The sequence below is a fragment of the Elephantulus edwardii genome, unplaced genomic scaffold (genome assembly GCF_000299155.1).
Source record: "Elephantulus edwardii isolate Elephantulus edwardi_28Jun2011 unplaced genomic scaffold, EleEdw1.0 scaffold00002, whole genome shotgun sequence".
NCBI classification, from domain to species: domain Eukaryota; kingdom Metazoa; phylum Chordata; class Mammalia; order Macroscelidea; family Macroscelididae; genus Elephantulus; species Elephantulus edwardii.
This window is the reverse complement of record NW_006399752.1, coordinates 40132352-40204440: the sequence shown is the minus strand read 5'-3', so window position 1 is coordinate 40204440 and position 72089 is coordinate 40132352. Positions and strand designations below refer to the sequence as shown.

Here is a 72089-nt window from a genome sequence, read left to right as displayed (position 1 = left end):
CCAATCTCACTGTCTCTGACACATCTACCCACTTTACCCCAGTCACTGAATCAGCCCATCTCATTGAGGGTCTTCTTCTCCTGTGCTGTCCCTCCACCCTCCCAAGCATGACATCCCTCTCCAAGGACTGATCCCGCCTTGCAACATACTCAAAGTATACCAGACGAAGCTTCAGAATCATTGCCTCCAAGGAGCAGCCTGGCTTCACCCTCTCTAGAATGAACCTGTTTTCCTAGCAGTCCATGGAGTTCGATACTCTTCTCCAGCACCACAGCTCAAAGGCATCAATTCTCCCCTATTATCCCTAGTCCTTGTGCAGCTTTCTGATGCAGAGCAAGTGATTGCAAGGACTGTGGCCTGAATCATGGCTCACCTTAGCACCCCATAAACAAGCTCTGTGAACACTATCATCTATACCAGCATCAAAATCTCTGATACACTTAAGCCAATTGCTGCAGTCACTGTGTTAATCCGCTTGGTTGAGGGTCTTCCTCTCTTTCACCGACCCTCTAACTTTGTAAGCATGATGTCCCTCTCCAGGGAATACCCTCTCCTAGCAACATGCTCAAACTGTATGAGATGAAACGTCATCATCTTTGCCTCCAACGAGCACATTGGCTATAGCTTCTCCAAAATGTATCTGTTTGTTATTTTGACAGTCCATGAAATCTTCAATATTCTCTTCCAACACCATAGTTCAAAGGCATCAATTCACCTTCTGTCATCCTTAGTCATTTTCCAGCTCTCAGATACATAACAAGTGCCTGAAAATCCTATGGCCTGAATGAAGTGCACCTTTGTCCTCACACTGACATCATTGCCCCTCAGTAACTTGGAGAGGTACCTCACTCGAGACTTCCCCAATGTAATATGTCTCCTGATCTCCTGACTGCTACTACTATGTGTATCGATTGTATATTCAAGTAAAATGAAGTTGTTGATAATCTCAATTCTTTCTCCATTCATCAGGATGTTGCCTATCCTTTTATTAGCCCATTTTAGTCTTAACTTTAAAAAAATTATTTATATGTTGATGCATCTTTTGTTTTTCCTGTCTTTTAGTTTTTCATGCTGCCTTTTCCCTTACCCAATTTATATGTTGATGACTTTTTCCCTCCTGTCCTCTCCTTTTTCATCCCTGTTAACCTTTCTAAGTTGAATCGGTGTGTAAAACTCTCTTAGTTTTTTACAATTAAATGATCTTATACTATAAGGGGTTTTTATGACAGATACGTGTTAGGATAACTTGTTCTAGTTTAATCCATGTTGCTCATTATTTTGCAAACTCTTGATCGCTTTTAGTGGTGAGTAATGCTCCACTGTGTGAATGCGCCAGAGTTTCTTTCATCATCGGTCTGCTGATGAACGGGTGGGTTGTTTGCCACTCTGCGATTGTAAGTAACCCTGGATTGTGGGTGTAAATATTTCTGTTTGTGTTGTAGTTCTTGTTTCTTTGGGATATATAACTAGCAATGGGATTGCTGTATCAAACAGTATTTCTAATCCATTTCTTGTGTTGTTGCTGGATCAAATGGTATTTCTATTCTCACCTTTTAAAAAAAGTTTTATTTTATATTGCTTTATTTACTAAGTTCATATACATTGTGTTTCACACTATCCTTCATTCTCATTGTGTTTCATACAACCATTCCCATTCATTATGTTTTATAAAATTATTCACCATTGAACTGTACCCACCGTGTCTTTCCAGATCCTCACAGGATCTTTTTAATTTCCTTTACCCCTGTTCCTCCCTCCACCAACCAAACTGTGTGACTCTCTGATTTTCTTCCTTCTCATTCTCACCCCTCTGCTCTGACTCCTCCTACTGTGGAGCCTTATACACCTTGTATCAGTTATCTTTCTATTTCTTCAACAACCGTATACTCAAGTTTTGAAGGAAATGTCAAACTGCTTTCCTAAGCTGTCACACACTCTTGCCAGGAATAACTGCTTGGATTTCTCATAGTTATTTTGACTTGCATTTAAATTTTTAAAAATAAGTAGTGGTCTTGATAAATTCTTCATGTGCTTTTGGCCCTCTGAATATCTTCTTTGGTGAAGTGTCTATTCATGGTCTCTGCTCGTTTGGTAATGGTGTCATTTGTTTTTGTCTTTTTCTTGTTGAGCTGTTGGCATTTTCTAGAAATTTTATCAACGAGTCCCTTGTCAGATATGTCACTGGAAAATATTATTCTCAGTCTACAGGCTTCTCATTTGGAGAAGTCACCAGCCATACATAACCAAGCTCCCAGTGAGCACTACTTCAGGCACCTTCCTCTCAGGCTCATCTCCTGTCATTCACTCCTGGTCTCAATCTGCTCCAGTTTGTTTCTGGAACTTCTCATACCTGCGAGTTTTCATTGTTCAGTCTCTCACTTTGAATCAATTTTCCTTTACTTCTATCAGAAATCTCAAATTTCTCCAAAAAGACTGTGCCTGAATCACCTCAAATAAACAAGTACCTGTTATCCTACATCTCCTAGTACTGTGGTTGTTGTTATTATTAAGTGCTACCAAGTCACCTGTGATTCACAGTGACCTTATGCACGGAACCCTATTCATAACTTCAATCTCTTCTCCATATATCATGGCATTTCTAAGTGGTCCATTGGTGAGAATCTTTGTTTTCTTAATCCTGAGCCAATGTCAGTCCATCTCATCCAGGGTCTTCCTCCCCTGCATTGCTCCTATATCCTTGTATCTGTCATGTCCTTCTCCAATGACTGGTCCCTCCCGGCAACATGCAAAGTATGTGAGATGGAGCGTCCAAAGAACAACTTGTTTCACAGTCTCCAGGACAGACCTGTTTGTTCTTTTGGCAGCCCATAATATAGTCAATACTCTTTTCCTGAACCACAACTCAAAGGCATCAATTCTTCTGTCAAGGTTATTCATTGTCCAACTTTCTGATGCATAGTGAATAATCACAAAGACCATGGCCTGGATAGGCACACCTTAGTCTCTAGACTAACGTCTTTGCACTTTGGCACTCTGGAGAGGTCTTTGACAGCAGACTTTCCTAATCCAGTTCTTCTTTTGATTTTTTGGCTACTGGTTCCAAGAGTGTTAATTTTGGACCCAAGCAAGCCGAAATTGCTCACAATTTCAATCTCTTCTCCATATGTCATGGTGCTGCTAATTGACCCAGTGGTGAGAATCTTAGTTTTCCTAATGTTGAACTTCACTCCATATAGATGACTGCAGTCCTTGACTTTCTGCAGCAGATGCTATTATGACCCCCTTACGTGCCCTTGTGCTGCATAGATACTGGGAACCTCTTAAGATTCCTTGCTGATACTCTGGGTGGAAGCATCTTATCTGCTGTATCTTCATGCACCTGGCTTGGCCCCAGGCTTGATGCTAAATGCTCACAGCAGACACTTGCTGAATTGGTGCTTGGGTGGACAGTGACCCCTGCTCTCAATCCCCTCATTCTAACCCAGCCTCCTACTCGGAGCTCCGCTGGCAAGTGTCCAGGGGTTTCTTCTAGTCCAGAATGTTGTCTTTGTGGACTGTGTTATAGCAGTTTAACCCGAGACTGTGCTCTTAAGTGTCTAAGACCACTGGCTCATCCCCTCAAGGTCTTTTTAATAGCAAGGACAGTTTCATAACTTTCCTCCTTATATAGTCTAATATATTCCTAGATGTTGCCTATCAGACCATTGGTGAGAATTTTTGCTCTCTTGACATGAATATGCAATTCATATTAAAGGCTGTAGTCTTTGATCTCCAACATCAAGCACTTCAAGTCCTCCTTGCTTTCAGCAATGAAGGTTGTATCAACTGCATAATGCAGGTAGTATATGAGTCTTCTTCCAATACTGGTACCAAGGTTGTTTTATTTTTAAATTATTTTATACTAATTTGCTTACAAGATTTGTATACATTGTGTTTTATACTATTCTTCTTTCACAATGTGTTTCATACAATATTCCCAAGCATTACATTTTATAAAATTAATCACCACTGGAAAATGCCCATCATTACCCTCTCTTTAAAAGTCTCTGCCAGATCTTTCCCATTCTCTTTATCCCCTCCCTCCACCGACCAAATTGTGCAAACATGTGGGTTTGTGCCAACCCATCCTCAACCCTCTGCTCTCACCCCTATCCGCCTTGGTCCCCATACATGTTTTACTAGTTATCCTTCTATTTTTACGACAATGGTCTTATGCAGTGTTTGTCCTTATGAAACCGAAGTAGTTCACTCAGCATAGTGGCATCCACTTCCTAAACAACTTGCCTCCAGAAACTCTATGAACTTTGATAAATGTCGATAGTTGTAGAGGGGCTTCAGGCCTATTGTCTATAGGGTCACAATGAGTAGTGCTCGACTTGAAGGCAATCAATAACAACAACCATGTTATACAGTGTTTTTCTAAAATCATTGCTCTTGGCTACTGCGTAGTATTCCACTGTGTGAATTTACCACAATTTCTCAATCCATTCAATTGTGGTTGGAAATCTGGGCTGTTTCTGTGTTCTTGCAATTGTGAATAACATTGTTATGAATATTGATGTACAAATCTCCATTTGTGTTTCCGTTCTAATTTCCTTAGCGTATATTCTTAGTAATGGAATGGCTGGGTCATATGGATTGCCTGTCTTCAACTTCCCCCACTTCCCCTCTCTTTTTAATAAAGTTTTCTGACAGTTTGCTTACAAAGTTTATATATATATATATAGTTTCACACTATTCTTCATTCATATTATGTTTCATACAATCATTCCCATGCATTGTTTGTTGTTGTTGTTGTTATGTGCCGTCAAGTCGTTTGTGATTCATGGCGACCCTATACAACAGCCCTAAACCCTGCTCTGTCCTGTGCCAATCTCATTGCCTCTGACACACCCATCCCGATTACCCCAGTCACTGAATCAATCAATCCACCTCATAGAGGGTCTTCCCGTCTTGCGCCGTCCCTCCACCCTCCCAAGCATGATGTCCCTCTCCAAGGACCTGTCCCTCCTTGCAACATGCCCAAAGTATGTCAGACGAAGCCCCAGAATCCTTGCCTCCAAGGAGTAGCTTGGTTTAACCCTCTCCAGGATGAATCTGTTTGTTTTCTTGGCAGTCCACGTCTCCAGCACCACAGCTCAAAGGCATCAATTCTCCTTCTATCCTCCCTAGTTATTGTTCAACTCTCTGATGCATAGCAAGTGATTGCAAAGACCATGGCCTGTATCAGGCGCACCTTAGTCTCCAGAGAGACACCTTTGCTCTTGAGTACCTTAGTGAGGTCCCTAACAGCAGACTTTCCCATCGCAATATATTTTTTATTTCCTGGCTGCTGGTGCCAAGAGTGTTGACCGTGGAGCCGAGCAAACTGAAGCTGTGAACAATCTCAATTACTTCACCATCCATCCTGATGCTACCAATTGGTCCAGTGGTGAGAATCTTTGTCTTCTTGACATTGAGCCTTAGTCCATACTGAAGGCTGCAGTTATATTTTATAAAATTAATCAGCATAGGTCCTTGCCTACCATTACATTACACCTTATTTTCACCCAGGTCCTTTCCTTTACCTTCACCTGTTCCCTGTACTCACCAAATTGTGCAACCCTGTGTGGTTTGACATTTTTTAAGAAATACCAAATTGTCTTCCAGAGTGGTTGCACCATTTAAAAAAATCCCAAAATGAGCAACAATGAATGAACGGAAATCCAAGTTCTTTATAAAGGTTCATTAAAATAAAAAAAATTTAAAAAAGAGTAGAGTCAGAAAAATAAAAATCCCACAAACAGTTTATGAGAGTTCCCACCTCTCCACATCCTATCCAACATTTATTGCTTGCTGTCCTGCTAAACTTTGCTAATGCCACTGGGGTGAGATGGTATCTCATTGTGGTTTTGACTTACATCTCTCTTATTGGAAGGGATTTTGAGCATTTCTTTACATGTTTGTTGGTCATTCAAATGACTTCCTCTGTGAAAAGTCTTTCCAAGTCTTTTTCCCATTCTGTAACTCGGTTATCAGTCTTTTTCTTCTTGATGCCCAGGCGTATTTTGTAATCTTTTGTTATAAGACCCTTGTCTGAAATGGTATTGTCAATTTTTCCCCCAGTTGGTAGGTTTTCTTTTCACTCTGTTGAAAAAACTTTTGATGATGGTGCCACTTTCTTCTACATAGAATCCAGCTTCTCAGATTATTTGTTCAGTATACACATTGAATAGGTATGAAGAGAGTACAATACTGAGCACAACTTTATTTTGAACCATGTAGTGTGTAGTCTTAAATATGGATTGAAGTTGAACATCAAGAAGCTATAGATTCTCACCACTGGGCCAGTTGACAGCACCATGATAGATGGTGAAGAGATTGAGGTTGTTAACAATTACAGCTTGCTCAACTCTGCAATCAACGCTCTTAACACTAGCAGTCAGAAAAGACGAATTGCATTGGGAAAATCTGCTGTCAGGGACCATTCCAGAATGCTGAAAAGCAGCGATGTCAGTCTAAAGACTAAGGTGCACCTAGTCCAGGCCATGGTCTATGCAATTACTTGCTATGCATCAGAGAGCTGGACAGTGACTAAGGATGACAGAAGAAAAACCAATGCCTTCAAGTTGTGGTGCTGGAGAAGAGTCTTGAACATACCATGGACTGCCAAAAAAACATACAGGTCTGTCTTGGAGAGGGTGAAACCAAGTGTCTCCTTGGAGGCTAAGATTTTGAAGCTCCATCTCACATACTTTGGGTACATGGCCAGGAGAGATCAGTCCTTAGAGAAGGGCATCATGCTTGGAAGGGTGGAGGGACAAAGTAGGAGTGGAAGACCCTGCATGAGATGGATTGACACAGTGACTGGGGCAATAGTGGTTGGTGTGTCGGAATTAGTTAGACTGGCTTAGGACAGGGCGAGGTTCAGAACTGCTGCACATAGTGTCAGTATGGGTCACAGGCGACTCAAATGCACATAACATAGCAAGTTTTCCCCTACTCTTTCACACAGAAGTCTCTTGGTCTAGGTATAAGTTTCACATGAGCACAATTAAATGTTCTGGGATTCTAATTCTTCTCAATGTTATCTGTAATTTCTTATTAACCACATAGTCAGATGCACATAGTCAATAGTCAATTAAGCACAAATAAACATTCTTATGATATCCTTTACTTTCAACCAGGATACACCTGACATCAGCAATATTCTTAGTGCCATGGCCTCTTTTAAACCTAGAACTGCTGACAGTCCTCTAGGCATTGTTCTAGCCATTCCCGAAATATTTCAGTGTTGGCCAAACATCCTCACTGGACTGATAGGCAACATTATGATAAATGGAGAAAAGATGGAAATAGTCAATGGCTTATTCTTACTTGAGTCCATAATAAACACCCTTCATACTAACAGTCAGGAAGGAGAGTAGGATAAGTATTGCATTGGGAAAGTCTGTAATCAGGGACCTGTCCAAATTACTGAGGAACAATGATATACTCGCTACGCATCTGAGAGCTGAGTTATGAGTAATGATAACAGAATAAAAATTGATGGCTTTGAACTGTTGTATTGGAGAAGAGTATTGCGTATCCCATGGCTGGTCAAAAGAATAAGCTGATGTGTCTTAGAGAAAGTGCTTCCAGAGTGCTCTTTGGAAGCAAAGATGACAAAGAGTCATCTCGCATACTTTAGGCATGTTGCTAGAAGAGGCTTTTCCATGGAAAAGGACAACATCCTTAGAAAGATGGCGGGATGGTGAAAGAAAGAGAGACTTTTTTAAAAAAAATTAATTTTAATGGAAGTTTACAGAGACTTAGGGTTTCCGGTCATTCATTGTTGCACGTTTCTCCCTCCTCCCCCTGCCCCCACAATTCACTCTTCTAAGAAAGGGAGACTCTTAACTACATGGATTGGCACAATAACTGCAGCAGTGGGTTCAAGTGTGTCAAAGGAGGTGAGGATGGCACAAGACAGAACAGAGTTCAGATCTGTTATTCATAGGGTCACTGTGACTTCACTCAACTTGACAATCCTTAACAGCAACAACATATTCTTGGATGCATTTAATTATATGTATATAATTTATATGCATTTATATATATATAATTGTTGTTGTTATGTGCTGTTGAGTTGCTTGCGACTCATAGTGACCCTGTGTACAACAGCCCTAAACTGTGCTCTGTCTTGTGCCAATCTCACTGTCTCCGATATACCCATCCCAATTAACCCAGTCACTGAATCAATCCACCTCATAGAGGGCCTTCCCCTCCTGCGCTGTCCCTTCACCCTCATATTCTCATTCAAGACTACAGTCTTTACAGGATCACCACAGATCTCTCTCCTGTGGCACCACTGATGGGTTCAATTGGCAGTAGAACACTCTTACCCACTGCACTCCCAGGGCTCCCCATGAGAGACATACACTCTTTTTTTTGTAATAAAATTTTTATTTTGTACTGGTTTTCTTTAAAATTTCTTATATATTGTTTTCACACAAGATCTTTCCCATTTCCTTACCCGCTCCTCCCTCCACCCGTCAAATTGTATGACCCTATGATTAACTTCCCCCCACCTCCCGCTGTTATCAGCACTTTGCTCCCATCCTTCTTCCTTTGGAACCTCATACACATTCTAAAATAATGGTATTATGTCCTTATGGGAAGCAAATAGTTAAATGCTTGATTTTAACCAAAAGGATGACTATTGGAATCTACTCGAAGGTTCCTAAGAAAAAATTTTTGTTGATCTTCTTCAAAAGAGTCACAGCCATTAAAATTCCTGTGGAACTAACATCTGCTCTGACATAAAGTGTTAGCATGAGTTGCACAAGACTGAAAAGGAACTGGTTTTGGTTGGTGTTTTTTAATGGAAAGGACAGAGAAGATGTGCTATCTGTCCAGCCCCATAGAGACTTGCAGGGAGAAGTCTCAGATATATACAGGCCCATTTATTTATGGCTCAGGCAACAGAGTGGGATGAGATTGGAGACACCTTATTCCTACCCTTGCTGAAGGAGCAGCAATAGAAGACCTTCTTGTGAACCACCAGCTCTGGGCAAACATCAGGAGGTGGGCACCACCAGCCTTAGCCAGGCTGAGGTCTCAGGTGATGCAGCAGTGAGTGCTAGGAGAGCAATGGACAGGAGAACATAGTAGACACTTGTTAGGAACTGGGGACAGTGTGAGTCTAAGACTGTGCGTGCAGTAGTAGCTCTGAGGATTCTCAACATAACCGGAGAGCCAGAATTATCCGCATCAGCATACTGAGACTAGAGCCTAGACAGTGTGGTTATCAGGCAGTATTTTATATTTTAATTCCTTCTGACTTGTACAATGCCTAGAGCACAGTAAGTGCCTAATAAGTATTAATTAAATGTAACCTGGGTGATAGTTTGTGTATGTTGTTAGGAGGGGTCAGTTCTTGGGGAAGAACATCGTTCTTAGAAAGGTGAAGGGCCAGAAAAAGAGAGGAAAACCTTCAAGGACATGGATTGGCACAGGGACAGTAACAATAGGTTTAGGTACATCAGAGATTGTGAGGATAGAACAGGGTTCAGATCCATTGTTCATAGGATTGCTATGAGTCATAGTCGTGTCAAGGGCACCTACCAAAAACAATAACTGAGTCCTGGAAACTTTTCCAGCCTACCTTCAGAGTGTAAAGGGACTCTCAGACAATGAGGTGAGAAGACTGGCAAGTCCACAATCAAGGTTGGCCAGGTTAGCACAGGCTTTATTCTCGACCAGGGAGGAGACTTGATCTGGAAGTGAAACCTGAACCTGAGAGGCAGTTACATTTGTAAGGGGTTCACCACTCTTCCCACAAAAAGGGGGTTGTCTGTGTTCCCATCGTAGAGGAGGAAAAGGAAAGGTTGCTTGAATTCAACCAAGGGTGGTAAAGAAATAGGCATTATCCCTATATAAGTGGCTCCAGCAGCTTCCGTCCCTTGTTCGTCAATGGTCAGCATAGCCTTATGCATCACCTGGAGGGGAGGAAACAGAGGCCAGTTCCGAGTAGGGAGGTAGAGTGGGCTGTCACACCCCTACTAAGTCAGCAATGGAAGGACCACTCCTTGCACAGGGGCACAATCTGGCCATGGCAACCTTCCAGGAGCACGGTCTTGCTAACGTGTCCCAAACCACAACCCACAGTGATAACAGAAGATGCACAGCACGCAGGCTGTGTGTCTGGCACGTGAGCATTTCCAGCAAAGATCTAACTATATAAATATGCACAACTGGATTATATGGTGTGATGTGAAAACTGTAACCTTCCTTTACGTGGATCTGAGATCAAATCCCACTTTCCATCTGGTGGTATCCCTGTGGGGAGGTTACTTAGTTTCTTGAAGCCTGTGTGCTCAAGAGGAAAACCACGGCCCCTCCACGTGGTCACTTGACCTCCTTCTGGTGGAGTGAACCTAATTGAATTTCTCAGAGCATCTTGTCTGAGCTCCCCCCGTCTGAGCTGAGGCCCCGTACACATTTTAGCCAATAGACAAAGGACGCTGTGAACTCTCTGTGTGATCTCACCTTGGATACCTTCACGGAGGCCCCCTCGGTGAGCCTTGAGAAGTCAGCCGCATCGCTGAAGGCCTTGGTTATGCCCAGGTTTCCCAGGAGCTCCTTCAGATCGTAGGTTCCGGAAATGGACAGTTTGGGGAAATGCACTCGGGCCAACCTGCCATGAAGAGAAAGGTAATGCACAGTGGATGGAGCTCCTAGCAGATCCAAGGTCTGAGCTCAACACAGGCCCACCCAGGTCAGAGAAGGTCTGCCCGTTTCCTTGCTTAACACCTTGTCCTTCTGTCCACTCATGAAAGGTGGAAGAAGCCCTTTGTTGTTCTAGTTTTTAGCGTCCTCTGCTCAGGAGTTTTGAGAACGCCCGGCAATCAAATGGCCGTAATGTCCTGAAAATTCTCCCTCCAACGGCACCTCCTCTAAGAAACTCTTCCAGGATAAACCAGTGCGTCCTTTCTAAGATGTCTTATTCTGAGTCACACTTCTAACTGGGACCTTGCTGGGAGCCTGAGACCCTGCATGTTGCTTGGGACATGCAGTGGCATTTGATCTTTGAATGAGAAACGACTAATTTGTAGGAGATTGATTTGTTCAACTGCTAGATACTCTTTTCCATGAGAAAAGATCAAGGCTGGCTTGAGAAGGGACCTAATACAAGCAACTGGATTGTCCCTCAGTATCTTTAACCCATTCTCATGGAGTTTGGGGACAAATGAGAGAGTTCTGTTTATCAGCACACTTAAAGACATTATTATTATTTCAATTAAAACATTCCTACATGCTTTAACCTAATGTTGCATTTGTTTCACAATGTATATAATAAAATATATTGATGGAATATGAGGCTACTTATACATAAGTTAAAGAGACACTAATTTGGGTGCACACTCAAGCATGTTGTTACCATGGTACCTATCAAACCACTTTGATCTAGTGACCAAGAGGCACACGGAATTCCACAAAATCAACCTCCTGATATCCGAGCCTTTCCTTTTGCTATGTTTTTTTCTAGGCAGGCTCGTATTCTGTCTGCCCACTGACAATCTGTCTTTTAATTCCAAACTCAAATCCAGCTTAGTTGGAAAGGCCCTGTAGCGTGGTTCTCCCATGCATTGTTCTGGCATCTCCTTCATAGGAGATTCTAGGGTCAGCATGCATGTTAAGGAGGTGCCCTGGAGGCTAGGATCATGTCCTTTTCACGGTGCCCAGCTGGTAAAGATGAAGCGAAGTTTAACGCTTTCAAGGCCACCATAAAGAAATTCATAGCTGTGGTGACTACAGGGAACTGACATCCACGTTGAGCACCCCCCAGCTGATTCTAAGGTAGCTCACATTTGGTGTCTCTTTTTCAGCCACGTGTAGAGAAGCTCTTTAGTGATGCCCTGCTCAAGTTCCTGCATCTTCCCCAGGTCAGGCATTATGAAGAAGGCTGTGGCGTTGCCTTCATAGTCCATGAGCAGCACCCAGCTGGACAGGTCCTCTTGTCGATGGAGGTGAAATAAGTGTGTGTGTCTCATCATGGGCACCTTGACGGTGGTCTGCTCATCCACGTGGAAATCCTCGTCCTCTGTGTACATCACACCGAAGGGATTCATCCATTTGCCTGGAAACAGAAGAAGCAGCTTTAAACGGGGCTGCGTCTAAGGGTTCGATCAGGACGGTAGACTCAAGGGTCCAGGTCAACTCTGAAACCTCCAGTGAAGTAATTCCCTCAGACACTCAGTGTCTTTGTCTATAATAATGGAGTCAAAACAAAATCAACTCAGGCTACAGAAAGGGCTTAAGTGGGGCTACAGGAGGATCCCTCAAAGGTGTGTTAGAGACTTAGGGGTACCAGGTAGTGGGGAAAAGGCAATGGCTTTAACTTTCAACCAAGTAAAATCAATGATTTTATATGAATCTTGTGTATGTGAGTTTGGCTTGGAGGGCGATCAGTGAAAGTTATTGAGAGGGAGGAACATTGTTGGATCTATGACATGGTTCCACTCACTCGTCTTGTAAAATGATGATCAGCTAGGGCTCGAGGGAAAGGTTCCTGTAATTGCTCAGAACAGCTTTTCCTGCACAGACACAGGAAGTACAAGTACTCAGGGGCTACTTCCTTTTCATTCCCCAAAGAGAGAGTCACTATCATTGCAGGTCAGAGTGGGACCGTGTTTGGGAGTCACTGAGTCCACCTTTGTCATCGAACAGGAGTGGGAGATAGGCCAGAAAAGGTCCAGGGCTGGTCGAGGATGCAAGCACAGTGTGGGGAGCTCAGATGTTCACGGCCTGGTATCACTCTGCCTCCAGAGGAAAGCAGTCCTCCCTGGGAAGCAGGCAGCCTTTTACCTTGAACACGATATTCCTACTAGTGCATTTAACCCCTGGAAGTTGACACAGAACAATTAGTAAATGTACTTTGAATGTTCTTGAAGGTCTACAAAGTCATTAATGACTCAGATTCCAGAAGACAGACTCAGAGATGACAGGCCCGGCACCTCCGATCTGTTAGGTAGAGTCCCTGAGCTTTCTAACTTCTTAGGCCAACACTAGTTGCTCTTGAATCCATTCCAGCTCATGGTGACCTCGAGCGTGTGTGACTAGAAATGTGCTTCAGATGATTTCCCACCGTGGTGACATTTTAGACATAGGTTATCAAGCCCTTCTTCCTAGTCTTGAACCATGAGCCTTCTTTGACAGCCAAGTAAGTTAACTCTTCACACCCCTAGTATTCCCTAACATGTTCAGCCCATACAACTCCTTGACATCCATGCTTTTAGTATTTCTAGAATATAGACATATAGCTAGATCACCAGAGGTGAAGTGACTTGTACATGTTCATGCAGCTTAAGTGGCAGAGTTAGGATCTGAGTCTTAGTCTTAAGGACACTTTTCTCAACACTAGAGGTCTCCTACGTATATCCCAAGAGATATTATTACCTTCAGATGCTCTTCTAGAACTTTTGATGATGTTGTTATGTGCCATTGAGTCCCTTATGACTCCTAGAGACCCTTTGTACAACAGCTCTGAGGCCTGCTCTACCCTGAGCCAATCTTACTGTCTCTGACACACCTACCCCAGTCGCTGAGGTCAACCCATCTTGTTGAGGGTTTTCCTCTCCTGTGTTGTCCTTCCACCCTACCTAACATGATGTTATTCTCCAAGGATTGGTCCCTCCTAGTAACATGCCTAAAAAATGTCAGACAGAGCTTCAGCGTTTTTGCCTCCAAGGAGCAACCTGGTTTCACCCTCTCCAAGACAAACCTGATTATTCTCCTAGCACTCCATGGTATATTCAGTACTCTTCTCCAGAATCACAGCTCAAAGCCATCAATTCTTCATCTCCAGTCATTGTCCAGCTTTTTGATTCATAGCAAGTAATTGCGAACATGATGGCCTAGATCAGGCACACCTTAGGATCCAGAGTGACATCACTGCTGATTTCCTGGCGGCTGGTACCAAGAGTGTTGGTTGTGGAGCCAAGCAAATGGAAAGCTCTCTATCTCTTCACTGTCTATCATGATGCTGCCAATCAGCTTAGTTGTGAGAATCTTTGTTTTCTTCATGTTGAACTTCAATCCATATTGAAGGCTGCCGTCACTGACCTGCAGCAAGTGCTTCAGGTCCTCCTCAGTTTCAGCAAGTTTGTGTCATCTGCATAATGCAGGTTGTTGATAAGTCTTCTTCCAATCCTGATGCCACATTCTTCCTCATTAAAAGTATTGAGATAGGAAACATCCCTAGCATATACCCTTCCCAATTTTGAACCATGTAATGTTTCATTGATCTGTCCTAAGAACTACCTCCTGGTCCAAGTACAGGTTTCACATAAGCACAGTCAAGTGTTCTGGGATTCCCATTCTTGTCAGAGTTAACCAAGCTTTGTTATGATCCACGTAGTCAAATGCCTTTGCATAGTCAGTGAAACAAAGATAGATATTCCTCTGGTAATCTCTGCTTTCCACTAAGATCCATCTAACATTAGCTACAGTATTTCTAGAACCACAGCCTCTTCTAAACCCAGGCTACACATCTGGCAGTTCTCGGTTGATATGCTATTCCAGTTGTTTTTGGATAATTTTCAGCAAAATCATGATTGTATGTGATACTAATGATACTGTTCAAAAATTGTCACACTGTCAAGTCACCTTTCGTTTGAATGGGAACAAATATAGATCTCTTCCAGTCAGTTGACCAGCTGATTGTCCTCCAAATTTCTTGGCGCAAATTGGTGAGCATGTCCAGGGCAGCATCTGTTTGGTTGAAATAAGTCGACTGGTATGCTGTCAATTCCTGGGGTCTTGGTTTTTGCCAGTTCCTTTAGAGCAGCTTCAATGTCTTCCTTCATCACCACAGGCTCTTGCTCATACGCTGTTTTATGAAATTATTCTTTGTCAGTCAATTCCTTTTGGTACAGTGACTCTGTATACTCTTCCAGCTTCTGTTAGTGCTTCCTGGATTATTTAATATTCTGCCCAAAGCATCTGTAAGTGTTGCAAATTGAGGCTTGAATTTGTTCTTCTATTTCTTTAGCTTACAAAATGTCAAATGATGTCAGTCCTTTTGGTTTTCTGATTCCAGGTCTTTGCGTAATTAATTATAATACTTTGCTTTGTCTTCCCTTTCATCCCTGATAAAGATTTTGGATACTCATTTGGGTACTACAATGTCTGAAAGCCCTGTTTGAGAAGATGGCTTGGTTCTATTTAACATACTATTCACAAAAGTCATTTGATAAAGGAAGGATATTCATTGGTTGATGGCCTGGGGCAAGAAGCTGCATTGCAATCACAAAGACACATGTTTCAAGGCTACCATCTGCTCCACAAGAGAATGATGAAAAGTCTCCTTCCTTAACTGCCTCTGAAAACCCACCAGAGGGTCAGCTATCGGTCAGCTCCAACTTGATGGTATACAACAACATGTGAAAAATACAGTTACCTTTGACGAGACAATAACATGCTCAATACTGCATTGTCAAAGGAAGTTTAAGACGTGAATGGTAGAAAATAACAGTGGAGGTTTCCATGGGAATCAGCTAATATTGGTTATACAACTTACCTTTAAAGTAAATGTAATTCACCAATGCAAGAAGTGTATCTTGGTCAAGCTCTTTGACCAAGTCTACAATTTTCCCCTGGGTTCCTTTCTCTACATAATCATTGATCTGTTTCTTGGTTGCTTCCGTGTCCCTAAAGTTGACAGAGAAGGTTTCTGAGTGGTACATCTTCTTAGCATTCTCCACAAACGTCTCCACAAGCTTCAGATTTTCATCGACGAATAGCCCTGTGCCAGTGGTCAGCTGAAGCTTGCCCTTGGGCTGGTTGAAGGTGTGGAGAAGGTGCTGGAAGCCCGCGTGGATTTCTGCCTCTGATGTCTCACTGAGATTGAATTGCAGAGCATTCAGGATCTGGGTGTGGGTGTCAGAGCTGGCCCCCATGGACAGCAGTGCGAAGGCTAAGGCGACGCTCACTGGGGAGAAGAGGATATTGGTCGTGTTGCACTTGTAGGCCATTTGACAGTACACACTTATGGCAAAATCTGCCAGGTTTGGTGTAGTCTTGTGGCTGGCTGCTGGCTGATGCTGGCTGTGGTCATTCTTGGGTATAAATGGTTCCTGGTCGTCAAATCCCTGGATGCTCACAGCCAAGGAGCCAGGGACCAGGCAGCACAAGGCTGCTAACAGGATGAGTCCCCAAGACATGAAGGATGACATTGTCCTGCAAGAGAGAGAAGAAGGAAATCCGCTGAACAATAGATCCCATGATAGTAGTTGTCACCTGCTGCTGCTCGGTGCTTTTGTACTGTTGTTGTTGTTGTTCTTGTGTAACGTAAAGCCAGAACTGACCCATAGCTCACCCTCCAGTGAGTTTTCAGAGCAGTTGGTGGATTTGAACCATGTGCCTTTGGGATGGCAGTAAGTGCAGTTTCTTACCACTAGCCCACCAGAGCTCCCTTCTTGTACTATGAAGCACAATTTATTATATTCTTACTTGTGCCAGGATATGTGAGCAGTTGTTTATATTGTCATCTCTCAGAAAACAACAACAAGACTCAACTTGTTACTGAGTCAGAGCTAACTGATAGCTGACCCTCCAGTGGGATTGCAGAAGCTATAAATTACTTGGGAAGATATGGCCCTACTTGTTTTCCTTAGCAGTAGCTGGTGGATTTGAACCACCAGCATTTGGATTGGCAGTACTCCATCTTCATCTCTTGACCACCAGGGTTCCATTGACAGAACAGGAGAAATAGCAAAAAGGAATATAAAGCTTCTTGTACACTAGTCACTTTTTCTAATCACTCTACATAATATTCCCTCTTCAATATCTTCCAAGAATCCTACAAGGGTGGCCATAATTATTCTCAATATACGGCTCAGTAAGTCTATGCCCAGATGGGTGAAACTATCTGTCCAGGACCACAGAGTTAGCAAAGTAGTAGGACTAGGGCCTTGAACCTAAGCTCTCTGATTAAGAGTCCATGCTATGCCATTGACAGTGATTTTGAGCTTACAAAGTTACAAGTTCATTTACAGAGGATGGGGAAACGTTCAAGAATTGGAAGGGAGTGGTCCATGACTACCGAGAAAGCTAGTCAGGCCTGCATCTGAGATGTCTTTGAGCTGGGTCAGTCTTGGAGGTCTTCTGTCCAACCCCAGTCTTTAATGGATAGGTAAACTGATATCCAGAGTGGCAATGGGACATACAAGGATATCAAGGACGTATAGCTCCAATATGTGAGGAGCTATGAAGAAGAAGGGGAGTTTCTGTCACCTAACTGACTCCTGCTCTTAATGGTCCAGTTTCACACAGTGACTGCATCTCTGACTTTAAGGACCTTTTCACCTCAGAAATGCATCCATCCACTGATGAACAACTGATCTTTGACAAAGAAATGAAATCCATTATGTAGAGGAAAGACAGTCTCTTCAACAAATAATAGTAACATCAAATACTCAATTACAGAAAATTAAAACAAGATTTGAATTTAACAACATATATGAAAACTAACTCAAGATGGACCAAGGACTTTTTGAAAAGCCTAAAATTATAAAAGTAATCATTGACCCAGCAATTCCACTACTGGGAATATGCCCCAAAGAGACCATAACTGACATCTAAGCAGATATATGCACACTCATGTTTATTGTGGCTTTGTTCACAATAGCAAGGAGTTGGAAGCAACCTAAGTGTCCATCAACAAACGAATGGATAGAGAAGCTGTGGTATATTCACACAATGAAATACTATGCTGCATTGAAAATCAAGGAACTCATGCAATATTATTCAAAATGAGTAACCCTGGAGGACATTATGCTGAGTGAAATATCTCAGTCACCAAAGGACAAATACTGCATGGTGCCACTGTTGTAAAACAGGACTGACCTTGGGGTTGGGAAGAGACTGAGAAAGATGGGTTCAATAATGTATACTGCATTGAAACTGATGAGGGAGAAAACCATTTAAGAGGGATATGTGATTAGGTATTTTTTTATGAAAGGAGTCCAGAGCGAAGGCTGTATAGTGGAGTGGACCTGGGGGGAGGGATGGTAAAACAATGAAATAATTTTTCTTTTACTTTTCCAAGAGGGTAGTGTACTAGGGGGGAGAGTTGGGAGGGGAGAAAAGTACAACAATGAATGAATGGATATTCAGTCTCTGTAAATTTTCATTGAAATTAATAATAAATTTTAAAAAAAGGATTCTTATCTTGCAAAAAAAAAGTAATCAAAGACAAAATTGGGACAAACTTAGAAGCTCTAAGCTATGATTTAATTTTGCATTGAGTTGTAAGTAATCATATTTGATAGATAATCACCTGGGAAGAAATTTCCTGTCTTTCTCCTATGGAACAGTTGGTAGATTCAAGTGAAGTGGCTTTGTGCTAGCAGCACAACTCCTTACCACTAAGCCACCAGAGTTTAGAATGACTTAAATAGAACTCCAATGATCTTGAGCATTTTTTTTTTCATGTGTGGTGTTTTTGTTCGTTGGTTTTGTTTTTTTTTTTGACCATCTGAATGTCTTCTTTATTGAAAAGTCTTCTTCATTGAAATGTCTATGCATGTCTTCTTTTGCCATTGGGTTGTTTGTCTTTTACTTTTTTTTTTAGATGGAGTATTCTATAAATTAGAGATGAGTCCCTTTTCATGGACTCATACATATTTGGTACACATAACAGACACACAGTCAACATCAGAAAAATTGGTTTATATTAACCTCTTAAAATTAAATCTTTATGTACATCAAAAGGAACTCATGAAATATTATTCAAAATGGGTGGCCCTGAAGGACATTATGCTGAGTGAAATATCTCAGTCACAAAAGGACAAACACTGCATAGTGCCACTGCTGTAAAACAGGACTGACATCGGGGTTAGGGGGAGACTGAGAAAGATGGGATAAATAATGCATCATGCATTGAAACAGATGAGGGAGAAAATTGTTTAAAAGGGATATGTGATTAGGTGTTTTTTTCATGACTGGAGTCCAGAATGAAGGCTGCACAGTGGAGTGGACCTGGGGGGAGGGATTGTATGAAAGAATTTTTCTTTTACTTTTCAAAGGTAAGAGTGAACTGGGAGGAGAGACGGCCAGGGAGAAAAGTGCAACAGTGGATGAATGGAAATCCAAAGTCTCTGTAAATGTTCATTAAAATTAATAATGATAAATTAAAAAAATAAGCCTCTCAGCTGACATCAATTGCGCTTCCATCTGTTCTCACCAAAGTGTGCATTTTAAATAAAGCATATTTAAAAAAAATACTTTTTCAGAAGAGTAAAAAAGCGAACCTATAGATTGGGAAAAATACTTGACAATGACAAACCTGCCAAGGAACTCATCTCTAAAATTTATCGACTACTCCAACATCTCAACAAGGAAAAGACAAACAAGCCAATTACAAAATGGGCTGAGGACATGAACAGATGTTTCACCAAGGATTGTATTCAGTAGGGCCCAAAACACATGGAGATCAAGGTAGTTTTGTAAATAAACCAGTATCATAATTATTATTAGTAACAATAATAATAAACAAGGTTGTCACCTCATCTTAGCAAAAATAGAAAATTTCAATAAAGCTTTAAACAACAAATGTTGGCAAAGGTGTGGAGGGATTCGAACCGTCAGACTGTTTTTGTGAGAATGAAAAAAGTGTAACCACTATGGAAATGGTTTAGCACTCTCTGAGAAAATTTAAAATAGGAATTCCATTTGATCTAATCAGTCCACTACTAGGTTTATATAATAATGAAATAGGAACTGTTACAAGAACAAATGTGTCCACACCTGAATTTATTGCAACATTATTTACAAGAGAAAAGTGTCGAAAACAACCCAAATGTTTATCAGTGGACAAACTAATACAGAAATCTGGTACATTAACACAATGGAGTATTCTGAATTCCTGAAAAATTATCAAGAAGTAAGAAAATACTGCATTACATGGATGAAACTAGAACAAATAATACTGAGTGACACAACTCAGTCACAAAACAGGACCATTATAGTATGTTGTTGTTGATTGCTGTTGAGTCAAACAAACTCGTAGTGACCCTATGAACAAAAGGCCTGAAGCCTTTCTATGGCTATCATCATTTATCAAAGTTCATAGGATTTCCAGAGAAATGTTATTTAGGAAGTAGATGCCACTCCTGCTTCTCAAGAAAGGTTTACACATCAACAAAATCAATCTTGATGACAAGTAAATGTGTGGGGGGGATATAAATAAAATACTTGGGAAGTATATAAAAATTGATGATGATTGATAGATAGATAGATAGATGAGCTGAAATAAAAAAGTTTAACAATGGAATTTTATGAAAAACTACAATCAAACAAATATGAAAATCTAGAAGAAATGGACAAATGCTTAGAAACACACAACCCACTCAAACTGTCACAGACTGAAGTAGAACACCTGAAGAAAACCATCACAAAAGAAGAAAGTAAACTGGTTATAAAAAAATCCTTTCAATAACAGCAAGAACAAAAAGATCTGAACAAGATGGTTTTACTAGCAAATTTTACTGTAGTGTTGAACACCGTATTGACTTCTAAAGAGCAAACAGATATGTCTTGGGGAAAGTGAAGCCATAGTGCTCCTTGGATGGGAAGATGGTAAAACGTCATCTCACACACTTTGGGTGTGTTGCTAGGAGAGGTTACTCCTTGGAGAGGGTCATCATGCTTGGAAAGGCAGAGGGCCAGCCAAGGAGAGGAAAATCCTCAACTTGGTGAAATATCACAGTGACTAAAGTAACGGGCTGTGGTGAGTCAGGAAGTGTGATGATGGCACAGGATAGAACAGGTTTCAGATCTTTTGTTGATAGCGTCGCTATGGGTTGTACTCAACTCAAGGACACCCACTAATAACATCAACGACAGAGGAATTTAATCTGCCTGAAAAATAGCTACGATAGAGTGGCTGTGATAATTAAATGTGCCAATTTGTGTACCAACTTCAACAGCTTCCAAGCCTAAAATGAGCCTTCAGGAGGGTCAGACTAAGCCTTAAGGACATGACAATATCCCCTTGTAGACATTACACTGTCCTGAAGGTGCCCAGTAACCCGTGTGGCTGGGGAGGGGGTACCCTGCTGATGTCCGCAGGCAGAGGTTGTAAGATTATGTTTCTTGACTGTATCTGGATCAGATGGAGAATTGCATGGTGGACAGACACCCAGAATAAGTCCCTAATGAGCCCAGGGTCATCACTGCCCTTCCTTAGCCTTAAACTCTTATGGTTAGAAGAGGAAGGAAATGCGTGCAAATACTGAGAGGCTGCAAGAATTAAAGGAAATCACCCTGAGAAGATACAGGAGCAAGACCACATAGAGCTACTCTCCCTGTTGGCACTGCTGTAACTTGGCACCCACTTTTCCTGGGGTCCCAGCACAGCACGACCAGTGCCCATGCCTGAGTCTATGTGAGAAGTGTGAGGCTGAGACTGTTCATTTGCTGGTGCACATGGAGACAGGGAAGGAATTCCATGGAGGAATTTCCCAGGCTGTTGTTACTGTGATGGTGAGGGGTCCATACACGAAAGGCTCTGTTCTCCTTAGGCCTCTGACTACCTCTCACTCTACCTTCCCAGAGACTTTCCCCATTGGGATACTTACCACTTGCTGTTCTGGGGCTGCTTGGAGTCTGAGGCAGAGTGACAGAGCCCTGAGCTCATCTGTGTTTAAGCCCAGAGGGCTATGGGGGGAGCTGCTAGTGATTATTAACCAAAGTCAGCACAGTTATCGAAGAGCAAACAAGGGCAAACCTCATTTACTAGAAACAGAGCTGCTGCCCATACTGCCCACACAGTTGACCCGAATGGTCCATAGCCCTCCAAAGGACATATCCCAAGAACACATCCTCCCCATTCAAGGTCAGATGGAATGAGTTAGGGATGTCCTGGGAAGCACTGCTGTGTTACCCACATATTCCTATTCTCAATTCACTGGGTTGCCCCTAGCCTTGAATTGTAAGAACTAGCATTTACTGAGCTACCTCTAAATGTTTGGAAATTTGAGGTGTATTATTAGACCATCAGATGGCTAGAGAATCTGAAGCTCAAAGAGGAGAGGCCACTTATCCTAAGATACCAAGCCAGCAGTAGAGACACAGGGGCCCTTAACTTCCAGTGAGGACAAGGAGCCACTACTAAGCCTGACACATCCATCAAGCTGAAATGTATTCCCATGCACACAGCAGGGGTCCCTGAGTGTTTGTGACAAGTGAGAATGGCTGTGGAGGAAGCTGGACCCTGGTCTGGATCTGCCAGTGGAGAGCTGTGTGGCCTCAGGCAAGCTGCTCCACCTCTCTGATCTAGAGGATGTTTTCACCTGCATCATTTGCCTCCTGGTTGGAAGTCCCGCCCCTTAGCACTGTTGTCAGGACTGCACAAAGTAGCCCTTAGAAACTCCCCAGCACACAGTAGGCTCTCTGTCTCTAACAGGCGCTGAATGGGAGGTGTGATGCCCAACAGACCTGGGCCGTCCCTGTACCTAGAGGACCAATTCCATATTAGTTGAGTCTAAGGTATGGACATTATACACACAGAGTAGATCTGCTCCACATGATTTTCAAGACTGTGGTCTTTCGGAAGCTGGACTCCTGGCTTATCTCCCCAGGAGCCTCTGAGCTGGTTGGGATAAGTGGCCTGTCCTCTTGGAGCTTCTCTGCAGGAACCGTGGGAGTAAGAAGACATTGGAACAGTAAGAAGGCTGACAGAAAACAATCACCAGCCAGGGATCCTGTACCCAAAAAAAGCTGTTCATCAAACATTAAGGAAAAATTAGGCCATTTACAGAAAAGCAGGAAGTTAAGGAATTCTTGGAAACAAGACCAACTTTACAGAAAGAAAAATTGAAGTCCTTCACACAAAGAGAGCAAAGGAAAGTGGATAAAGTAACTAGCAACAATAGAAAAAGGAAAGCCACAAAATGGCAACAATAAAACCTGGCCTGGAAAGAATCACACATAATGCGAATATACTATACGCACCAATTAAGAGAAAAAGAGTAGCAGAAAGATAAAATCTCCCAAAACTCAAAGCTATATATTGCCCACAAGAAACACATTTAAGAAATGAGGGGGGAAAATTAGACTACAGATCAAAAGGTGGGAAAAAATATACCAAGGCAATGAATAAGAACAACAGGAAAAGAATTGATGCCTTTGCGCTGTGGTGTTGGAGAAGAGCACTGAACATCCCATGGACATCCAAGAGAATAAACAGATATGTCTTGGAGAAGGTGCAGCCAGAGTGCTCTTTGGCTGCAAGAATGATGAGGCTTCACCTCACATACTTTGGGCATGTTGCTAGAAGGGACTATTTCTTAGTGAAACACATGATGCTAGGAAGGGTGGAGGGTTGGCAAAGGAGAGGAAGACCCTTAACCAGGTTGATTAATTAACACAGTGATTGCTGCAGTGGGCTCTTGAGTGTCAGGAAGTGTGAGGATGGCACATGATAGAACAGGGTTCAGATCTGTTGTTCATAGTGTCACTATAAGTTGACTTGATGGCACCTAACAACAAAACAGCAACAATGTCAACCATAAGAAAACTAGAGTGACATGAATTTCTTATAAAATAGACTTCAGGATGCAAACTACCATAAGATAAAAGGAAGGGCACTATATAATGATTAAAGATACACTATATCAAGAGGACATATCTTCAGTTAACATCTATGTATCTAATTATAGCCTAGAAAAAAATATATAAAACAATGGTTAACAGTCTTAAAGAAAGAAATAGAAAACACCACAATGGTTAATAGGAGACTTCAATACGCCACTTTCAGCAAAAGACAGGTAATATTAAAATAAACTCAACAAAGATGCAGAAGAGCTAAACTATACAATCAACCAACTGATTGTATCAGACTCATAGACGTATTCAGTCAGGGTAGTTCACCTAATAAGAACTCAATTTACTTTCTTCTCAAGTGCACATGGTACCTCTCAAGAAATGACTACATATTAGGACATAAAGTAAACCTCAACAAATTTAAAAACTCAGAAATAATACAAAGTATGTTCTCAGACCAGAATGCCATAAGGATAGAAATTAACAGCAATAGGATAAAGGAGAGAAGAACACCCAAGTGGAAGTTAAACAACACCTTGCTTGAGCACTACTAAGTTACAGAAGAAATAAAAATGTACATAAATGTTTCTCAAAATGAATAAAAATATATCATAGAGAAATCTCTGTGATACACAGCAATAAGCAAACATTAAAAAGGAAGAAAGGAGCAAAATAAACTACTTAACTAAATTCCTTCAGCAAATAGAAAAAGAGCAACAAACTAATTCCATAGCCTGTAGAAGAAATAAAATTATATGCATAAGAGCTGAAATCACTGGAATGTTGTTGTTATGTTGCCACACCCGCCTCGCTGTCCTCTCTGGCCACGACGCCCGTGTGACAAAATGGGTCGTCCGCGCCTGTACGGGGTCTCTGACCTCAAGGATAGCATAAGAGGGAATCTTGCAAGCCCTGTGCTTGTGAGTGGGCTGATGCCTGGATATTTGTTACAGATGGGTCTTCGTAATCCCGGGAAACCTCTGGAAATTAAGTTGCTTCTAGGAATTGCTTTTCTATTTTTAAGCTATGTGCTGTTTCTGAAAAGAATGGGAGTTTCTGGGGAAAAATCAGGGGAACTTCACCAGAACTGGGATAAAGATTTAACTAAAGTCTTTAATCAGGAACTACTTAATGTTCCTGGAAATGATAACAAACAAGATGAAAATATAAAAGAAATTGAGATTGTTCTTAAAAGTATAATTTTGAATATGATCTTTGAGTATGTATCTAATTCCTCTTTTGTGATACTTGCAACTCATATTTAGCAATGTAATTGTACATTAGGAGAAAGCTTAGACTAGTTTCAACAGCAGAAAGTCACAGTTAAGGAGAAACGGAAGTTTATGATGATGACCTCAATAGATGGGTTGTATTCCAAGGAAAAAGAATTGAATATTACAAGTTAACTTGGTAAAAACAAGTTAAAGGAAGTCGTCCGCCTTAGTGCACATTGCCAAACAAACATAAATTAAAATCTTATGAAACAAGTTGCAAAAGCTATTGATAAACATAGGAATAGTCCAGAGTGTAGGAAAATAGATGTTAAGATTCGTTAGGTACAGTACAAACATAAGTACAAAGGCAAAAACAAAAGTGGCTAAGATATAGTGACGCAAAGTAGGAGAGGAAAGGAAGTGAAATGTAAACCATTAACCATTGTCTAGCAGATGACCAACATAAGGTCACTGTGCTTCTTGTTCAAAGAATGTTTAATAGCTGATGCTATTATTTATTAATAGAAAATATTTTCTTTTTGTTTTTTCTAGTTAAAATCTTATGTGAGCTTTGTAATCACAAAATGTTGGCTATAAGTCAAGTTTAAACAAGTTTAAATGTATAAAAAGCAAGCTTTTAGGATAATAAATTAGAGCTCTCTACATCATCCTGGTGTGCAGACTCTCATTTTCGCCGACTTCGTCCCTCACCTGCTCTTCACCAAGAAACCCCTCGAGTTTCTTGTCACGACCGTGGTCGGGTGGTCGGTGACATTATGTGCCATTGAGTCACTTGTGACTCATAGCGACTCTATGTACAACAGCCCTGAAATCTTGTTTCCTGTGCCAACTTGATTATTCCAACACACCTATCCTCATCACCCCAGTCACTGAATCAATCCATCTCATCAATGGTTTCCCTCTCTTTCTCTGTCCCTCCACTCTTCCAAGCATGATGTCCCTCTTTAAGGACTGTCTCTCCTTGCAACATGCCCAAAATATGTCAGACAAAGCTTCAGAATCCTTGCCTCTAAGGAGCAGGCTGGTTTCACCACCTCTAGGACGAACCTGTTTGTTTTCCTAACAGTCCATGATGGTATATTCAAAACTCTTCTCTTTTGAGCACCACAGCTCAAAAGTATCAATTCTTTTTCTATCATCCCTAGTCATTATACAGCTCTCTGATGTGTAACAAGCAATTGTGAAGACTATGGCCTGGATCAGGCACAACTTGAGTTTTCTGACTGACATCATTGCTCTTTAGTACTCTGGAGTGAGCTCTGACAGCCTGCTTTCCCAGTGCTATTCATCTCTTCAATTCCTGCCTACTGGAACCAAGAAATCACTGCAATAGAAAACAGAAAAAAGATTGATACCATCAAAAAATCCAGGAGCTGGTTCTTCAAAAGGGTAAATAAAATAGATAATCCATTGGCAAACTTAACAAAATACACAAACAACTTGAATAAGAAATGAAAGAGGTGACATCATAACAGAAGTAGCAGAAATGAAATCAATAATACCAAACTATTACAAACCAAACTATTACAAAAAGCTATACTCTGATAAATTTGAAAACCTAGAGGAAGTGGACAAATTCCTAAAAACCCACACCCTACCCAAATTGACACAAACAGAAGAAGAACGCCTGAATAGACGGAAGGAAGGAAGGAAGGATAGAAACAAAGAAAGAAAGCACCTATAAAGATACTTTCACCTCAAAAAAGTCCTGGCCCAGATGGCTTCATGGGTAAATTCTATTAAACATTTAGGACTGTACTATTGACACTTCCATTTATTCAAAAAAATATAAAAATAAGAAACATGCACAGAGTTGTTCTATGAGCACCAAAAAAAAAAACAAAACAAAACTATAGACCATTATCTCTCATGAACGTTGATGTAAAAATCCTTGCAAAAATATTGCATCATAACCAAATGAGATTCATAAATAACAATGTAAGGATGGTTCAACATAAGAATAACCAATTCCTAAAATCCATCATGTTATAAAAGAAAAAAAAAAAAACCAACCCACAGCAAATAAGAATCACATGATCCTATTAAATGATTCAGGAAAAGCCTTTGACAAAATGCAACACCTCTGCTTCATTAAAATACCCAAAACAGAAATAGAGAGGGTTCTCCTGAATATAGCAAGAAGTATATTTAAAAATTCATGAGCCAACATCATTCTAAATAGAGAGAGATGAAGGACATTACCCTTGTGAACAAGGACCAGGCAACATTGCCCACTATGACCATTCCTATTTAACATAACATTGAAAGTTATAGCCAGGTCAACAAAGTTGCAGTGGTGGTGGTTTTGTGCCACCGAGTCACCTCCAACTCATGATGACACTATGTACAATAGCTCTGTAGCCTGCCCTATCCTGAGCCAATCTCACTAACTCCGATACACTTACCTTCATTACTCCAGTTACTGTGTCAGTCTCATCCAGGGTCTTCCTCATCTGCATTGTACCTCTCCTCTTTCAAGCAGCCCTTCACCAAGAACTGGTTCTTTCTAGCCACATGCCAAAAGTATGTTAGATAGAGCATCAAAATCCTAGTTTCACCTTCTCCAGTACAGACCTGCTTGTTCTCTTGACAGTCCATGATATATTCTCCAGTACCATGACTTAAAAGCAGATATTCTTTTTCTGCCATTCTTAGTCATTGTCCAGCTGAATCAGGCACACATTTGTCTCCAGACTCACATCATTGCTCTTTAGCACTTTAGAGAGATCCTGACAACAGATTTCCATAGGCCATTAATCTTTTGATTTCTTGACTGCTGGTGACAAGAGCAAAATGAAATTGTCAACAACCTCAATCTCTTCTCCATCTATTGTGGTGCTACAAATTGGCCAAGTGGTAAGAATTTTTGTCTCCTTGATATTGAGCTTCAATCCATATTGAAGACTACAGTCTTTGACCTTTTGCAGCAAATGCTTCAAGTTCTCCTCAGTTGTGTCATTTGCATACCACAGATTGTTGATAAGTCTTCCCCCAATTCTGATGCCAAATTCTTTTTCATAAAGCCCGTCCTCCCAAATGATTGGTTCCACATGCAGATTGAAAAGGTATGGATACAAGAAGCATCCCTGACCTACTCCTTTCCTGATTTTGAACCATACAGTGGTTTCTTGCTCTGTTCCGGGAACTTATTCATGGTTCAAAGATAGGTTTTGCACAATCACAATCAAGTATTCTAGATTCTCATTCTTCTCAGAGTCAGTCATAATTTATTATGATCTACACAGTCAAATGCCTTTGCATAATCAGTGAAACACAGATAGATATTCCTCTGGTGCTCTTTCTTGTCAGCCAAGATCTGACATTGAAGATATGGTCTCTGTTACCATAACCTCTCCTAAACCTGGTTTGTATTCCTGGTAGTTCTCTTTCAATGTACTGTTCCTGTCATTTTTGGATAATCTTCAGCAGAATTTTGCTTGTGTGTGATATTGGTGATATTGTTTGATAGTTTCTAGACTCTGTTGGGTCATCTTTTCTTGGAATGGGAATAAATATGGATCTCTTCCAGTCAGATGGCCAGGTAGTCGTTCTCCAGATTTGTTGTGAGAACATCCAGGGCAGAATCTGTTTGCTGAAATATGTTAATTGGAATTTCACCAGTTCCTGGGGCCTCCTTCTTTTGCCAATTCTTTCAGAGCAGCTTGAAATTCCTCCTTCATCACCATTGCCTCTTGATCATATTTTTCCTCCCATGAAATTCTTCCACGTCAGCCAATTCTTTTTCGTACAGTGACAGTATAAGCTTTCCATATTCTTTCAATGGTACATGAATCATTCAATATTCTGCCCATGTTGTTGTTGCATACCATTGAGTTGGAACTGGCCCATAGTTGATCTTTCAGGGGGTTTTCAAGGGCAGTTAATCAAATGGGAGGATACAATTAACTATCGTATCCAGAGGAGCAGCTGGTGGATTCACCCTGCATCACTTTGAGGCTGCAGCACAGCTTCTTACCACTCGGCCACCAGAGCTCCCTAAATATTCTAACTTGAGGCTTACATTTGTTCTTTAATTCCTACAGCTTAAGAAATGCCAAGAGCATTTGGTCCTTTTGATTTTCAACTGCAGTTCTTTGCATATTTCATTACAATGCTTTGCTTTGTCTTCTCAAGCTGCCCTTTAAAACCTTCTGTTAGGTATTCAAATTAGCAAAGAGATAGTGAAACTGTTACTAAATGCAGAAGACATGATAGTATATACAGAAAACTCCGAAGACTTAACAAAAACCCATTAGCAGATGAATTTAGTAGAGTGGTAGGCATAAGATCAACATTAAAAAATCAGTTAAACTTCTCTATAGCAGCAAAGAAAGTACAGGAAAGAAAACTAGAAAAGAAATACTACTTACAATAGTCACTCCTAGATGAAACACTTAGGAATAAACCTAACTACAACAAGTCTATCTTACAAAGGATGAAACTAAGTTTCTCCTTAGAGGCAAAGATTTTGAAGGTCCATCACACATGCTTTGATCATGTGGCCAGAAGGAACCAGTTCTTAGAGAAGGATATCTTGCTTGGAAGGGTGGAGGGACAGCCCAGAAGAGGAAGACCCCAGAAGAGATGGATTGACACAGTATCTGGTCACTATGAGTCAAAAGCAGTGTAATGACATATAACAAGAGACACAAAGGCCTCTTAATGAAAACTACTAAAAGAAGCAATAAGACTCTAATTAATTGAGGGAAAATATTCCCTGTTCATGGATAGGAATACTTAATATTGTGAAAATTACACCCTTCTCAAAAGCAATCTACAGATTCAACACAATTACAACACAGATACCAAATTCACTCTTCAAAAAGAAAAGGAAATTCCCAATTTTATTTGGAAATTAAAGAGACCTAGGAAAACCAAAGCTCTTCTGAAAAACAATGATGTAGGAAGCATCTCACACTCGCTGATCTCGCAACCTACTACAGACCTGTAGTAATCAAGACAGTGTGGTACTAGTACAAAAACAGTCACATCGATCAATGGAACAGTATAGAGAATTCTGGACCCGCCCTCTGTCCTCCTCACCCACCTAGTACCCTGCAAGGGCGACTGAGAGGGAACCATGGGGACAGTCCATGCCCGGAGTCTGGAGCCTCTTTCTGTAAGTGGACCTGATTTTGGGGCATTATAAGAAGCTGAGTTTGTTGAAGTTGAGCCTGAAGCTAAACAGGAGATTCTTGGGAACAAAGATGTGGTTGTTCAGTACGTTCACTTTGATGGACTTGGAAGGACAAAAGATGATATCATCATGTATGAAATTGGAGATGGTTTTTAAGGCTAAAAACCTGATTGATGTCATGCGGAAATCACACGAGGCTCAGGAAAAATTGCACCGTCTGGGAATATTTAGACAAGTGGACGTTTTGATCGACACATGTCAAGGTGAGGATGCACTTCCAAACGGCTTAGACGTTACATTTGAAGTGACTGAATTAAAGGAAACTAACGGGAACAATGAAGGCAGTATAATCCTTGGCCTCAAACTCCCGAATCTCCTTGGCCCTGCTGAAAAGGTGACTTCTCAGCTTTCCTGCGGAACGAAAGAGACTTCCTACGGCCTGTCCTTCAAACCACAGCCCGGGAACTTTGACAGAAATTTCTCTGTAAACTTATATAAAGTTACCGGGCAGTTCCCTTGGAGCTCGCTTCGGGAGATGGACAGAGGAGTTGTTGGCGAGTACAGTTTTCCCATCTGGAAGACCAGCCACACGGTGAAGTGGGAAGGTGTGTGGAGAGAGCTGGGCTGCCTCTCGAGAACGGCCTCCTTTGCTGTTCGGAAGGAAAGCGGGCACTACCTCAAGTCATCACTCTCACACGCCACGGTCATCGACTCTGGGAATTCCTCCCTCTGACCAAGGGAAGGAGCCCTGCTAAAAATGAACCAGGAGCTGGCGGGCCACACTGGTGGGGACGTAAGCTTCCTCAAGGAGGACTTTGAGTTCCAGCTGAATAAGCAGCTGGTGTTGGACTGGGTCATCTCAGCCTCTCTCTCTGGGCTGGGATGTTGGTGTCCATTGGTGATAAACGATCAAGTACTGCCGATTGCTTTTACCTGGGCGGCCAGACCAGCGTCCATGGATTCCATTTGCACATCATCAGAGCGAAGGAGACGACCTGGGTGGAGAAGCGTATTGGGCGGGCGGCCTTCATCTCTACACCCCGCTGCCCTTCTGGCCCGGCCAGGGAGGCTTTGGTGAGCTCTTGAGGACGCACGCCTTTCTCAACGCTGGGAACCTGTGCAGCCTCAACTACGGGATGGTCCAAAGGCCCACACCGGCTGGCTGGCTGAGTGCATTCTCTGGTCCTACGGAGCTGGCATTGCCCTCAGGCTCGCCCGGAGCTCAATTACTGCATCCTCATCGGCATCCAGGGGGGCGACAGGACCTGTGATGGCGTCCAGTTTGGAGCTGGGATTTGGTTTCATTAGCCGCAGCGCAGCTGACGCCTCCAGGAGCCGCTGGGCTGGGGCTGCGGCCTGTCTCCATCGTCATGGGAAACAGCCCAATAAACTTTACAGTCTGACAAAAAAAGAAAAAAGAATAGAGAATTCTGAAATCAGTCCATAAACTTACAGTCAACTGACATAGGACAAAGCAACAAAGCTCATTAAATGGTGAAATGACAGTATCTTTATCAAATGATGCTGGGAAAACTGGACATCTGCCTGTAGAAAACTGAAACAGCATCCACATCAACACGATGCATAAAGCCAAATTCAAGGTAGGGGTAAAACTCAAAATCATAAAGACCGTAAGACACAAATGGGAACAAATTTAGAAGCCCTTGCCTACAGCATAAATAGACTTGCAAACATAATCCCAAATAAACAGCCTAAAAACATTGATGAATGGGGCTGGCTTAAAATAAAATCCCTTTTTCCAATAGGATGAAAAGAAAGCCTATATATTGGGAGAGGGGGTAAAACATTTGGCAATGACATTTTAGACAAGAGTCTTTTAATTATAGTTTGCAGAATACTTACCAGGCCTGCCCACAAAAAAATATTCACAACCAAATCAACAAATGGGCAAAAGATATAAAAAGACTCTTCACGAAATAGGACATTTGGATGACCAAGGAACACATAAGGAAACATTGACAATCACAAACAATGAAAGAGGCACTAATCAAAGCAACAAAGAGATCCCATTCCATTCCAGCAACAGTAGCAAAGTTTAACAACACAGCAAACAATTGTTGAAGAGGATGTGGGCAGATTGGAACTCTCATCACTCCTGGTGGGATTGTAAAATGGTACAAGAACTGTGGAAGGCTGTGTGGCCTCAGGCAAGCTGCATCACCTCTCTGATCCGGGGTGTGCTTCACCTCTCTGATCCAGAGTGTGTTTTCACCTGCACCATCTGCCTCTGGTTGGAAGTCCCACCTTCTAGCACTGTTGTCAGGGCTGCACAAAGTAGCTCATAGAAAGGCCCCAGCACACAGTAGGCTCTCCATCTCCAACCTGTGCTGAATAGGAGGTGTTACATCCAGCAGACCAGGGTGGCCCCTTTACTTAAAGGACCCATCGCAGATGGGTTACTTTTAAGTCACGGGTATCACGCACTCAGAGTGGATCTCCTCCATCATATGTTCAAGGCTGTGGTCTTTGGAAGCAGATCTCCAAGATTTTCTTCCTAGAAGTTGGTTACAAATTGCAAACTTAACCGTCTGCATCACCCAGGAACAGCTCAGCGCTGGGACTCTTGCAGGTCTTGGAGGCTCTAAGGGAGTGAAAGATGGAATCAATAATGTACACTGCATTGAAACAGATGAGGGAGAAACCCGTTTAAAAGGGATATGTGATTAGGTATTATTGTCGTGACAGGAGTCCAGAACGAAGGCTGCAGAGTGGAGTGGACCTGGGGGGAGGGACTGTATAATAATGAAAGAATTTTTCTTTTACTTTTCAAAGAGAAGAGTGAACTAGGGGGAGGGGTGGGCAGGGAGAAAGGTGCAACAATGAATGAATGGAAATCCAAAGTCTCTTTAAATTTTCATTAAAATTAATAATAATAATAATAAATAAAAAATGTTTTAAAAAAAGTCTTTTTAAACAGCATTATCCTAGCCTTTTGACTGTTAATTCAGAACCTCTTATACATGTTCCCTGTACTAACATCTTTCTCAAGAAGTCAGAACTGTTTTGTAGCTGACCCGCCAACATTGCACTAGGCTGTATATTCTGTGGGAGGAGGTTCCCCAGTATCGAAGGGCTTCCAGTTCTAGAGGTTGTTGTGAGGGAAAAAGTGCTGAAAATCACCTAATACTAGGTAGTCTCACCTGATTTCATCTGAATCTGGCCCCTCGAGCATGTGTTAACTAACTGCTTGCATGGAAACACGTCACCTGCTAAAATTATCCCCAAATTCAAGGTTCTTGTGTGCCCTGTTTGAAACTGATTCATAGCTGACCCTCAAGCAGGTTTTCAGACCATAAATTGCAGGGGAAGAGATTGCCCATCCTTGTCCCATGGAAGACAGGATGGACTCAAACCATGTGACTTTAGGATTGCAGCCAGGTTCTAAAGACTAGGCCATGAGGGCTCCACCAGTTATGCTCAGAGTGCCATAAAAAAAAGTAAAATCATGGATCATATGATAGATGCATACACATATTTGCCACTCCTAAACATACTCTCCTAGATCTTTCCACGCAGTGTCTTTGAACATATATCACCTCCACTGTATCAGACCACCCTGGGAGGCTACAACACCAACCTCTCCTGGGGGTCTCTCTGTCCTGGAGTTACTCTTTTTTTTTTTTTAAAGATTTTTTTTTAAATTTTTTTTTCTAATTATTTTTTGTGTGTGTACCATCAAATTGGATCTGACTGGTACAGGAGGAGACTGTCCCTCCTTCTCCAGCAGAGCATCTGGTGGATTCAAACTGCATACCTCTGGGATTTCAGTACAGCTTCTTGCCACTAGACCACCAGAGCTCCCTTTGGAGTTACTCTCTTAACCAACTAAATATACTTCCTTTTTCACTTTCAAGTTAAGACTTTCTCTTTAAATCTTGGCAAGGGGAGACAAGGCTAGTCCATTCCATTAACACTTTCTGATTAAATAGTCAAGAGTGGCCACTCAGTGTCCAAGATGACCCAACTGGGCCCCATTGAGAAACCCCTAGAGATAGCACTGGGGACTGTGTGTTCTCAAAGGCCACCGTCCTCCAGGTCTTTGGAGCGGACCCAGTCAAGGTCCAACACTGACCGTGAAAAGTGAAAGTGGAGTCAGGTTCCTGCGTTCCCTGAGATGAGACTACCACTGGGCCAGGTCTAGATGGGTCCACAAGACCCAGGCTCTGGAAATCAGTGTCCAAGGGTGGACTTCATTTGCTCTGAGCACCTGAGCAGACAGACAGAGCAAGGCAGGTCGTGGGGTGAAGTCTCCATTGTGCATTAGGCAAACCCCTGTCCTTTCACTTTTCTGGCTGCCGGTTCAGGGCTGGGTCTGCCCGACAACCTGAGCTGAGGCGTCCTTTCCTGCCTCCAGTCTCAGAGCAGGGAGATGTGATGACCTTGTGTTTTTCATCAGTTTGTCTGTGTTCATGGCAATTAACGAGTGTCACTGAAAACATTCCTGAGTGTTCTTCCCCTGGGATATATTTTAAAACAATGAGTTAAATGCAGTTATGACCCTACGAAAGAGAGAAAATGTATTTTCCTCTGTCATATTGTCTGGCCTCTGTCTAAAGAAGAGAAAAGAACCCGGGAGGGCACAGGGCCATGAGCGTCTCTCTGAAAAGGTCAGAGGTAGTAAGAATAGCATAGCCCCTCACTGTCCAGAGCAGAAAGCAGATAAAGACACATAGTCCAGCCCCATGCTGCCTCTGGAGACATCAACAGAAAGAGGCCCATTAATTCACTGTTGACTCCCAGATTCACGGTTGTGGTACTGAGAATGATGTTTACTAGGGAAGTAAGTTGGAAAGTGAGATAGGCAAAGAATATCTCACAAAACAAGTTTTAGCCCCACAGTTCCCAAGTTTAATACCTTAATTAGCCCCTGCTTCTGTTTACCAACACAAATTCAAATCATCTAGCAAGGTTTGCCTCAGCAGTTATAAATTGTCTTCAAGTGTTCAGCAAAACCAGTAAAAACTTTTAACTGTGGCCAGCCCAAATGCAAGAAGCCTTAGCTCCCACCTTGCCACAGTTTCTCCACAGCAATGCCACAGTCTCTTCCTACCATCACCAGAGTCTTGCTCCCGTCTCCCTCAAGTCTTGTCACCACAAGTCTTGCTCACCTAAAGTCCTGTTGCGCAGTGTTGGAAGCACACTTTCTCTCATCCTAATCTTACTGTTGTTGGTGATTTGCAAGACCATGTGCCTGCAGTTAAGGTAGGTAGACCAGAGGACCATAAATTTAATGGCTAATAAAAGCCAGACTTTAGGCTAACACCACAGCCTCAATGCCGTCTTAAGGACTTTTCATGACATCTCAGAGATGGGTCACTAATTATTATACCATTTTCCAGTTGGGCTTGTAATAGGCTAAAAATAGGGGGGAAAGTATGAGAAACCCTATGTAAGAGCATGTTTTATGTTCTATGATAATAAGCCTAGCAGCTACGTTGGCCTAGTGGACAGAAAGTTATTCTACCAAGCCCAAAGTGGGTGATTTTAATTTATAGCCCTCAGAACTGGTTCAAATTGTTTTTCTGTCAGACATTCTTCTAGGTGGTCTAGCACTGGTCTGTCCATTTACTGTACAGAGGTTACCTGTGGTTGCTGTGATATTAAACACTGTGACACTGATGTTTCAAATGTGATAGTGGTTACCCATGGTGGACAGTGTTTGGTGGAGCTTCCTGATTAAAAAAAGCTTGGAAGCAGGAGTGGCATCTACTTCTGAAATGACTTGCCTCTGGAAACTCTATGAACAGTGCTCAGGCCTTCCGTTCATAGGGTCGTTAAGAGTTGTCCGTGACTTGATGGCACCAAATAACAACAACAGGTGAAAAGAAGTTAAGGAACCAAATGTCCCCTTGCTGGCAGGAGAGGCTTCCTCTAACCTCACAAAGTTGAAGTCACTGCAACCTCTCCACATATTGTCCCCAAACATTTCTGGGTCCAGACTTTAGTTGGAAACTCCTGGGAAATACAGTGGACATGACTGCAAGGACTCTCCCTTGTCTCTATCACATATGAGAGGTGGATACCCTCTCAGGCTCCTCATTCAACCCAATCTGAGGAAGCTTCTGGGCAGAGCCAAACTGAGGATGTTGTTGGTATCCCCTCCACTATCCCAACAGCAGGAGGAGATTAAGATATGCCCATATCCCAATCCAGGAGGGTTAACATGCTTAACTTAAAAGCCCATCCTAGCTAGAGAATGCCAGAGACTGATTTTCATTAAAACATCAAGCTGCTGTACATTAATGATTTCTTTATAGCCAGCAAAGGTGAATGGAATTGCAATACAAACATCATAACTTTCATAGATTCCTCTAGCTGAACTAAGATACTGAGTCCCTAAAGAGAAAGTTCTAATTGTCCAGGAAAGAGTTCGACATTGGGAATATATTATCAGTGTAGGAAACTGGGAATTTTAGCAAGAAAGAGAAGAAGCTATATTAAGGTTCCCACCCACAGTCTTTAAATCAGAGTTTGAAACTGGGAATCTTTAAAGGAGACTGCCCATCTTGTTCTGCAGTGACTGATAAATTGAAATGACCACCCCTTAGTTAGAAGCCTGACACATCACCATCATGGCACCAGGGCCCGTTCATATGCAGGGCAACACCACCATGAAACCATAAGCAGCTTCACATTTCTCCGCATGGCAGAATTTTCTAGAATTGGTTCTATAACATTGGAGCGTTAATGAAGTTTCTGTATGCCCTCCCAGAAGGCAAGAGACAGACTCCTTTATATGGTCCAAAATAGAGCAAAGTGCATTAGAACAAGTTGGAAAAAAAGAAAACAAAAGCAAAAAAAATCTCTGATGGAAGTGCCAACTCTCAACTGCCCAGATATACATAAATCTTGTGTTCTCGCCATACACAGATGTAGAGGCATGGTGGCAGAAATTCTTACCTCGCACTTAGGATTTTAGAATTCGCCAGTAACTTATTTTTCATTAAAAAAACCACCCCAAAACACAAACCATGGACCATTTCCCTCAAGGCTAACCAGGATGCTTGAAAGCAGTTGCTGCAAACATTTGGGTCCTAAAGGCAAGTATAATAACTGATCTTAGACCATCCAGTTTAATTTTATATAACCCAACTGATGCTCATTGAAGTGGAATAGTGATCAAATAACTATCAATCAAATAGCGAAAAAATTCAGTTGAGATGGACTCAAGGTCATATTTTGGTTCTTGTAGGCAAGTTTTCATTTTATTCAACTTCAATTTCACCCTGCATATGAGTAGTTGATGTTCTGTATTGTAAGGCTCTGGTCTTGTTTTGACTGCTGATAATTAAGCTTCTTCAGGAAATCTTTATAAATATAGTCCATTTGATTCCTGTGTAGTCCTCCAGGCGAGGCCCATGTGTATAGAGCCCATTTATACTTTGTAAAAAAGATATTTGCCTTTTATAGACTAATAAGCGTGAACTGCCAGAAATTCAAACTGGGTTCAGAATAGGCTGTAACATCAAGTATTTGTTGCTGATGTCAGATGGGTTGAAAGTTGACAATACTAGAAAGAAGTTTGGTTTTGTTTTATTGAATCTCTAAAGGATTTTCACTCTGTGGCTTATAACAAATTATGGATAATATAAAAAAAAGATATAAATCCCAGAGTACATAATTATGCGCATGTGAAAACAACACATAGACCAAGAGGATGTCGGGTGAACAGAACAAGGGAACATTCCATGGTTTAAAGTCAGGAAAGGTGTGTTTCAGGATTGAATTCTTTCTTCATATCTATTCAATCTGTATGCTGAGCAAATCATTCAAGAAACTGGACTATACAAATAATAATACGGCATCAATATTGAAGGAAGACCCATCAGCAGCATGCATTATGTATATGACATAAACTTACTTGCAGAAAATAAAACTGGAAGCACTTGTTGCAGATGCTCAAAGACTACGACCTTCAATATAGATTATATCTCAATATCAAGAAAACAAAAATATTCACCATCTGGCAAATAGGCAGCATCATGATTAATGGAGTTGTCGGTGACTTCGTTGCACCTGTATTCACAATCAACACCCACGGTAGTTGAGGGAACTCTGGTGGTTCACTAGCTAGTCTAGTGCAGAATAACTTGATATCAGAAAGTCTTAGCTGACCCTCTTGAGGACCAGATCAAACCATCTATTACCCTGAGCCAGCCGTGCTCCTCTCAACATTGACCTGGGGTTGGAAACACAGGGAATTCCATCAAGCATAATTGTGCATGGCTGTCGTTACTGTTCTTTCCTGCCCATTCACCTAGGATGCTTAGCAGTCCTCTGAACAGCTCTGTCCTGTAGCATCCTCACGGTCTCCACCATGCTTGAGCCCGTTCTTACTGTCACTGTGTCAGTTTCTCTGGTTGAGAGTCTTCTTTAACTCCAACTCACTGCCATTCCCAGCGTGTTGTCTGCTTTGAAGGGCTGGTCCCTCCTGAAACTATGACTAAAGTATTTGAGATAGTGCTTTTCAGTACCCTGAAGAGGTCCCTAATAGCAGACTTTCCCATAACAATATGGTTTTTTTTTAAATTTCCTGGATGCTGGTGCCAAGAGTGTTGACCACGGAGCCAAAGAAATTAAAGTTGTTAAGCATCTCAGTCTCTTTACCATCCATCCTGATGCTGCCAATTGGTCCAGTGGCGAGAATCTTTGTGTTCTTGACATTGAGCCTCAATCCATACTGAAGGCTGCAGTCCTTGACCCTCTGCAACAAGCATTTCAGGTCCTCCTCAGTTTCAGCAAGCAGGTACTGAAGAGCAATGGTGTCACTCTGGAGACCAAGGTGCATCTGATACAGGATACAGTCTTTGCAATCGCTTGTCATGCATCAGAGAGCTGGACAATGACTAGGGAGGACAGAAGGAGAATTGATGCCTTTGAACTGTGGTGCTGGAGAAGAGTACTGAATGTACCAAGGACTGCCAAGAAAACAAACAGATTCATCTTGAAGAGGGTTGAACCAGGCTGCTCCTTGGAGGCAAGGATTCTGGGGCTTCGTCTGACATACTTTGGACATGTAAGAAGGGACAGGTCCTTGGAGAGGGACATCATGCTTGGGAAGGTGGAGGGACAGTGCAAGAGCGGAAGACCCTCTATGAGGTGGATTGATTCAGTGACTGGGGTAATTGGGGTGGGTGTGTCAGAGGCAGTGCAATTGGCACAGGATAGAGCTGGGTTTAGGGCTTTGTACATAGGGTCGCTATGGGTCGCAAATGACTCAATGGCACATACCACACATAACAACAACAACAACAACATTTGAGATAGAGTTTGATCATTGTCTCTTAAGAGCCACCTGTGGTTGCACCATTTGACACTCCCACCAACAGTGAATAAGGGTTCCAGTTTCTCCACAACCTCGCCAGCATTTGCTGGTTCCTTCTCTGTTGAATTTTGCTACTATTACTGGGGTGATGTGATATCTCATAGTTGTTTTGATTTTGAACATTTCTTCATGTGTTTGTTTCGTACCTGAATGTCTTCTTTGAAGTGTTTGTTCATATTCTGTGCCCATTTTGCAATTGTGCTGCTTACATTTATCTTGTTGTGGTGCTCAAATATTTCATAAATTTTAGATATAAGTCCCTTTTCAGCTAGGTCATTACCAAATATTTTTTCTGTGGCTTTCCTTTTTACCCTGATGGAGAAGTTGTTGGATGTGCATAGAGATTTGATTCTTAGAAGGTCCCATTCATCTATTTTATCCTCTCCTGGTTGTAGGTTTTCAGTATGCTTGGAACATTGTTTTTGTTGTGGGTTAGGGCTTCTAAAGTTCTTCCAAGCTTTTCTCTAGTGAAGTTTATAGTCCTTGGTTTTAGTCCTAGGTATGGCTTTTTCTCAAAAAGTTGGGAATAGAAATACCAGTTGACCCAGCAATTCCACTACTGGGAATACACCCTAAAGAAACCAGAACTGCCAGATGCTCTGCTGGAGAAGGAGGAACAATTTCCTCCTGTACCAGTAAGATCTGATTCGACGGTACACACACAAAAAGGAAAAAAAAAAGAATAAAAAAAAGTTAAAAAAAACCCAAACAAACCCAGAACTGGCACCCAAGCAGATATATGCACATCCATATTTATTGATGCATTGTTCACAATAGCAAAGAGTTGGAAACAACTCAAAATGTCCATCAATGAAAAAATGGATAGAGAAGCTGTGGTATGTTCGTACAATGGAATATTATGCAGCTCTGAAAAACAAGGAACTAATGAAATATTATACAAAATGGGTGACCCTGGAGGACATTATGCTGGGTGAAATATCTCAGTCACAAAAGGAGAAATACTGAATAGTGCCACTCTTATAAAACTAAACTGACATGGGAGTTGGGAGGAAACGAAGAAAAGAGGGGATAAATAATGTACATAGCATTGAAACAGACGAGAGAGAGAGAGAGTTGTATAAAAGGAATATAAGATTAGGTATTACTGGCATGACATGAGTCCAGAATAAGGGCTGCATAGTAAAGTGGACTGGGGCGGGGGTTGGGCGGTGTGTGTGTGGACTGTGTAACAATGAAAGAATTTTTTTTCCAAAGAGAAAAGTGGACTGGAGGTGGCAGGGAGGAAAATGTGCAGTAATGAATGAATGGAAATCCAAATTCTCTGTAAACTTTCATTAAATTCTCAATTAAAAAAGAAAATTCATTAATGTAATTTAAAAACCAACCAAACAAAAAAGCTAGTCTACCAAAGTAGAAAAACAAAGTGGTAACCAAAAGAACAACATGTGCTTGAAACCAAAGATAAGAAGACAAGGAGGGAGAGGGGACTTAGGCACCCAGAAATGCGAACCCAGGGAGGAAAAAGAAGAGTGCTGACACATTGTAGAAATTTCAACCCAAAGTCTGGTCATACCCAAGCAATTTGTATACAAACTATTGGAAAATGGGAATCCCAGAACACTTGATAGTGCTTTTGCAAAACTTATATGTGGACCAGAAGGCAGTCGTCAGAACAGAGCAAGGGAACACTGTATAGTTCAAAATTGGGAAGGGTATGCATCAAGGATGTGTCCTAGCTCCATATCTTTTCAATCTATATGCAGAACAGATCATCCGGGAGGCTGGACTCTATGAGGCGAAGTGTGGCATCAGGATTGGTGGAAGATCTATTAACAATCTGTGTTATGCTGATGACAAAACCCTGCTTGCTGAAACTGAGGAGGACCTGAACCGTTTGCTGCAAAGCTTCAAGAACTGCAACCTTCAATATGGATTGAAGCTCAACATCAAGAAAACAAAGATTCTCACCACTGGGCCAATTGGCAACATCATGATAGATGGTGAAGAATTGTGATTGTTGACAGCTTCAGTTTGCTTGGCTCTACGATCAACATGCTTGGTACCAGCAGGCAGGAAATTAAAAGACAAATTGTATTGGGAAACTCTGCCATCAGAGACCTCTCCAAGGTACAGAGGAGCAACAATGTCAGTCTGGAGACTAAGGTGTGCCTAATAAAGGTCATGGTCCTTGCAATTACTTGCTATGCATCGGAGAGCTGGACAATGACTAGGGATGATTGAAGGAGAATTGATACCTTTGGGCTGTGGTGCTGGAGAAGAGTATTGAATATACCATGGACTGCTAGGAGGATGAACAGGTTCATCCTGGAGAGGGTGAAGCCAGGATACTCCTTGAAAACAAGGATTCTAAAGCTTCATCTAACATACAGGGACGTCAGGCTTGGGAGGATGGAAGGACAGCACAGGAGAGGAAGACGCTCGATGGGATGAATTGATTCAGTCACTCGGGTAGTGGGGATAGTTGTGTCAGAGACAGTAAGATTGGCAAGGAGTAGAGCAGGGTTTAGGGTTGTTGGGTTTTTTTTTTCTTTTTTTATTAATTTTAATGAAAGTTTACAGAGACTTAGCATTTCCAGTCATTCATTGTTGCCCTTTTCTCCCTGCCCACCACTTCTCCCAATTCACTCTTCTCTTTGAAAAGTAAAAGAAAAATTCTTTCATTGTTATACAATCCCTCCCCTCAAGTCTACTCCACTGTGCAGCCCTCATTCTGGACTCCTGTCATGACAATAATACCCAATCATATATCCCTTTTAAACAGTTCTCTCCCTCATCTGTTTCAATGCAGTATACATTATTTATCCCCTTTCTCAGTCTTCCCTCAAACCCGATGCCAGTCCCATTTTACAACAGTGGCCCTATGCAATATTTGTCCTTTTATGACTGGGATATTTCCCTCCACATAATGTCTTTCAGGGTCACCCATTTTGAATAATATTGCATGAGTTCCTTGTTTTTCAATGCAGCATAGTATTCCATTGTGTGACTATACCACAGCTTCTCTATCCATTTGTTTGTTGACGGGCACTTTGGGTTGTTTCCAACTCCTTTCTATTGTGAACAAAGCTGCAATAAACATGGGTGTGCATATATCTGCTTGGGTGGCAGTTATGGTTTCTTTAGGGTAGATTCCCAGTAATGGAATTGCTGGATCAAACGGCATTTCTATTTGTAACTTTTTGAGAAAGCGCCATACAGCCTTCCGTAGTAGTTGCTTCCTTTTATAGTCCCAGCAACAGTGAGTAAGTGTTCCAGTTTCTCTACAACCTTGCCAGCATTTGTTGTTGGCTTCTCTGTCAAATTCTGCTATTCTTACTGGAGTGAGATGATATCTCATAGTTGTTTTGATTTGTATCTCTCTTAGAGCTAGGGATTTTGAACATATATTCATGTGCTTGTTGGCCATCTGAATGTCTTTTTTGGTGAAGTGGCTGTTCATATCCTGTGCCCATTTTTCAAATGGATTATTTACCTTTATCTTGTTGTGGTGCTCGAGTATTTTACAAATTCTAGATATAAGTCCCTTATATGACATGTCATTACCAAATATTTTTCCCAATCTGTGGCTTCTCCTTTTACCCTATTAGAGAAGTTTTCAGATGTACATATGGATTTGATTCTTAGAAGGTCTCATTTATCTATTTTATCTTCTCCTGGTTGTAGATTTTTCAGGATACTTGGAAGACTGTTTATGTTGTGGATTAGGACTACTAGAGTTCTTCCAAGCCTTTCTCTAATGAAGTTTATAGTCCTTGGTTTTAGTTCTAGGTCCATGATCAACTTTGAGTTGATTTTTGTGTATGGAGTGAGGTGTGGATCTTGCTCGAGTTTTTGCAGATAGTTTTCCAATTTTACTAGTGCCGTTTGTTTAAAAGGCTGTTGTTTCCCCAATTAACTGATTTCATCTCCTTGTCAAGTTAGTTGGCCGTAGGTAGATGGGCTGATTTTTGGATTCTTAATTCTATTCCATTGATCTATGTGTCTGTCTTTGTATCAGTACCATGCTGTCTTGACCACCACGGCAGTGTAATAGGATTTTAAATCAGAGAGTGAGATGCCTCCTACCTTGTTTCTTTTTTTAAGGAGTGCTTTGCTTATTCAGGGACTCTTTGCATTCCAAATAAAATTGGAGATTGCCTTTTCCATCTCAATGAAGAATGGAATTGGTATTGTATTAGGATTGCATTGAATGTGTAAATTGCCTTTGGTAGTATTGTTGTTTTCACAATATTGAATCTTCCTATCCATGAGCAAGGGATATTCTTCCACTTCTCCAGGTCTCTTTGTTTCTTATAGAAATGCTTTGTAATTTTCTTTGAACAGATCCTTGGTACTTCCGGTTAGATTTATGAAGTAATGAGGCCTGATACTGATCAGGTGTGGGGTGTGGGGTGAGGCATTGGTGATCTGTGATGTGGGATCCCAGGGCTGAAGGACCAGTGGTGAGCGTAGTGTGATGCTGATGGGTAAGTGATGCAACCATTAATGGGTGTGGCCTGGGCATTGACAAACTGGTGCTGTTCACCAGTGCAGCAAAGCTAATCAACGTTTGCTGGGTCTCTAAGACAGTTCATTTGAGAGTTGTTAAACAGCACAAGCTAGTGCCCAGGCGAAGGGGCCACTGGGGAGTTTGATGTGAGGTGGTTCGCGTGGTGTCAGGCATGGTGGGTGCTGGGTTCAACAACTAGTGCAACTGGGGGCTGGGAAACTGGAGTCTTTAGTAATAAAGCTCTTCAGTGTTCACTGGGAACTCCAAACACTGTGATTTTGTCGGTGTTCCCAGAGTTAGATTTAAAATCACAAAAGCCTTCTTATTGGAGAGCCTGATTTGGAGCCGAGGTTGCTTCTTGTTGAAATGAAAGATCTCCGTGCTGAACTGTGGTGCCAAGTAAGAGGGGAAAGTGACCGTTCCCATCATCTCCTTCATGTAAGCCAGATGCTGGTATCTCGCTATTGAAATTCTAGGTCACTACAAGGTCTCCTTGAGGCTTAGAAGAAGTACTCATGCTGGATACACAGTACTGGTTTTCTTCAGTTATTAGTGACAACTCTTCCCATTTCCACAAGCTTCATTCAATCTGTGTCTCATTTTCCAGTCAGTAGTTTCTCCTCGGATACAGGATGCCAGGATTATCATTCAGAGCTGTTTGTCTTTGGTTGTGTGTGTGTGTGTGTGTGTGTGTGTGTGTGTGTGTGTCCCTGATACAGAGAGAGTGATCTCCTGGTCTATCTAGTCAACCATCGTATAAAAAGTCTTTCAGCTTCCACCCTGCCCCCCTTGGATCCTAATATTCATTCTACAATATGGTTTTATACAGTATTTGACCTTATGGGGTGTTAATCAAGATTGTAAAATTTGATGAGTAGGGGGTGATAAAGGAAATGGGAAGGATTTTTTTTAAAAAAGCAATGTATTCAAACTTCGTAAATAAATCATTATAAACTTTGTAAATAAATCAGTATAAAAGTTAAAAGAAAAGAAAGTATATTAATTGTTGTATGAAACATGATATAAATGAAAGATTGTATAAAACAATACTGTAAACTTATTATTATATGGAAATCAATAAAAATATACATTAAAAAGTTTTTCAGCAAGGTTTTGCTTACATGTGATAGTAATGTCAGTGACACAGTGACCCTATGTACAGCAGCTCTGAACCCTTTCCTATCCTGAGCCAGTCTCACTGACCCTGACACACTAACCCCAAAGCCCCAGTTACTGTATCAATCCATCTCATCTGGGGTCTCCCTCCACTCTTCTGAGCATGATGTCACTCTCCAAGGATTGGTGCCTCGCAGCTACATGCCTAAAGTATGAGAGACAACGCTTCAAAATAAATTTAAAAAATAGTAATGATATTAAATAATACTATTTTTAAAAAATAGTAATGATATTGTTTGATAATTTCCAGATTCTGTTGAATCATCTCTTTTAGGAAATGGGAACAAAATAGATTTTTTCCAATCAATTGGTCAAGTCAAGTAGCTGTCTTTTTAGCATAGACTAGTGAGCATGTCCAGGATTGCATCGGTTCATTTTCTTTCTTCACCCTGATCTGAGGAGTCCTATCCCGCCTCCAGCATCAGAGCTATCAGTTGCTCTGACTTTGTGTTTTCCATCCATTTGTCTTTGTGTCTGTGGCCATTAATCACAATGAGTGATTCCAAAAATGTTCCTGATCATCTGATCGTTTACCCCTTGAGATGTGTTCCTAAACAATGGGATAAATTTAGATATGACCCTATGAGAAAGAAAAGATTCATTTTCCTATGACAATGCATGGCCCCAATTTCATCTCAAGGACTATCAACAAGCATAATAGGTAGGTCACCAAATTTTTAAACCATTCTCCAACTGAATTGATATATTGTACTGGCAAGCAAGTAGAATAAGAAACACTATGTTAAAGGAGTCTGATATACTTTGTGTTAAAAGAAGCTAAGAAACCAACTGGCCCTGTTTGATAGGAGAAGCTACCTCAGGGCCCCCAGTGATCACTCTGACCTACCCATGTTACAATCCCCAACCATTTCTGGGTCCAAACCCTAATCGAAGGCTCCTAAGAACCATACGCAACGTCCAGGGCTGCAAAGACCTTCCACTTTCTCTATCATACAAACAAGGAAGATGTCTCAATGATTCAGCCCAACCTGACTCAGTTTCTGGGCAGAGCCAACCTCAAGATGAGTCAGTATCTCCTCCACCAGACCCTGACAGCTGGAGACATCGACAGAAGTCCATATTCCACTCAGCATGACTGATACGCTTAACTTGAAAAAAAATCACTCTAGCTAAAGAAATTCAGAGACTGACTTCCATTAAAACCTTGAGCTGCAGGTTTTGTTGTTATGTGCCATCGAGTCATCTGCAACTCATAGCGATCCTATGTGCAATAGCTCTGAACCCTGCTCTTTCCTGAGCCAATCTCACTGTCTAACACACCTACTCTCATTATCCCAGTTACTGTGTCAATCCTCTCATCTGGGATCTTCCTCTCCTGCTCTATCCCTCAACCCCTCCAAGCTTGATATCCTTCTCCAAGGACTGGTCCCTCTTGGCAACATATTCAAAGCATGTAAGAAAGAGCCTCAAAATCCTTGCCTCCTAGAAGCACCTTGGTTTCACCTTCTCCAAAACACATCTGCTAGTAGTTCTCTTGTATCCAGCACCACAATTCAAAGGCTTCAGTTCTTCTCCCATTTTTGGTCATTGTCCAGCTCTACGGCGCCTAGCAAGTAATTGTGAAGATCATGACCTGGATTAGGCACAGTTTAGTCTCTACACAGATGATTTACTAAGAGCCAGCAAAGATAAGTTTAAGTGCCTCATATATACCATAATTATTATAAAACCGCCTGGATGAAGTAAGATACTGGGTAGCTAAAGAGGAAAACTCAAATTATTCAGGAAAGGGTTACTTATTTTGGGTTTATTATCAGTAAAGGAAAGTAGAAATTGCAGGCAGAAAAAAAAAAGAAAGTATAAGCAGGTTGCTACCCACTACCATTGGATAAAAATTCAACTCATAGCAACCTTCCATCATACTTCTGAGGTTGCCTGTCTTTACTGAGAGGAGACTGACTACTTTTTCTCTTTGGAGGATCTGGTGGATTTGAATCACCGCCCTTTAGGGTAGCAGACTGACATATTACCACCAGGGGCGCAGGTTTCCTTAACTTGCAGGTTAACACTACTTGAAAACTATAAACTGCTTCACATTTATTTGTTGATTATGACAGGTTTTTACAGAATCTGAATCCCTAACTTTTTAATGTTGACCAAACCTCTGCCTGCCCTCAGAGAAGGCAAGAAATCAGGTGGTTTTTTGATTGGTTTTTTTGTAATGTAGAGCATGTAACATTGGGACAAGTGAAAAGTTTTAAAAGAAGCATCAACCTCAAGCCTTCCAGATTTACACAAGTCTATAGATTTATTTGCACACAAATATAAATATATAGCAGCAGAAGTTCTTACTCAACATGTAGGGACTCAGAAATAGCCTACTTTTCAAAACGAAATATTGGACTCCTCTTACTTGAGGTAAGGGGTCCCACATGGTCAGGCCAGACAGCAAGTTTTGTCCCTAAAGTACCTGAATGAGCAAGGAGGAAGCCTGTTGTTCCCTTCTGGAAGTGGCTTCTTGCCTCTGTTAAGGTCACCTGATATTTTGACAGCTGATGCAGAGGATATTGATTGTGGATCTCAGTAAGATGACATTATTGACCATTTCAGTCTTTTCTCCATCTACCATGATGTCACCTATAGGTCCAGAGGTGAGAATTTCTGTTTTCTCGACATTAAGATGCAATCCATACTGAAGGCTGCATTGTTTGACCTTCTAAAGCAAGTGCTTCAAGTCCTCCTCGCTTTCAGCAAGCGAGATTGTTTCATCTGCATACCAAAGGTTATTGATGAATGAATTTTCCTCTAGTCCTGATACCACATTCTTCTTCACAGAGTCCAGCTTCTCAAATAATTTGTTTAGCATACAAATTGAATAGTTACTGGGAAAGGAAACAATCCTGATGTATGCCTTTCTTAATTTTGAACCATGCGGGATTCCCTTGCTCTGTTCACACAACAGCTTCTTGGTGTAGGTCTAGGTTTTGCATAAGTACAATTAAATGTTCTTGGATTTCCATTCTTAGTGTTAGCTATAACTTGTTATGATCCATCTAGTCAAATGCCTTTGCATCGTCAATAAAGCACAAATAACATTTTTCTGGTATTCTCTGCTCTCAGCCAGGAGCCAAATGACATCAGCAATGATATCCTTGGTGTCATGACTTCTTCTGAATCCAGTTTGAACTTCTGCCGGTATATGTATACTTCTCCCTGTATATGTACTGTTCTAGATGTCTTAGAATTATCTTCAGCAGTACTTTGCTTGTGTGTAGTATTAATGATATTGTTCACTAGTTTCCACATCCTATTGGATTATCTTTTTTTGGGAATGGGGACAAATAATGGATCTCTTCCAGTTGGTCAGCGAGTTAGCTGTCCTCTAAAAATCCTGGCATAGACTAGTGAGAGTATCCAGGGCTATATCTGTCATTTGAAATATATCTCTTGGTATCCCATCAATTCCTGGGGCCTTCATTGCAGCTTGAATGTCTTTCTTACCATTGGGTCTTGATCATATCGTATTTTCTGAAATATTTCAGTTATTTTGGGTACAGTGATTCTATGTAGTCCCTCCATCTTCTTATACCTCCTGGATCATTCAAGATTTTGCCCATAACATCTCTCAGTATTGCAACTTGAGGCTTGAAGTAGTTTCTCAGTTCTTGAAACTTGAGAAATGCTGAGTGAGTTCTTCCCTTTTTAGTCTCCAACTCTAGCATATTCCAGTGTAATAATTAGCTTTGTCTTCTCTAGCTGTCCTTTTGTTCAGCTCTTATACTTCAACATCTCCTTTCTTTGTTTTGTCTTCTCATCACTGTTGCAATTTTCAGGTTTCTTCTGATATCCGTTTTGGTTCTTTTCTTCCTCCTCTGTATGTATAGTGACCTTTTGCTCTCTTTATGGATGATATCCTTAATGTCATCCCACAACTCATCTGGTTTTCGATCATTGGTGTTCAAAGCTTAAAAAAAATAACTGAAACCTATTCTTAAGATAATTTATAAGTTAAAGTGGGATAGACTCAAGTTCATGTTTTGGTTTTTGTGTTCTTCGGCCTCAATTTGAACTTGCATATGGGTAGTTGATGGTCCAATCCACAACTGGCACCTGACCTGGTTTTAACTGCTGATATTGAGCTTCTTCAATGATTCCTCCCACAGATGTAGTCAATCCGATTGCTATGCTGCCCATCTGGTGAGATATAGGTGTAAAGTTGCCATTTGTGCTTCTTGTAAAAGATCTTTCTGATGAATAAATTATTGAATGTACAAAATTAGATCATTCTATTTTCTGCCTTGTTTTTGTCATCAAGTCCATACTTTCCAGCTACTTTTCCTTTTTAATCATGTCCAACTTTTGCATTCAAATCCCCAATTACCATTAAATTATCTTGGTTGCATATTTGGTCAATTTTGGACTGCAGAATTTGATAAAAGTCTTCTATTTCCTCCTCTTTGGCTTTCGCTGTAGTAGTATTAACAATACTAGTAGTACTATTAACAATGGTAGTAGTATTAACAGGTATTCTTTGTATGCTTATGAATAAAATCCTATCACAACATTATACTTCAGGATAGAACTTGAATCACAATGCTTTGGATCAACTAATTATTCATTATTCATAATAATGAATTTAGACTTCTAAACTGTAGAATAAGGTTCTATTGGTTAAATCATTCAATACCCACTTACTAAAAAGATGTCGAGAAACCAAATACAACTGGTTAAAGCCTTCTCATTAAGAAGCAGAATCAGACTTGCTCCCAGAAACAGACTTAAAGGTAAGCTTCTCTAAACTTATACACAGACATCCCCTGTTTCATAAGCTGAATGCACATAATCCCAATGTTATAAATGATAAGACTTTAAAAGCTGTTATGAAATGAATTGTGTCTCTCCCTAAACATGTATGTAATGTATAAACTGTAAAATTATCCCCTATGACCACACAAAACAAGTACGTGAAAGAGAATTAAGAATGGAATACAATATCCCTTAATCCTATAATAGTTCTGATCTGACGTAAGAGATGGTTCTCTAGTTTATGGCTTGCAATGTCTATTTTACCTCACACGAAACAAAAAGGGAAGAGAGTGATCTGAAAGATTGTTGTCATTATGTACCATTTGGTCAGAATCAACTCATAGCTGACCCTCCAGCAGGTTTTCAGGTGCAGTAAATCACACAGGAGAAGACTGCTCATTATTTTTTCTCCCAGGGAGCAGCTGATGGATTTGGACCAAATGACATTAGGTTGTCAGCTCAATTTGTTACCACTAAATCTCCCTGACCCGAAAAAAATAAACAGTAATACCATAAAAAAAATTAAAAATTGCCACAAGTAAGGGATTTCCTTGTGGACCCAGGAGCCTGTACTAGCTAGGAATCTCCTCGACACCAGGAAAGTTCAAGACATGCGGAGCTCTCCAAAGCTACTGTAGGCAACAAGAACCTTCCTTCAAAACCAACAGAAGGAGTGGGCCTTCTTCTAGAACTGCCACTCTGAATTTAGCTTCTAAACTGTAAGTTTTCAACTTATGTGCAGAACAGGTTATCCGGGAGGCTGGGCTGTATGAGAAGAAGTATGGCATCAGGTTTGCTGGAAGATCCATCAACAATCTGTGTTATGCAGATGACACAACCCTGCTTGCTGAAACTGAGGAGGACCTGAAGCACTTGCTGCAGAAGGTCAAGGACTGCAGCCTCCAATATGGATTGAAGACCAATGATGTCACTCTGGAGACTAAGGGGCCCCTGATACAGGCCATGGCCTTTGCAATCACTTGCTATGCATCAGAGAGCTGGACAATGACTAGGGAGGATAGAAGGAGAATTGATGCCCTTGAACTAGGCTGCTCCTTGGAGGCAAGGATTCTGAGGCTCCGTTTGACATACTTTGGACTGGTCCTTGGAGAAGGACATCATGCTTGGGAGGGTGGAGGAACAGCCCAGGAGGGGAAGGCCCTCTATGAGGTGGATTGATTCAGTGATGGGGTTAATCAGGGTGGGTGTGTCAGAGACAATGAGATTGGTACAGGGCAGAGCAGGGATTAGATCTTGGAGCGTGGGACCTTGGAGACTGGTGGAGTTGGATCTTCTGGGTGACCGGAGGTGAGGAATTGTCTGAGTTTTCCTGTACCTTGAGTTCTCTCATTCCATAGTCACAGAAGCCCAGTAGGTTGCATGCGCCCATTCCCCTTTCTAGATGTGCGAAACTGAAACTCGGGAGAGCCATGGACTCCCCAGTTCAGGAGATCTGGCTCAAGGGCTCTTTATCTGTCTCTGAGTCAACCCAACAGGCATAGATCGGGATTTTCTATTGGTCATATCTTGGAGAGACAGGCAGAATATCCCCAAAGGATTTTCTAGGATGTAGTCTTTCATCTATTTATTTATACTTTGAGTGAAATTTTACAGAGTAGAATTGTATTCAGTTCAACAGTTTCTAAACATTGATGACATTGGTTACAATTCCCTCAATGCAATAAAATGTTCCTCCTTCCTTTCTAGATTTTTGTTATTTTTAATAAATTTTTTCTTTTAACTGTGATTTTAACAAAAGTTTACAGAAAAATTAGTCTCATTCATTCAGTTGCATGTTTTACCCCCTCTCCCAAACTTTCCCTTCCCCAAGTTGACTTTTTTAACACTAGTTTATTTACAAAATTCTAATATATTGTTTTCAAGAACAGAATCTTCCAATTTCCCTCACTCCTCCACCCAGCAAATTGTACAACTCCATGACTAATTCCCCCTCCTCCTGCACATCCTCACCCCTCTGCTTCCACCCTCCCCCACCCCCCTTGGATCCTCATACTCATTCTACAATAATGGTTTCATATAATATTTGTCATTGTGGGATTGAGTTAGTGCACTCAGCATAATGCTCTCCAGTCCCTCCCAAGTTGGGTAATAATTTACAAAATCATTGCTCCTGTGTGCTGCATAGTATTCCATTGTGTGAATGTACCATAATTTCTCAAGCCATTTATTTGTGGTTGGACATTTGGGCTGTTTCCATGTTCTGCCTGGATTTTTTTATTTCTATTTTATCCATGTTTTCTACTTCCCTACTCCTTCCAGCCTTCTGATTTGTACTTGACTTTGGAGGTTTTGTTTCATTGTTTTTTATTTGTTTTTGTCAAGTTCATTGACCTCATGTGCTTGATTGGCAGTATTTTCCTCCCAGGTGTGGTAGGCTTGTCTCTTGTTTCACCCCTAGTGGTGGGTTCAGTTCCAGGGCTTAAGGATGTCCAAGTGACACAATCTCACTGGTTTCACCAGTTTCTATATTGTTGCTTTCATGTGTCATCAAATAGGAATTGACTCATAAATGACTCCCCAGTGAGTTTTCACAGGGCTGTTAATTGCACAGGACATTATCTTTCTCCCAAGGAACAGCTGGTAGATTTGAAGTGATGTTTTTCAATACTTGGTGCAACTCCTAACCCCCCAGGTCACTAGCACTCTCTTCCAGTCACTATAAGATCAGTAAATTTGGCCATTCTTATAGTTTTTCATTTTGTTCTATAGGTTTTTAGTAGCAGCCAGCCACAATCTTCTGATGAGAGGCCTTCTGATCTCGAGGTACTGAAAGCTATGGATTACTAGTCCATGGGACTAACTACTTCCTTGAATTTTTATTTTCTTCACTTTTCTTTGCTCTGGATGTGGAGGCTCCAAGGTTTGCAACTTAGATGACCGCCTGGAAGCTTTTAATACCCCGGTGTTTGCTCACTGAAATAAAATGTAAAATACAGTCTTAGTGGATTTTGTATACCAGTTGTACCTATGACTATGCTCCTATGATTGTTGTTGTGATGTCACGTCAAGCACAATTCATTGTCATCCTGCGAACAACAGATCCGAACTGTCCTATCCACCTGTGACAGCTGTCCACCATCTGTGACACACTTGAGTCCATTGCTGTAGTCATTGTGTCAATATTAGTCAAGAAATATGGAGGACAGCTACCTGGCCAACTGACTAAGGGGTGATCCATATTTATTCCCATTCTCAAATAGGGTGATCCAATTGATTGTGGAAATTATTGAACAATATCACTAATATCAAATGCAAACAAAATCTTGCTGAAGATTATCCAAAAAGCTACTAGAACAGTACGTCAATAGGGAACTTCCAGAAGTACAAACTGCATTTAAAAGTGGCAGTGGCACCAGGGTTTTCTTTGCTAATGAATGTCAAATGGATCTTGACTGACAACAGAGAGTACTAGATGGATAGAAACTTATGTTTTATTGACTATGAAAAGACATATGACTGTGTGTATCACTGAGAAGAATGTTGTTGTTTGTTGTTGTTATGTGCTATTGAGTTGCTTGCAACTCGTAGCGACCCTATGTACAACAGCCTTAACCTCTGCTCTATCCTGTACCAATCCCACTGCCTCTGACACACCCACCCTGATTACCCCAGTCACTGAATCAATCCACCTCATATAGAGTCTTCCCCTCTTGTGCCGTCCCTCCACCCTCCCAAGCATGATGTCCCTCTCCAAGGACCGGTCCCTCCTTACAACATGTCCAAAGTATGTCAGACGAAGCCCCAGAATTTGACTGTGTTCATGTGAAACCTGTACCTAGACCAAGAAGCTATTGTCTGAACAGAGCAAGGGAACACGGCATGGTTCAGAATCAAGAAAGGAGAGTGCCATGCCAGTGATGTATCCTTTCTCCACACCTTTCCGTCTACATGGTGAGTAGATCATTCAACAGTTTGTGAAGAAGAATTTGGCATCAGGATAAGAAGACTCGTGAACAACCTGTATCATGCGGGTGACACAACCATGCTCGCCGAGACTGAGGAGGACTTTAAGTATTTGCTGCAGAAGGTTAGGGACTGTAGCCTTCAATATGATTGCATTTCAACATCAAGAAAGCAAAGATCCTCACCACTGGGCCAATAGGCAGCATTATGATAGAAGAAGAAAAGATTAAGGTTGTTAATGCTTTAATCTGCTCAGACTCACAGTTAACACTCTCAGAAACAGCAGTCAAGAAATCAGAAGATGAGTTGCATTGAGAAACTCTGCTTTCAAGGACCTCTCTAGAATGTTAAAGAGCAACAGTGTCAGTCTAGAGGCCAAATTGCATGTGATCTGGGCAGGCCATGGTCTTCTTAATTGTGTGCTAAGCATCTGAGAGCTGGACATGACTAAGAGTGACAGAAGAATTGATGCCTTTGAGTTGTGGTGCTGGAGAAAGGAATAAACATACAGTACACTGCCAAGAAGAACAAACATGTCTGTACTGGAGAAAGTGAAACCAGGTGGCTCATTGGAGGCAAGGATTTTCAAGCTCTGTCTCACATACTTTGGGGATATTTTCAGGAAGGATCAATCCTTGGAGAACATCATGCTTGGAAGGGTAGAGTGTTAGCACAGGAGAGGAAGACTCTGGAAGAGATGGACTGGTACAGTGATGGTGGCAGTGGGGGCAGGTGCATTAGAGACAGTGAATTTGGCTCAGGGTAGTCAAGGTTCAGAGCTGTTGTTTGGAGGGTGACCGTGAGTTGTAGTCAGTTCAATGATACATAACAACATGTTCCTCAGTATCTAAGATCAGTGAGTCATTCCCTCAAGGGTTTTTTAACAGCTATCAAGGTTCTAAAACTTTGTATGGCCCTTGATGAATTGACTACTCATGTTTTTGTTGTTGTTATGCGCATTCAGATTAGGGACTCAGAGCTGTCAGGTGTGAGTCTTGTCTCCCATTCACTAACCCCTGGGCTGGGGGGGGCTGAGCCTTCTGGGTTCAAGTTCATTCCTGCCTTTCCTTCAGAGTGATCTTACACCAACCACTGCACCTCTCTGTGCTCGTTTCCTCAGCTGTAAGAAGTTATGACTACACTTGTGAGACCTTGAGTAAGTTGTCTCACCTTTCCTGAGCTTCAGCATTCACATCAATAGAGTGGAAATCAGGATGGTACCGATCTCATTGGGCGGCTGTGAAGATCCTATGCAGTAGTTGACACTGAACGTGATTTTGAGAGTGTATAAACATGGACGTAAGTGTGCTTGCATTTGTGTGAATATTCATGCATGTGCTTGCGTGAATGTATGTGTGTGAGTGTGTATATATGCGTGTGCAGGAATGAGGGACATTCTTTAGCAACTGAGGGGCACCAGTAGGTGTTCAAATAAATATTTCTTGGCTCTACAATGAACATTCTTGGTATCAGCAGCCAGGAAATTAAAAGACAAATTGCATTGAGAAAGTCTGCTGTCAGAGACCTCTCCAAGTACTGAAGAGCAATGATGTCAGTCTGGAAACTAAGGTGCACCGGATACAGGCCATGGTTTCTATGTATATTTGACCGATTTTAGCCTATTGAATGTTGTTGTTGTTATGCACATCTGACTCAAGCTAAGGCTAAGGTAAACATCCCGAGAGCCTGGCTTTGAAGGGAGGGAATTTGCTGGTTTTGCAGGGGGTGGGCAATATAATCCACCCGACAAGCACATTTCTCTGAGTCTAGAAAGGAGAAAGGAGAAGGTCCCTTTGGGTGGGGCTCTGCAAGAACACTGTCCCGAAGTCCTTAAAAAAAAAGGCTTTCTAGTTGTGGGGAGGAGCAGATCACCTCCTTGGAAAGGGGCCAGCCTCCAGTGTTGACATTTGAGCTGTGGTCCCCTCTTAAGATCATGACACTGACTAGCAGCAAGAGAAAGGCAAAGGTTGCCGTGTAGCCCGTCAGAGTTTAGCCAAAGGACCGGCAGAGAGAAGGTAGGAGCATTGCCAGGGCTGCCATGTTCCTCTCTCAGTGACCTAGGAGGGGATGGGTCATGACTTTCCAGAACCTTCTGAGGGCATCTTGGGCACAACGTGGTGAGAACACTGTGGAAGTGTGTTGGTGGTCTTGGAGGTGTTATTGTTTGGCTTGAGCTTGATGGAGGATCAAGGCCAAAACCTAGGGAATCTTTATTCTCCTGAGGAAAATGGACCTGCTTTCTAAGATGAGAGCTATTTGGATAGGAGTCCCTGAATGATACAAATTCTTAAGTGCTTGGTTGACAGCAGTGAAGGTTGGTGGTTCAAATCCACCCAGACATTCCTGATGATGTACTTCTGAAAGGGCACTGTGTAAGCTATGGAGCACACTTTTACTTGAATTCACATAGTGTCACCACAAATTGGAAAAGCTTGACAGTACTAGTCTGGCTGTTTGGGGAATTTATTTCGCTTTGAGTGGAGGTGACAAGGAAGCTGACATGTGTCTCCTGTCTATCCCTGTGGAGAAAGGCTTACAGGAGAAAGTCTGTGAGGTGGAGGGCACCATGCTCGGTTCAGGTGACAAAGCACGATGGGATTAGGGACATGGCCTCCCTACTGCTGCTGGAGGAACTGCAACTCAGTGCATCCTTGTGAACCAACTGCTCTATGAGGAACAGCAGGCTGTGGTCCCACCAGCCCCGGAGTAGCTCACTCAGTCAGGTGCTGAGGCACTGAGAGTCGGAAGGGAAGCTGACGGGAGAACATAGTCGACACCTGGGTGCCTGAGACAGTGTGTGGCTTTGAACCTTTGCTCAGTCAACCTGGAGAGTCTCTGACCCACCTGGAGATGCTGAATTTTCTGCCTCAGCTGCCTAAGCCTGTACCACGTGGATTCAGCCAGCATTTCAACTTTTAATTCCTTGTGCCTTGTGCAGTGCCTGGCACACTGTAAATGCCTGATAAAGATTCAAGAAATGAATACCTGAAGGATCTTGTGACCTGGACCGCCCATGTATTCTTGGAGACTAAAGGGAAACTTAGAGATGGGGCTGAGGAGATTGTCAAGTCCACACTTTAGCTTGGTCAGGTCAGCACGGGCTTTATTGTTTCCCACGTGAGGACACCTGGCCCCGGAGGAGAGGCAGTTACATCTGTGAGGGGTTCACCACCCTTCCCACAAAGAGGGGGCTTTTGGTATGGTCATCAAAGATGATGGTGATGAAAGGTTGGTTGAATTCAACAGAGGGAGGCATAGACATGGGGATGGCTTCCAGGAAGGAGGCCCCAGCAGCTTCTGTCCCTCTCTCATCTATGGTCAGCATGGCCTTATGCACCACCTGCAGGGGAGAAAGCACAGAAAGAAACCTGTTCAGGTGGAGAAAGGCTGGAGCTGGGTCAGTCGTGGAGGGCCCTGTCCACGGGGCACAAGGGCAGCCTCTGACCATGGGGACCTTCCAGGAAATGGGTCTTTTTAACGTTCCTAACCTGTAGACAATAACAACAAATCACCCTCCGAACCCAAGCTGGGTGTCTGCCATGTGAACAGTTTCATCAATACGCACGAGGGAATCATGTGATGTGGTCAGATGAAGGCAGACTTCCATCACAGGGATCTGAGTTCAAATCCCACTTTCCCTACTAGCGGTATCCCCGCAGAGAGGCTGTGGAGCTTCTTGAAGCCTGTGTGTCCTCGCTAGGAAATCCCCACTCTGGGCCTGAGCCACTCCTTCATGCAAAGAACGAGTCAGAGTGCGGTGTTTCAAAAACGGTTGTGGGGGGCTGTGTTTGAGGGTCTCTCTGTGACTCTATGTTCCCTCTGCGTAAGTACACGTGGCTGAGTGTGTGAGACTGTGCATATCCAGATACGCGTGTTCCTGGGTGGAGGAGTGTGTGCATACCCACGTGTGGCTGCATGCATTTAACTGTGTGTGTCCCTGAGAGTAAGGGCACCTGTGTGTACAGCTGTGCCTGCGTCTGGCTGTATGTGCACATGTATGAGTATAAGCTAGGTGCGTGGAGCTACACACATGTGGGCACTGGCATGTGCATGTGTGTGCATTTTCTTGTTATACATACTTATGCAAGCATCCATTTCTCTTTGTACCTGTGTGCATTTGTGAGTTCCTGCTTCTGTGTGCATGTGCGTGCTTGTGTGTGTGTGTGTGTGTGTGTGTGTGTGTGTGTGTGTGTGAGAAGGGGGCACTCTTTTTTTTTTCTATTAAGTGCCTGGGATTCCCATTCTTCTCACTGTCAGCCCCACAAAGTCAAATGCCTTGGACTAGTCAATAAAGCACAGATTGGCATTCTTCTGGTATTCATGACTTTCAGCCAGGATCCATCTGACATCTGCAATGATATCCTTGGTGCCACAGCCTCTTCTAAATCCTGCTTGAACTTTAAGCATTTCCCTATCTATGCACTGTTCTGTAGTGTGTTTTTCTAAAATTTTATTTTAATAATTGTAATGAACATTTACAGAGATTTTGGATTTCCATTCATTCATTGTTGCACTTTTCTCCCTGCCCAGCCCTCCCCCTCCCCCTCCCTGCCCCTCTGCCTCAGTTTGCTCCTCTCTTTGAAAAAGTAAAAGAAAAATTCTTTCTTTGGTATACAATCCCTGCCCCCCACACACTCCTCCCACCTCCCCATGTACACTTCACTGTTGTTGTTGTTATGTGCCGTCGAGTCGCTTGCGACTCATAGTGACCCTATGTACAACAGCCCTAAACCCTACTCTATCCTGTGCCAATCTCACTGCCTCTGACACGCTCATTCCAATTACCCCAGTCACTGAATCAATCCACCTCATAGAGGGTTTTCCCTTCTGCACCGTCCCTCCACCCTCCCAAACATGATGTCCCTCTCCAAGGACCTGTCTCTCCTTACAGCATGTTCAAAGTATGTCAGACGAAGCCTCAGAATCCTTGCCTCCAAGGAGCAGCCTGGTTTAACCCTATCTAGGATGAATCTGTTTGTTTTCTTGGCAGTCCAGGGTACATTCAATACTCTTCTCCAGCACCACAGCTCAAAGGCATCAATTCTCCTTCTAACCTCCCTAGTCATTGTCCAACTCTCTGATGCGTAACAAGTGATTGCAAAAACCATGGCCTGTATCAGATGCACCTTAGTCTCCAGAGTGACGTCATTGCTCTTCAGTACCCTGGAGAGGTCCCTAACAGTAGACTTTCCCATCACAATACATTTTTTTATTTCCTGGCTACTGGTACCAAGAGTGTTAGCCATGGAGCCAAGCAAACTAAAGCTGTGAACAATCTCAATCTCTTCACCATCCATCCTGATGTGGACTCTTGTGATAACCATAAGGGGACACTCTTGAGTTGTGTCAACTGCAACCTTCTAGCATTGGTCACAGTATCCACACCTGATGCCATCCCACCTCCTGCTCTGTCTTCCCCTCCCACCTCTGCCCCTCCGACCTCTCCACCTGGCCTGTCCTTTCCTTCCCTGGTTCTTCTCTTTGCTCTGTGTCCATATGCACTTCCACTCACTCTATCAAGACCTTCCCCTGATTCCACCTCCCCACTCACCTCTCCCTTCCTGACCTGCAGCCCTCTCCCTCCTGGGACACAGCCCCAACTACACAATGTGGAAGGTTCTCTCTGCCTGCCTGCCACGTCTGCCTTGTGTATGCCATTAGATTTTAGTCTCCTTGGGCAAGATCTTAGATGATGACCTTCAAAATGACCCATATGAAACCAGGCCTTCAGTCAATAATTGAACAGCGGTTGCTTCTCTAATGACCATTTATGGATTGGAATAAACTACCCGTTTGGCTGGAGCCATCTGTTAACTGTGACTCAGTGGTTTGTCGAAATTCCCCAAATGTCAAATGGCACTGAGGGTGGAGAGGTCTTTGAAATCACCAGACTAAGCCTCTGTTTCTAAATCTGGGTAAACTATGTCATGGAGAAGAAAATGTGAGCCTGAGAGTCAGCAAAAGCTCAGTCAAGGTCACTGAAATGCTAGGAACACCCCAAGTCCATACCCTCCAGATGACCACTTGACCTTCGTCCAGTGGAGCGGATCCAGCTGGATTCTTGTCTGTGTTCACTTTGCCTGAGCTGAGGCCCCCACATACATGAAACCAACAGATGAGGGACAAAGCCAGCCCTTGGGATGATCTTACCTTGGACACCTTCAGAGGCAATGTGTCAGTGATTCCTGAGAGGTCGGCTGAGTTGGTGAAGACATTGGTTATGCCCAGTTTTCCCAAGAGTTCTTTCAGTTGGTAAGTTCCAGAGATGGACAGTTTGGGAAGAGACACACTGGCAGATCTGTCATGAAGAGAAAGAAAGCAGGGCAGTTGGCTCTGAGCTGGTCCACGCCCTGCAGCCAGCACTGCTCCACCACGAGGTAGAAGGGTTCCCTGTCACTTCCCTGCTCATCCCCTGTCCTCCTGTCCACTCGGTAAGCAGCGGCAGCCTTGTGTCATTCTACAGGTTTGCTTTCTGTTCACGTAAGTTGGGAGGATGCTGGCCCTTTTCAAAGGAATCGTAATAATCTGACAATTGTCTGGTACCACCTCTAAAAAGCCTTCTAGATAAAACTTGTGTGTCCTCTTTGAAGAGTGTCATATTCTAAGCCCCAGTGGTATGGTCACCTGCCGCTCTGGGAGTTTCCCTGGATCCTGAGTGTCCCCCCCCCCCCAGGATGTCACTTGGGACAAATGACAGATGCTGAGGGACATGTGATGAGTGATTGTCTGGAGTTGGGGATGCTCAGTTGTCCAGCGCTCTCTTTCCACAGGGAAAGAGGGAGAGCAGACCAGAGGTCCAAACAAGTGTGTGGATTGTCCCTCAAGGTCCTGTGACCCATCTGAGAGTCAGCACACACCTTGTCCTCCTAGGGTTCAGGGACCAGTGTGGGGTGTGGTGGGAATCCCACTTCAATGAGTTAAAACTTACGTTGTTATTTTAATTTGATGCACCATTTGTTTACTAATGTAAATAATGACGTTTAGTGGACCATAAGCATATTTATGAATAAGTAAATAGACACATAATTGAGGTACATACTCAGGTATATTTTTACTACCAAGATGGTCATGAAACCACCCTAGCCAGTGACAGACGAATGCAGCATTCTACAAACATGCCCTGTACACCCTGACTTCTAGGTCTCTGCCACGCCTTCTCTAGGCAGACACTCTCATCTGTCCATTGACGGTCTATCATTTAATTCCAAATTCCTTGCTGCCTTGACCCAGGAAGGTGCTGTGGTCTCAATTCCCTCACAGCACCATGTTGGTGTCTCTCTTCAAAACCAAGGTCAGCATTCATGATTCGAGGGCTGTCACAAAGGCCAAGACTTTGGCCCCATTCCCAGTGCCCATCTAAGACACCATGGCAGCTGTGGTCCCAGGGAATGAGTGGGTGCACTCTGCTTAACCCTGTGGTCCTGCTGTGCCTCGGCCCTTGGATGCAGACTCACCGTCGGTTTCTGTGCTCCAGCCACTGGGCGAGGAGCTCCTTGGTGAGCTTGTCCTCCAGCTGCTGCATCTTTCCTGAGTCAGGCAGGATGAAGACAGCCGTGGCGTTGCCCACGTAGTCCATGAGCAGCACCCAGCAGGACAGGTCCTCCTGCCTATGGATGTTAAACATGCCCAGCCGGTGCATCATGGGTACTGTGACCGTGGTCGCCTCGTCCACATGGAAGTCCCCATTCTGGGTGTTCTCCACCTCAAAAGGCTTCTTCCATTTGCCTGCAGACGGAGGAAGTGGGTGTCAGCCGGGGGCAGGGTCAAACCAGGTAATGAACTCTGAGCCTACTGGGGAGATACTGCTCTCTGACCCTCAGTATCTTCTTCTTCTGTGAAAAATAGGGCCAGCGTAAAACGCATCCAGACTATTGAAAAGGCTTTTGTGGGGCTAGTCCGAGGCTAGCAGAGGCTCCCCAGTGGCTATCTCAGAGCCTCAGAGGCACCAACCTAGTTGGACAGGGGCTTCAGCTTTCTTTTGCAAATATGTTCATAGCCAGTGTTTTTATTGGAAATTGATGCTACTTTGAGGTTGGTTTGAGGGAGAAGCAGTGAAAACTAGTGAGCAGCATATGAAGCTTCCCAAGGTATGCCTTGGCACCACCTGGCCTTGCCAATAGGCAATTGTCATGGACTGAACTGTGGCTTCTCTACTGTGTCATCTCAACTGTGTTCACTGGGTGAGGCTGTGACTCTCAGTGGTTCAGTAGTAAAGTATGTGATACTTCCTCATAATCTCTTACACCAATCAGATGTGAGAGGATTAAGAATGGGACAAAACATTCTTAATTTGGCCACAGCCCTGACCTGAAGTAAACCCTGACCTTGAGTTTCTGAAGGGTGTGCCTGAAACATCCTTTAGTTTAGGAGACTGACAAGGGGAGATAATCCAGCAGAGTCAGCTGAGAGGGACCTTCTACCACCTCAAGGAAGGATGCGACCAGAGCATGGCCTTTGGAGCCACTTTCCTACACTCAGAACATTCTAGAATCAACAGGAGATATATGCTAAGCTATATAGAGACTTCCAAGGGACACAGGGCCTCCAAATGCTGAAAGGAAATCAGGACCTCCTGCTAAAGTATGAGCAAGCCAAGAGAGAAAACTTCCTTCAAAGCCAGTACCTGTCTGCATTCAGGCTTCGAGCCTCCTGGACCCTGAGAGAGGACACTTCTGTTTGCTAAAGCCAGCCCTGCACCTGGGTGGTTGTCTTACAACAGCACTAGCTAACTAAGATGCTAGGCTGGTCAGCATTCAACAGAGACATTCTTATTCCTCCTCAGAAAGCCTTCTCCAGGACCAGCAGGAAATGCAGGTGGCCAGGAAGCCCCTTCTTCACTACACCAGGAGAGCATCACCAACATGGCAGGTCAGAGTGGGGACGTACCGGAGGGCACTGAGCCCACCTTTCTCACTCGACAGGAGGAGGAGACTGAGGCTGCTTAGAGCCACAGCACAGGGCTGGCATTCGGTCATGCAGCGACCAGGTTCACTTGACATTGCACCACTCTGACTCCAGAGGAAGGGAGACATCTCTGTGAAGCAAGCTGCCTCTGCCTTGACCTTGATCTCCCTGTTGTTGTTTGTTGTTATATGCCATCGAGTCGTTTGCCACTCATAGTGACCCTGTGTACAACAGCCCTAAACCCTGCTTTATCCTGTGCCAATCGCACTGCCTCTGCCACACCCATCCCGATTACCCCAGTCACTGAATCAATCCACCTCATAGAGGGTCTTCCCCTCCTGTGCTGTCCCTCCACCCTCCCAAGCATGAGGTCCCTCTCCAAGGACCTGTCTCTCCTTACAACATGTCGAAAGTATGTCAGACGAAGCCCCAGAATCCTTGCCTCCAAGGAGTAGCCTGGTTTAACCCTCTCTAGGATGAATCTGTTTGTTTTCTTGGCAGTCCATGGTACATTCAGTACTCTTCTCCAGCACCACAGCTCAAAGGCATCAATTCTCCTTCTATCATCCCTAGTCATTGTCCAACTCTCTGATGCATAACAAGTGACCATGGCCTGTATCAGGCGCACCTTAGTCTCCAGAGAGACACCATTGCTCTTGAGTACTTTAAAGAGGTCCCTAACTGCAGACTTTCCCATCACAATAGGTTCTTTGATTTCCTGGCTACTGGTGCCAAGAGTGTTGACTGTGGAGCCTAGCAAACTGAAGCTGTGAACAATCTCAATCTCTTTGCCATCCATCCTGATACTTAATCTCCCTACTCCAGTTATTTCCACAGGACACCCTCTAAAGTCACTATGGACAATTTCGAGCATGGGTTTCTAATGCTTTCTGAAGCTGAGAAGCTCCTGGCACATTAAACATCCTAGGCAACATCAGACACGATGCTAGCTGAGCACCTACAAGATGTTGGGCACAGTCTGTGTGGCTTCTGACCTTTTTCAAGCCAAAAACTAGTTACTGTTGAGCCTTTTCCAACTCATGATGATCCTGTCCGCATGCTCTACAGAGTGGTCATCCCCTGAGATTTCGGAAGTAGATCAAGGTCTCTCTTCTAAGGCGCCTCTTCTTGAGTGACTTGACCCTCCAAACTCTGGGTTAGAAGCCAAGTGTGTTAAGTTTGCACCCCCCTGTGACAGTCTAACTTGTTTAGTCCTTACAGCCTCTGATAATAAGAATTTGATTATTTCCATATTACAGATGGATAGGTAGGACCTCAGAGAATCCATCTCCTAAGGGGAGCACTGGTGGTCTAGTGTCAAGAAGCGGCTCTACAATCCCCAAAGGCATATGGTTCAAATCCACCAGCTGCTACTTTGGAGAAGGGTGGGCATTCTCCTCCCATGCGATTAACTGCCTCTGAAAACCCGCTGGAGGGTCAACTATGGGTCAGCTCTGACTTGACAATACCCAACAACAACAAGTGGTCTCACAGTATTTGAATCCAGGCCTTTCTAACCTCACGTCAACTTCCCTTCTATGACACCACTTATCTCTAAAGCGCATTCCATGACACATTATTCCACTCAGATTACTTTAAAACATTCTAATTTTATATTTTATAAAAGCATGATCTATCCTACCCCCTCTCCCTGGTAGAAGTTATCATGTACCTTGGCCTATTAAAGGCTCTGAGATGTCCTGTAGAGAAGATTACTTGGTACTGCTTAATGAACATTTCCCACCCTTACGTGATGACGACGAATTACTTATTGGTTGCAGATGGAAAAAGGAATGATCTCTGCAGATAAGCCCTGGCATGCCCCCGACTGCATCACAAGAGAAGTTTAAGAACTGAGTCTTGGAGAATATTTTCTGATGTTTCTGTGGTAGCTACTAGTTTTAACTGGCTGTGCAACTTACCTTTAAAGAAAATGTAATTCACCAGAGCAAGAACCGTGTCTTTGTCAAGCTCTTTGACCAAGTCTACAATTTTCCCCTGGGTTCCCTTCTCCACGTAATCATTGATCTGTTTCTTTGTTGCTTCCGTGTCCTCAAAGTTGACAGAGAAGGCTTCTGAGTGGTACAGCTTCTTAGCATCCTCCAAAAACTTCTCCAATGGCTTCAGATTATCAGCTATGAACAGCCCGTTGCCTGTGGTCAGCTGGAGCTGGCTGTCCGGCTTGTTGAAGGTGTGGAGGAGGTGTTGGAAGCCGTGATGGATCTCACTCTCAGTTATCTCCGTGAGATTGAACTGCAGGCCCTCGAGGATCTGGGTGTGGGTTTCAGACTTGGCCCCAGTGGAAAGCAGGGCTAAGGCGACAGCGATGCTCATTGGGGAGAAGAAGATGTTGGTGGTGTTGGACTGATGGGCCACCTCACGGTACAGACTGAAGGCGAAGTCGGCCAGGTGTGGGGCGATCTTGTGACAGGCTGCTTCGTAGTGCTCGTCGTGTTCATGCTTGGACACGACTGTTTCCTGGGCAGCATCTCCCTGGGATGTGGGGGCCAGGCAGCACAGGCCGGCCAGCAGGAGGAGGCCCCAAGAGATGGAGGACCGCATTGTCCTGCAAGAGAGAGAAGAAAGTGCTGAGCCCAGATTCTGGCCATCTCCAGCTACTGACCAGCTCCAGGTACCAGTAAAGAACAGTTTATTAACTATTCCCCACACACCAGGCTGTGGCAAGCATATTCTACATCATCAACATCATTAGAAGAAACAAAAATGAACAAAAAATGCCTATAAGCATTACCATTGGATAAGCACTCTTTGCTAGAAGAACAAACAGGTTTGTCCTGGAGAGGGTGAAGCCGGAGTGCTCCTTGGAGGCAAGCATTCTGAAGCTTCGTCTGACATACTCTGGGCATGTTGCAAGGAGGGACTGGTCCTTGAAGATGGACATCATGTTTGGGAGAGTGGAGGGACGGCGCAGGAGAGGAAGACCCTCGATGAGATGGATCGATTCTGTGAGTGGAGTGGTGGGAATGAGGATGTTTGAGACAATGAGGGTGGCACAGGATAGAACGGCATTTAGGGCTCTTGTACATAGGGTCGCTATGAGTCGCAAGTGACTCGACGGCAAATAACAACAACAAGAAGCACTCCTCTGGCCACTTTGCATGCATTCTATCATCTAAACGTTCTGTGACAGAGACTGCACTCCTGTCCCCAATTTACAGATGAGGAAATCAAGGCCCTGACAGATGAGGCTACCAGTTCAGGGTCACAGAGTAAGGGACACAGCAGAACCAGAAGCACAAATTCTATGTTCTTAACTCCTCGTCTGACATCTGACGGTAGCCCTGAGCAGGAAGTCACAGCCCCTTATTATGGAAGAGGGAAGGGGGCTCCGGAAGTGGACGGGACTGGACCATGATTACCCAAGAAACCAATCAGGCTGTGGTCCAAGATGATGACTGAACTGAGATGCCACTGAGAGGTCTTCCATCCAAACCATTCTTTGTTGTTGTTGTTGTTGATTGTCTTCAAGTCGAGCACGACTCATAGCGACCCCATGAACAAAAGGCCAGAAGCCCCTCTACAGCTATCGACATTTGTCAAAGTTCATAGAGTTTCCAGAGGCATCTTGTTTAGGAAGTGGAGGCCACTCTTGCTCTAGAGGCAGGGAAAGTACTTCCCAGAGTAGGAAAGGTTTTGCTTGAGGACACAGACCTAGGGCAGTGTTGCGGTAAAAATGTGGAGTTCCTGGTTTCCAGATCACCTTCTTCCTTTTTGACAGGCTTCATGGAACAACCACAGCCACAAATTTAAGGGCCACCGGAGTCAGAGTTTGAGTATACTCCAGGTATTCCCCAATACACAAATCCCAAAAGTCCAAATCCAACGTCAACGAGTTGATCCCTGCTCTCAGACGCCACAAAGGGAAGAGCTGGCCTGACCCACAGGATTTCCAAGGCTGTAAACTTTATGGAAGTTGACTGGCGCGTCTCTTCCCCACGGAGTGACTGACAAATTTGAAACCCTGACCTTTTGGTTAGCAGCCCAGAACGTTAACCATTGCATCACCATGACCCTTCTCCAAAGCCTCAGGCATGGAGAAGTCAGGTGATAACAGGATAAGACACAGGGACACGTCCTTGAGTCTTGGGTCCTAATGTACGTGACATGAGGCTCAGTGAGGTGAGGGAAGCTACTCGCGGACAACAGCATCTCCAGCTGGGGCCTACAGACCTCTTTGGGTTTGGTCTAGCCCTGTGTAGACAGCTAAGCCGAACGCGTGCTTTATCTCACGTGGACTAGAGATCACTGAAGGTGAGGCTCTCAATTTCTTCCAAGGGCACACAGAGCAGGGCAGGTGTCTGTCTCTGCAGTGGGGCTCAGGTGTTGAGCGGCACTACTGGCCTCCCACCGCTAGGTGTCAGTAGCATGCCTCCAGGTATGACAACCCACTGAGAGATTCCAAGTCCTGGTGATGTCAAGTGTTCAGAGAACGACTGCGCACCTTTGGGTTGACAATGGCCGTGACTTTCGAAAGTAGTTGCCAAGCCTTCCTTCCAAGGCGTCTATGAGTATCCTCAACCTGCCAACCTCCACCACTGTAACATCTCCCCCCTGCAGGAGATCCTCAACATGCTGCCCATTGGGAAGCCCCCCTTCTTCCTGCTGGAGGAATAAAACCTTGTCTGTCTCATGTCAGAGTGGGTTTGGACCAAGAAAGATCCAACTGATGCATTGGGTCCAACTGACCTGGAGACCAGTCGGAGGAAGATGCCCGTTTTCTCTTGGGGTGGAGGGACCTGCTTGGGTCCCTGTGACTCTGATGTAGCAGGTTATTCCTAGCTTTGGAATTACAGTGATGAGCTCATCCAATCGACTACCACTCCTCCTGCGCCCGTGCTCATGCTGGAGGAGACTCTGGCAAATCTTACTGCGGCTGGAGCTTGGTGGCAGCCTGTTGTGGTTCTAGGATAAAGCTGCACTCTAGCCATGAGTAAAGGTGGGGTTCTTGCAGTCAGCTTACCCATCTGTTCTCAGCCCTAACTGTGTCCCGGTGCTGGGCATAAATGGGTCATAAGACAAGCACAAACAGACAGGAGACGCACGCTTGTCATAAATTGTACAAGTATGTGTGTGTGTATACATGCACACACACATATGTATGTGATTATTGTTGTTAGATGCCGTTGAGTTGAGCACAACTCATAGTGACCCTATGAACAACTGATCTTGATCTAAACACTGCCCTTGACCTGTACCATCCTCACAATCTCTTGATGCTCTCGAGCCCGTCGCTGCAGTCACTGTAGACTGCATGTTTGAGGGTCTTCCTCTCTTATGCTGTCCCTCCATCTTTCCAAGCAAGATGTTCCTCTCCAAGGAATAATCTCTCCTAGCAATGTGCCCAAAGTATGTGAGACAAAGCTTCATCAACTTTGCCTCCAGGGACCTTGGTTCTTATCTGAAATCTGTCACACTGTTGTGACCTCTCAGAGCCGCCTCTGTACAGATGCCTCAGCCTACAGCCTACAGACATCTCATGCATAAAATAAGGTCACTGAGGCAATTAAGTGAAAAATGTCATAATTAGAAGGGACCTGACAAAGTATAATTTTGCAAGGAGTAACTGACAGAGGTTACAAGTTCAAAGCCTTCAGTGCCAAGCAGTGAGGTAAAAGTGTTTCGAGGCTGGAAGAGAGGCAATAGGGAGTGGTGAGGCCTGTACCTAAACCAGTGGGAACAGGCTCGGCCTGGAGGAAGACCAAGTCAGTGCCCTGTTCAGCAACACAGAGCCCTGCCAGGCCCCCTCAGCTCCCTCTGCTCCTGACACTTTCAGTCCTGAGCCACAGTCTGCAATTGGTCCAAGTCCAGTCCCTTCTCTTCTTGGAAGGGGTAAACAAACCAAAGTCAAAACAGAAGAAAAAGGGTCCATGACTACAGAGCCAGCTATTGTTCATGGAACAAAATCAGCATCACACATAAGTACAAGAAGAAAGGACTCTCAGAGTTTGGTATTTGAAAACATGACAGAAAAAAGTTGAGAAATACACATGTTGGGTCTCATTTATCTCCTCAAGTTGTGAACTCTCTTTTCCCAACATGAACCCAAGATAAAGTCCAAAACTGTTTCCCTCCACAATCTTTTCTATGATTTTCATGCTTCAGAATAATCCAGATGGAGCCTACCAAACATTACAGAACACCTGTTGATTCTGTCCTTCTGGTAGCCGGAGGTCAGCGCTTGGCAAGGGGCTCACACTAGTTCTTCTATGTCCACCATTCTCAGTAAGAACACTGTTTAACTGGGTTTAGTCCAGTCTTTCAGGGCTTCTGGAAATTCTCCACCTTTTTTTTTTGTCTCAGAGATGGAAATGGATTCAAACATAATCAGGGTGGGGTCACCAAATACAACAAGGACATCACCCTAAAAAGATGGTAGAGGGGTATCTGCGTTCTCTGTTGTCATGGCTGTAGCTGGGCCCCCACATCCTCTGTCTGCCCAAAGAGCGCCAGACTGAAACAGTTCAGCTGATGGACACAGAGGAGCCTCAGGGCAGGCTTGGGGGACAGAGATGGCTCCAAGACAGCTGAGATGTGGCAGCAGGGAACCTGATCAGGGGGCTCCATCCACTGTGGCCTTCTAGCTTCCCCTCACCCCCACAGACTGTCCCCATTAGGATACTTACCACTCACTGTGTCAGGGCCACAGGTGACCAGGCTGAGGGAAAGAGCCCTGTACCCGCCCTGTATTTAAGCGGTGGGATCCGGAGGGCAGGGGGAGGCTGCTGGCGATTATTAACCAAGGTCAGCAGAGTTATCAGAGGAGCAAACAGAGGCAGAGTCCATCGGCCAGGACACGGGGCCACCCACCCACACCACGTGTGTGCTGATCACAGGCAACACACAGCCCTCAGCTCCCCTCACTACTGAGTCTCCATTCTGGCTCGTGGGCCAATGTCCAGCCTCTGAGGTGCCGGGGGCAGGGTTGACTCAGGGATACCCAGGTCAGCATCTCTCTGCTGACCTCACCCTCCCATTTCTAATCCCCAGAGAACAGAAGTTCCTCTTTACTCAATCACCTCCAAATGACTGGGTAGTCAATTAGAATGTGTCACATGCCCATTTGACAGAGGGTAAAACTGAGGCCCAGAGAACAGCGATCATTCATTCAAAGCTGCCAAGTGAGCTTCAGGCCAGCAAGTTGCACTAGGCTATCATGAGTTCCCATGGGCACAATGGGGATCCCAGAATACAGTTGCCACGAGGGCCTAGGGTGAAGCTGACCTTGCTGGGCTGCAGCCTAGACCTGGCAGTAAAAAGCTGTGTGGCCTCAGGCAAGCTGCTTCACATCTCTAATGCAGGTGTTCTCATCTGCATCCTGCACCATCTGCCTTGTGGCTGGAAGTCCCTCCTCCTCCTGACACTGTTGTCAGGGCTGCATGATACAGGCTGTACTGTATCTCACAGGAAGTGCCCATCATACAGTTGGCGCTTCCTCTCCAGGCTACTCTGGGCAGAAGGAGATCAGTTCCTGCCAGACCAGTGCAGCCCATGTGCCAGAAATGTCCATGTGGCGTCACGTTGGTTCCGAGTCCTAGCAAGCCATGTGTGTGGGGTAGAACTGCTCTGGAGGGATGTTCAAGGCTGTGGTCTTTTGGAAGCAGAACTCCAGCCCTGACTTCAATATGCCTCTGGCTGGGCTGTAGTTTATGCCACCTGGGCATTGCTGGCAGGATGGGGACCGCTGGCAGGATGGGGGCTTCGGGCTGGCTGAGGGAGTGAGGGGGTCTCAGGTACCTGGTGGGATGAATGTCTCAGGATAGCTGGTAGGGTGGGCCTAGCTAGTGTGATGAGGGAATCTGGGGGTGGAGTAAGGGTTTTGGGATGCCTTGTGGGGTGGGGTCCTTCTGGTGGGTGTGAATCTCAGGGTGGGTGATGGGGTGGGGTCCTTGGGGTAGTTGATAAGAGTTATGGTCTCAGGTTTGGTTACAGAGTGAGGATCTTAGGGTGGTTAGTGGCGGTGGTAGTCTTAGGATGGCTAGTGGGTTAGGGTCCTTGGAGTAGGTAATGGAGTAGAGGGTCTCAGAATAGCTGATAGCCTGGAGTTTGAGGGGCTGGTGGTGTGGGTTCCTTGAGACAGGTGATAGGGCTAGAGTCTCAGGGTGGCTGGTGGGTGAGATCCTTGGAGTGGGTGTTGGGGTGGGGGCCCTTGGGGTGGGTGATAGGGTGAGGGTCTCAGGTTGGGTAACAAATTAAGGATCTAAAGGTGGCCAGTGTGAGGGAGAGTCTTAGGGCGCTGGTAGGGTGGGTGCCATGGGGTAGGTGTCTCAGGGTAGCTGATGGGTTGGAGCTTTGGGGGCTAGTGGTGTGGGGTCCTTGAGATGAGTGAGAGGGCTAGGGTCTCAGGATGGCTGGTGGTGTGGGATCCTGAAGGTAGGTGATTGGCTGGGGTCTCAGGGTATCCAGAGTAGGGGACATTCTAGGAGTTTCCCTCCACAGAATACTGTCCAGGTCTTTTCTCATTCAGTACTTGCTGTATCCCTGGGCGGCAGTGTGCACCCCTCCTTTCCAGAAGTGGGCAATGGGGCTCAGAATGGCAAGGCCACCCCTCTACATCGCCTGGCCCCAGGACCACTCTAATGAGTACCTTCTGCCCTCCTGGAATTTTCAGCGCACCTGCAGAAAAGTTCCGCCCCTCGTGAGCCTCTGATTCCCACCCTTCCATCAGCTGCAAAGCCCAGCTGCCCCTCCCACCTCTTGCCCTGGCTGGGCAATGCTCACTCACTCGGCAGCGCCCCCCTTCCTGCACTCTCCCAGGAGTGGTACCTTGAATTCCCGGGGTGGCCCGTCTCCTGCAGTCCTCTTCCTCTGCAGCCTGTCGTGGGCACTAGCTCAGGGCAGAGCGTGTCTGCCGCGGAGAGGAAGGAGCGGCCCTGGCAGCGGAGGTCACAGGTCTGGGAGGGCGGAGGCGCAGGGACAGGAAGGGGCCTTGCACAAAGCTGTTGTTGCTGGCTCTGCACATGCCAGACCCGCCCTTCCCGGACCAGGCAGCTGTCCGGTGGGTCCCGAGCTGTGGCTCAGGGCGAGTCACCAGCTCCTCAGAGCTTCTGTGGGAGGGTCAGCCACACCTGTTCGGGGCTTAATGAAGAGAACAGGTGTCACCGTCCTGGCCCAGGGCCTAATGCAGGACATCTGGCAGGTGTCCATGCCAGCTGTAGAGTGAAAAACGTATAGCCAACTCTGAAATGATTACAGGAACCCCACGAAGGCTGGGACAGACATGGGGGGCATCACCGAGCCAGGAGGGGTGACAGATGAGGGAGGAGGCTGACATTTAGAAAAAATGGCTAAAGCACAGAGAGTACCGGGGTTAGGGGCTGGGGTGGACCCTTTGGGTCTAGGGCTCAATGCTCAGCCTTTCCATATCACTCTGTCTTCACTCTCCTCTCCTTCATTTGTAGTTCATGCTGCAGAAGCCCCCAGCTAGAGGGTCAGGGGTGAGGTGATCTAGGAAAACGAACAAGGACAGAGCATGTGGGCACATCAGCAGCCAGTCTGGAGGGCACTGCACCCCAAAGCGTGGTTCTTGTCCAGGTGGCTACTTCAGAAATTGTCTATTGCAGAAACAGACCATTGTAAGGA

At 43.6% G+C, this 72089-nt stretch overlaps 2 protein-coding genes and 1 pseudogene across 2 annotated transcripts; 1 reads left to right on the top strand and 2 right to left on the bottom strand.

The window, feature by feature from the left end:
• Positions 1-9728: 9728 nt before the first annotated feature.
• Positions 9729-16157, bottom strand: LOC102875154 (alpha-1-antitrypsin-like). The gene is made up of 4 exons (XM_006879199.1): positions 15503-16157; positions 11791-12061; positions 10471-10618; positions 9729-9920 (listed from the first exon to the last, which is right to left on the bottom strand). Exons 1-4 carry the CDS (start codon positions 16155-16157, stop codon positions 9729-9731), a joined length of 1266 nt encoding a protein of 421 aa, XP_006879261.1.
• A 13687-nt stretch (positions 16158-29844) lies between these two features.
• On the top strand, positions 29845-31209 carry LOC102874750 (annotated as a pseudogene).
• Positions 31210-56733: 25524 nt separating this feature from the next.
• On the bottom strand, positions 56734-65051 carry LOC102874350 (alpha-1-antitrypsin-like). Its single transcript, XM_006879198.1, has 4 exons — positions 64412-65051; positions 61040-61310; positions 59736-59883; positions 56734-56925 (listed from the first exon to the last, which is right to left on the bottom strand). Exons 1-4 carry the CDS (start codon positions 65049-65051, stop codon positions 56734-56736), a joined length of 1251 nt encoding a protein of 416 aa, XP_006879260.1.
• Positions 65052-72089: the final 7038 nt, after the last annotated feature.

Excerpts from the sequence above, each read along its gene's own strand:
- LOC102875154 (XM_006879199.1), bottom strand. The coding sequence starts at position 16,157 with ATGTCATCCTTCATGTCTTGGGGACTCATCCTGTTAGCAGCCTTGTGC. Across the intron at positions 12,062-15,502 it reads GAATTACATTTACTTTAAAG|GCAAATGGATGAATCCCTTC; the intron begins GTAAGTTGTATA and ends TTCTGTTTCCAG. Across the intron at positions 9,921-10,470 it reads CCTCCGTGAAGGTATCCAAG|GTGATGCATAAGGCTATGCT; the intron begins GTGAGATCACAC and ends CCTCCCCTCCAG.
- LOC102874350 (XM_006879198.1), bottom strand. The coding sequence starts at position 65,051 with ATGCGGTCCTCCATCTCTTGGGGCCTCCTCCTGCTGGCCGGCCTGTGC. Across the intron at positions 61,311-64,411 it reads GAATTACATTTTCTTTAAAG|GCAAATGGAAGAAGCCTTTT; the intron begins GTAAGTTGCACA and ends CTCCGTCTGCAG. Across the intron at positions 59,884-61,039 it reads CTGGAGCACAGAAACCGACG|ATCTGCCAGTGTGTCTCTTC; the intron begins GTGAGTCTGCAT and ends TCTTCATGACAG.